Source organism: Vicia villosa, linkage group LG2, assembly GCF_029867415.1.
Source record: "Vicia villosa cultivar HV-30 ecotype Madison, WI linkage group LG2, Vvil1.0, whole genome shotgun sequence".
NCBI classification, from domain to species: domain Eukaryota; kingdom Viridiplantae; phylum Streptophyta; class Magnoliopsida; order Fabales; family Fabaceae; genus Vicia; species Vicia villosa.
This window is the reverse complement of record NC_081181.1, coordinates 153,375,948-153,436,895: the sequence shown is the minus strand read 5'-3', so window position 1 is coordinate 153,436,895 and position 60,948 is coordinate 153,375,948. Positions and strand designations below refer to the sequence as shown.

Genomic DNA, 60,948 nt, shown 5'->3' with positions numbered 1-60,948 from the left:
AAAGACCATGGTACAATGAATCGAATCCTTCAAGATATCTAAGTATCCTTTTAATTGCATTCCAATGGCTCTCTAAAGGCTGAGATAGAAATTGTTCTTCACAACAAAGTAGGTCTCAAGTCTTGTAATAATAGCATATTGTCATACCCTAAAATTTGTCCTATTGTTATTACGTTTTATTAACTGGGACGTAGTACAAACTCTACAAGAGGTGTATATCAAACTAGTGGGCTTGACATCTTGATTGTCAAGCCCATTTCAAAAGACTAACCATTCTCTAAATTGTCCAAATTAAAAGATAAGAGTATATATTAAGTAAATGTGTGTATTTAATTGGGCTTATTATTCATAAAATATGAGGCCCAATTTCAGGATTCAAAATTATTTTTAAACTTGGGTTTTATAAACTTCCTTGGTTTATCTACAATATTTTGAATTCTGTAATTATTTGTTTCTATCAAAAGTATAGTAGTTTACTCTTAAACTATTTATATTTTAATAAATAGAAAATATGTGTCTATGTTTCATACACTTTCAATTGACTTTTTATTACAAATAAATAACATAACACAATTTGTAAGGAAGCAAGACTTGCAAATAAGAAGTCGCGGGTTCAAATTCCATAAGTGACATTACAAACCCTTTCCCTCTTTCAAACTGAAATCCCTCAATGAGGCCTCCCTTTAAAAATGTTTTCTTTAAATCTTTTGGCCAATGATGATACATTGAGACCCCTTTTATTTTTGCTATATATGGCTTTTGGCCTTTGGTCATTGTTGTCTCGATCTGACAATGACCCCTTTTTTATTTTTACTATCCACGGCTTGTGGCCTTTGGTCATTGTTGTCTCGATCTGACAATGACCCTATTAAAACCCTTGAGTTTCTATCAAAACCCTCAGGTTTACCTTTTTGGCCAATGATTAAACTTTTTGGTATGAGGCCACCCTTTATTTAAAAAAATATTTTTTATTATCGTTCCTCTTTTTTGGCCAATGATGATGCATTGAGGCCTATTATTTTTATTACAATTTTGTTTACATGCCTTTTGGCGTTTGGCTATTGTTGTCTCAATCTGACAATGACTTTATCAAAACTGAGATTTACCCTTTTGGCCAAAGGCCTTCTTTATAAATCTATTTGTCAATAGAAAAACCTTTTTATAAAACCTAAACCTAAAGATTAAATGGGTCCCCTTGAGTACAAGGGAGGCAAAGGGTGTCTAACACCTTCCCTTTGCCTAATTAACCTACTTACCCAAATCTCTTATATTTTTGTAAGGGTTTCTCACTTGCCCAAACAAAGTGGGTGGCGACTCACGTTTGAACGTAAATTTTTAAGCAGGTTGCTACACATATTGAAAATCTCATACTACATATTAATAAAAAATGGGCTCACTAAGATAATATGAGCCACGTTTTGTCGATTTTAGACTACCAAGATACTAGGTTATGACCTAGATAAATGCATGACTCATATGTTGATCTCCTGTTATCAAGATCGGCTCCCCTGTCGATATTTGAGAATAATGAATCATTTGAGATACCTAAGTATCCTCTTAATTTCACTTTAATGACTCTCTAGAAGTTGAGATAGAAATTGTTGTTGACAACAAAGTAGGTCTCAGGTCTTGTAATAGAAACATATTGCAATGCTCATACTACATATTGATAGAAAATGGGCTCTCTAAGATAATCTGAGCTACGTCTTGATGATTTTAGATCAGAGATCACATGAGTAGACATTTCTTTAGCTTCAGCCAGATTTGCTTTTGTGAGTAAATCTATGATGTATTTAGTTTGAGAAATAAAAAAGAGAACCATCTGACTAATGATTAACTTATATTTTAGGTTGCCCAAATGTTTGAGTGCAAATTGGTTGCTGAGTTTGGTAATGAGAGAATTAATGCGAGAATTTGAGTTGCTTGTGACAATAATGTCATATACATAGACAAACATAATAATAAAGTAGGTATATGTGATCAGTGTAAACAAGGAGTGGCTACACCTACTAGAAGTAAAACCAACATTCTTTAAGGCAGTGTTAAGTCTCTCAAACCAGACACTTGAGGCTTATTTTAAATCATATAAGACTTTATTGAGATTGCACGCCAATTATTTTTCTGAATGCTCAAAGTGCAGAGGTTGGTTCATGTACACCTCTTCCTCAAGAATGATATTAAGGAAGGAATTATTAAGATCAAATTAAGCGATACATCTTCTAGATATGTCTAGGAAGAGTATTACACGAGCTGTGATAGGTTTGACCACCTGAGAGAATGTCTCTGTGAAGTCAACCAAAAAGAAAATATTACATCACAATCAACCTATGAGTAAAGACCCCATACAATTAGTTAACAAAAGAGAGAAATTTTAGTAAGAGCTCGTTCATTAAGCATCAAATTATGACGTAGATCACACCCCATGTTGGCAAGTGCGTCTTCACAAATATTCAATTCGCAGTAAATATGACAAATCCGCGAATCCGAACCTAATTTGAGCAACTGTTGAATTTATTGTTTCAGTCATATTCTATTTATACTACTTTATCCAGAATTCAAACTAATTTGAGTTTTAGGTTTAATTAATATATTAATTTGGTACGATGTCCTAAATTGTTTGATTGAGGTTAATTAATAATAGTATAAAGCAATAAATTAAAGTGTTTTATTGATAATCAATGTAATTGGGTTGTGATATTAAATCAGAGCAAAGATAAAGGATAAAAGTTGTGTGTAATACATATTGATATTAACCTATTTTTAATTCTAGACCTTGAACTAAACACATCATCATTTAAATTATTATATTATAATAAAAGTGTAATTTGGTCTAACTTTACTCTTCCTTCTTGATGATCATCGTTTAATCTTGATCACTCTTTGAGACTTTGAATTTTTAAACTTTGTTTGGGAGTTTAGAAAAAAGAGGAAGGACACGGCTTCAAAAAACTTTTTTTTTTTAAATATAGAAAAATCTTTTAATATTTATTGTAACAAAGGTTTTGTAGAATAATTAAAGAGTGTTTATCATAAATATATTTTTAATTGTTAGAATACTACAACAAAATAAATTATATTTGAACAATTTGTCTAAGTTCTCTAAAATCCTTCAAACCCCTATTTCAATACAATTTTTTAGTTCCTCCAAATTAGAGAGATTTTGATTTTTGAATAAAAATAAATTTCAAAAAATTCTCCTCATCTAGATTCTTCTATTTTTTCCACTCAATTCATGCCTTTTTTCAAAATCCTCGCTTATCTTCCTTTCCAAACTTCTAAACAAAACCTAAAGTCATATGTGGAGTAAAAAGTGGAGAATTATAAACTCCATGTGAATTATGTCATATAATGAGATGGGCAATAATACTAGTTGGTTGGAAGTGGATCAAAGATTCTCTGACCAAGTCCAATAAATTATGGTCCTAGTTATGATTGGTGCATAATTTTTGCACCCATTTATTCTAAAAATAATTCTTTTTTTTTTTTTATAAAAGTTTAGAGTTTAGGGTATAAAAATGAAATATTAAAACAAATACGAATTAGAGACATACATTTATACATCACATGCACAATCTAGTAAACCATTTACGACGCAAAACCAAATTGTAAAAAATATGATATATGAGTAGACAATCACCAAACTCAAATTTTAAATACGGTGAATGAACTCAACCGCTAACACGACAACAAATTCCTTAACCAACAACTAACTCATAAATTATGGTAAGCAATCATAGTAATTTCTAGCTAAACACTCAACCGCTAACACGACAACAAATTCCTTAACCAACAACTAACTCATAAATTATGGTAAGCAATCATAGTAATTTCTAGCTAAACAACCTGAAATTAATCATAATTGACTTAAGTGGATTTTAAGAACGCATAGGTACTAAACTCGAACCACAGCTAGAATCCACAAACCACCGCCAGTCCGAACAACCCAAAATTCGCTGACGAGGTGGAGGCCAACTAAATCTTGAAACCTACAAATTTTAATAGATTTTGAACTAAAGAGAGATTGAAAGGTCAGAAATGTCAACATAATCGCACTAAAGAAGATGAGGCTTAGATGTAGAAAAAACAGCTTCGAAAGATCTCAAAACCATAACAAATCGAAAAATCCCCAAACTTCAACAATACGAAGCTAAAATGAAAGGAAGACATTGGTTCACCGCCGCAAACGAAGAGCACCGGAGCTATACGACCACTTCCTAAAATGCTGAGAAAGAACCAATAATTATGACCGACTGTCATCCGCAAAGCTTCTAGCATCCATCACCAACTAACAAAAGTCCAACCGCCCCAAAAAGGGTTGAAGAGTGGTGAAGCTGCTTGGAGCATGCTCACCACCAGTGTGATGCTACATGAGGGAGGATGGTATTTTGGATTTGTGGAGGTTGGGTGAGGTGAAGAAAAGGTAAAAGGTAGTGGCTAAGAGAGAGAACAAAGAATGTATGTATTAGATCATCTCCCTTCACAAATAGGATCTACAATCAACAAAATAGGAAAATCAAACAAATGACATCTTATTTCACATCAAAATATTGATATAAAAAATGTTTTCCATAACCAGAATTCATTTTTAGCATTAATAACAAATTATCGAATCACTTTGAAAAATAAAAGAATTTATTTTACTTTTTTATTTACTAAAAAGAGGGCTTTAAGCCTTGAACGAAGCTACAAACACCTATGGAATCAGCCTCTAACATCTCTTTTAAATGATTAGGAGTAACATCAAAGTATAAGCCACCCTCTTTAAGATATCAATCGTCATTTACCAAAGCATTTGCGTGTTTGTTTCCTTCTCCATAGGAGTTAATACTTCATCAAGTATCTCTATTAGTCTCTTGATTTGCCTTAACAACGCACGTTTATCCATGCTATTAGAAACAACTTTCTCTATAGCCTTCATTACCTCCAACGAATCCTCTATGAAGGCCTAATCTATAAGTGTGCTTCAAACCTTCAAACACTCCCTACAGTTCCGCAACAAACGCACTGCACCTACCAAGATGTCTAGAGAAACACATATCCACTCCCCTCTATTGTTTCAAGATCTCTATAGAATTCATTATACTTGAGAAGAAGAAACTAATGTAATTATCGACTACCTAATTTTAGCATTTCTTAAAGCATTTCACAATGATTAGCTAGTTAAATTTATTATTTTTGAATGACATTTCATGAAATTGTGTGCAGGGTGTGCAAAATATTCGATTATAAGATAGAAATCCGTAATCATATTCAAATTTATTTTAAATATTTTAATATAATTAAATGATTATTAATCTATTTAGTTTATTAAATGGTTGATTATTCATCTATATTTTATTTTTCGATTTGATTATAATTCAGTTATTATACAAAACCACAAAATAAATTTGAATGTTTGACACAAATTTCATAAATACTCGGATCTAGATCCTCTTCATAATGTCTTCCTTCCCTTATCCCAATCATCTATTTATATTCCATCTCTCTTTTCAAAACTACCTTATCAAATTTATATTAATTATTAGCTATTGGATGAGGCAGTGGATGGATAGCTGCAGAAAGAGGCCGCAGGTGATCCATACACTAAATACTCTCTCTCTCTCTCTCTCTCTCTCTCTCTCTCTCCTCTCTCTCTCTCTCTCCCTCTCTCTCCTCTCTCTCTCTCTCCTCTCTCTCTCTCTCTCTCTCTCTCTCTCTCTCTCTCTCCTCTCTCTCTCTCTCTCTCTCTCTCTCTCTCTCTCTCTCTCTCTCTCTCTCTCTCTCTCTCTCTCTCTCTCTCTCTCTCATCTCTCTCTCTCTCTCTCTCTCTCTCTCTGCCACTGGAGACAATTTTCACAATCAAAAGTTGATGAAACTATTTCCACCACCAATACATACTCCCTTCGTTCCTGCAATGCAAAATTTAACTTTTTAGATTGATTGAATAAATGATGTATCTAATTTATATACATTATTTATTAAATGAATATAAAAAATCGAATTTGCTCATAAAAGGTGTAACTGAAAAAGAAAAAGCATAATATTCATATTTACTTTGGATTGTTATGAAATAGTTCAACTTCTTTTACCTATATTTCTTTATATTATATAACATATTTACGCATTTAGTAGTTGAGATTCTCTTCCTTCTACTTTCATTATGTCAATTTTTAAAAAATTCATGAAATACCATGAAACTAATTAACTAGTAATTAGAACCTAAAAAAGGTCTAGTAATTAAAAGGAATTTTATAGTTTATATTAATGCATAATTTTTTTAAAAATATTTTATATTATATTATAAATTTCTTTTTAGTTATTATCGTGTTTGATTTTTGATTTAAAGGTTGTTTAATATACTATAAGAGACATGATCAAATGATACTAAAATGTCAAACTTAGTAACACGATACTTCTGATAATTTTTCATCATATGTCTGTATAATAAAATGTACCGTTGGATTGAAATCTATTATCATATAGATCATACATGACAAATTTCACATCAATAAAAAATCATTTGTATGTTAAAGAGAATGAACAAAATTAACGGTTTTCATGAAATTTTGTAAGACGTTAGTTTTTATACACGTCGTTGACATATGTCAGATGATTTCTAATTGATGTTAAATTTTATATACAAGATCTATATGCTAATAGCTTTCAATCCAACCGAGAATTTTATTATATGGACATATGGTGAAGAGTTATTGGAGGTGTCATATTACTAAGTTTGATACCTTAGTTTCATTTAATCCTGTCCCATATTATAAATACATGTTTTATCTCTTACAATTTTGATAGAAAGATGTAATTGTTCAAGCGAACGAGAGGATGATTAGGGGTGAGAATAAATTAGACCAATTAATACTAGTCTACGACTTAATTTATGCAAGCCAATGGAAGACTATATTTTTTTTAAATAACAAAGTTTAGACTTTTTCATAATTTTATTTAGTTAAAAAAATTGGAGAAAAAAATATTTTAAACTTATCAGTCTGATCAAAGGTGGATAATTTTATTATATTATTATACTGTATATTGTATTTTGAATTAAATTCAATTAAAAACACTTTATAAACAATATCATAAATTGTTTTCATAAATTTTTCTTAACAAAACTTTTTATAGAACTTATATTACCACGTAAGCTCAATTAATTCAACGCAAATAAATTTTTAGTATTATTAAAATTTTAGTTTTAAAATTGAAATAAATATTATTTGAATAGTTTATTTATATATTTTTAAATAAAATTGATTTTTAAGTAGGCTAACATGCTAACCAAACTATCGAAAAGTTTCAAGTCAAGCCTAAAAATAAATTTATAATATACTACAATAGAGATAAAAACTTTCATATTTTTAACAGATTTAATTTAAGTTTGATAAAGCCTAAATCTATTCCGTCTATTGTCACCACTAATAACAATGGCGGCAAGCGGCGGCGTCATATAAAAAATATATATTTTTAAATTAAATTTAAATTTAAACAAAATTTGTTTTTAAAACCCTAACCCAAATTTGGAACCATAATTAAACCGGTTTAATAGTTCTGAAAAAACCAAACTATTAATTTGCATGTCTAAAATAGTCATTTCAGTTATCTAGTTTCTTTCTTTGTGTTTGAAACCTTTTTGTACTAGAAAAAATGAATATACTCTTGGTAAAGAAAGTTCTTAGAAAAAAGAAAGAAACGACGCTACCCTATTCCGTTGGGTCTTTTTCTTTCTTGTAATTCAATCTCTCTCTCTCTAGAAAGCTTCCATGGGTCAAGTTTTTCGGAAGCTCTTCGACACCTTTTTTGGCAACTCTGAGATGCGGGTACCTTCTTCTTTTTCATCTGTACTCTGAAAATTTGCTTGCTTAGTTGAATTTCTTACTGTATTCATCGATCTTCTTGTTTCTCACAGGTTGTGATACTTGGTCTAGATGCTGCCGGCAAAACTACTATACTCTACAAACTTCACATTGGAGAAGTTTTATCTACTGTTCCCACAATTGGTATGTCATTCTTGTTTTATTTGTTTGTTTGTTCATCTTGCATTGCATCCATGTTATGTGCTATTTTCTGTGTTGGTAGCTGAAAATTTGTGAAAGATGGTTTGTACCAAAGTAAATCTTATTCTGCAAATATATTGAGGTTTTTGGCTCAACAAACATATTTTTATAAACATTTGATTTAGGTTGTATACTTATTAGGGTTAGAACTTAGAACCCTAAACCTCTTGTTAAGAATGTTGTTTTTTTAGGTGGGTCTAAGTGTTGTTTTGTATGCTTATAAATTTTATTTGGCTTTCAGGTTTCAATGTGGAGAAAGTTCAGTATAAGAATGTTGTTTTCACAGTTTGGGATGTTGGAGGACAAGAGAAATTAAGGCCACTTTGGAGACATTATTTTAACAACACCGATGGTCTCGTAAGAATCAGTTTTCTTGCTTTTGCTTCTCTTTCTCAGTGAAAATTAAAATTGTGATATGTTGGCAGTTTTGTGAAAATTTCCTTCTTTCATCATTGTCAATATGTCCAATAGGCAAGGTAGCAAGGTTGATATTATATAAAGGTGTGTGAATTTATGCAGATTTATGTTATTGATAGCCTGGATCGTGAGAGAATAGGTCAAGCAAAGCTGGAGTTTCAGGTGGTACAATCAAATTTCACTATCATATTATATATGATCATAAGATGCCGTGTGCCCGTGTGTATTATTTTAAATAAACTCTAATTCGATTCATTGATTACCTGCAGGCAATCATAAATGACCCTTTTATGCTTAATAGTGTCATATTAGTGTTTGCAAACAAACAAGACCTGGTAAGTCATTGTTACTTTTTTTATTTCTGTTCTTTCTACTGCATGAGCTGACATTGTAGTTATCTCTGTGACCGTTCTTCCTGCTGTTTTTTTGTATGCATTAAGTAATCTTTAATACCCAGCCAAATTTTTGTTTTCTTGGTAAAAATACTCTTCTCCTACAATTTAAGTTTTGGTTTGTGGTCAAGTTTGGTCATAACTGTTTTATAGTATTTTCATCTTTTGTAGAGAGGAGCGATGACGCCAATGGAAGTATGTGAAGGACTAGGTCTCTTTGATCTAAAGAATAGAAAATGGCACATACAAGGCACCTGTGCTCTCAAGGGAGATGGCCTTTACGAGGGCTTGGACTGGTTGGCTTCGACTCTGAAGGCGATAAAAGCTGAAGGAACCTCATCCTTTTAATGGTCAAGGTTTGAACTATACTTTCTTTTGTTCACATTTTTGTGTATCATTTCATGACGTCATGTGTATTATTGTATATTGCAGGTAGGGATTGAAGATATTTTGGTCCGCGTCATTGACGAAAGAATGTAGAGTTTAGCTAGTTTCATTCAAGAATGTTGTAGAGGGCAGGAAAAGTTTTAATATAAACCCTGGTTGTGTAAATATACTAGACCACAACACTTCCAATCATGATATCATGATATATATTCAAAATGAAGTTGGAATTTGTGTATCTAGTATTGGATATATAGTGGGTTAGTTATTAGTTGGTGTTTGTTACTAGCTAGTTAATGCCTATACATAGGCTTGGGTAGTCAATTGTACTTAACTTTCTCATCTGTAATATTTTCACTACCATTAATACACAAGAGTTTCAAGCTTTTTTTTCTACCTTTTCCATGGATGCTATGTTTCATAACATGGTATAAGAGCAAATTTGGTATCCAGCTTAAGGGGAGTTTTCCGCCGCATTTTCTCATCTCTAAGTCTCAATTGCTCATTGTTCTCTTTTTCTTTGATCCCTATTAAACCAGAATTGATCCATATTCTTCGATTCTTGGTCTTCGATTTTGCAGTTGGAAGTTCTTACTTTGTTCTCCAGCATGGTTTCTATATTCTGTCTTAGGTGGTTAAGTGTAGATGATTCATAAGAAGATTCTCCGCCTGAGGATCCTGGCTTATGTGTTATGTCTTTGATCAATTGCATTTCAAAGATTAGAATGCTTAAGTGCTTGTTATCCTGGTGATTGAAAAGTCCCGGGGTTGGAAAACTATTGTTACTGCTACAATGATTGGAAGATAGATCCAAGTCCTTCCTTCATTGCATTTAAGTTCAAATGGAGATTGCTAATACTGATTGCTTTTGTTCATTGATTGTGGATCTCGTTTTAGCCTATTGACTCATGTTTGCTTATGTTAATCTGTAACTGAAGATTGTAGAACATAGTTGAGCTCTGTGACATGCTTCATTAGCTCTTGTTGTAGCTGTTGTTGTATATGAAGAAGAGAAAAAAAGCTACCCATGTAATTTTGGAAGATGATGTTGTTGAGATTGCATCCGCTAGTATTGTTTCATTAATTTTTGCCGCATTTGTTGCTATTGTTGACTTGCGTCAAGCACTGGCATGTTTGAGTTACATATTAGTGAGATTGGATTCCTCATCATCTCCAATTTTGTTATACCATATTCCACTCTGTATTCCTCCTTTTCATTTTTATTGAAATGAAGTAGTTTGATATCATGGTAAAAATAAGCTAGCAAATTGTAACTAGCCTGTTGGAGTGAAAACATGGAGCTACTTAAGTTATTTTGATGGGGTCAAAGGAATTAAGAAAAGGGAACAAGGTTGAAACTAATTCCAACAACCAAAACTATTGAACTTAAATTGATTCTGGAATTTTATATCAACCAAACATGCCATGTTGACTTGGCAGGCAAGTAAACAAAGTGTTTAATATTTTGAACGGGTCAATGGTTGGACCATGCGATTTCTGTAATATATTATTATGATCACCCTTAGAAGGAAGCAATTATTTAAGAAAGTACAAACTTCAAAGTCCAAACTTCAATCCCCTCTCTATCTGTTTCTGACTCTGGGCACAAATTGCAAATTCCTGAGCAGTTGATTGCAGATACAGATACAGACATGGGTCAAGCTTTTCGGAAGCTCTTTGACACCTTGTTTGGAAACTCTCAGATACAGGTACCAATCAACTATGAACTACTTATTCTATGAAATTTGTTTGTTTACTTGATTCCTTACTCACTATATTGATCTGCTTCTGATTACAGGTGCTGATGGTAGGTCTTGACAACGCTGGCAAAACAACTATACTCTATAAGCTTCAAATCGGAAAAGTTGTAACTACGATTCCTACTGTTGGTGGGTCTTGTTTTATAATTATCTTCATAATTAACTCACTATATGTTGTTTCTTTAGGGTTAAAAATTTATTTTGCCTTGCAGGTTTCAACGTGGAGAAAGTTGAGTATAAGAATGTTGATTTTACAGTTTGGGATGCTGGAAGCCAAGGACTATATAAATTAAGGCCACTTTGGAAGCACTATTTCGACAACAATGATTGTCTGGTAAGAATCAATTTCCTTGCTTTTATGTCTCTTTCCTTATTGAAAAGAAAATCCGCTGTGAAGTATTCAGTCTTTCACCTACGTTATTATGCGCCTTTATGCAGATTTATGTTGTTGATAGCACGGATCGTGAGAGAATCGATCAAGCAAAGCAGGAATTTCAGGTGATGAAATCAAATTTCAATAAAGTATTATATTATGTGTTGATAACTGAATTGATTCGTCGATTACTTGCAGGTAACCATAAATGAGCCTACGATGCTTAACAATATCATATTGGTGTTTGCTAACAAACAGGACCTGGTAAATCTATGTTTTTTTAATTCTGATTTTTTTTTAGTTTTGCTTTGTGCTTAAGTCATGGCCATGATTATCAAAATTTTCTTATTTTTACGTAGAAAGGAGCGATGACGCTGACGGAAGTATGTGAAGGACTAGGTCTGTTTGAACTGAGGAACAGAAAATGGTACATACAAGGAACTTGTGCTCTTAGGGGAGATGGCCTTTTTGAGGGCTTGGACTGGCTGGCTTCAACTCTGAAGGAGAAAAAGGCTGCTGAATACTCTTAAATATGAACCTCATCTTTTCAATTGTTCAGTTTCATTCAAGAATGCAGTAGAATATAGGAAACTTTTACGGTAAATGACTTCGCAATTTTGTGCAGAGTCTTTATTCAAACGAGATATCTTCTATGTGATAAACATGTCAACTGAAAAAAAATTGTCTAACGTAATTCATTAGTACTAAAGATATGATAAGATAAAAGAGAAAAGACTTTTGAAAACATTGTGTGTGCGCGCACATCTCAATTCCTTTTATAATAAATTGATCAAGACTAACAAACTTTAAGGGTATGACCAAACGAACTTTCACACTTTCATAACTTAAGTCTTCACGTCCCTTTAATAAAATTTAATATTTTTGATTAATAAAACTTATGTATTTGCTTGGATGCCATCATGAATTATTAGATAGTTGCAATCAACTCTCTTCTTTGGCAGTTGTCAGAAAAAAATTCTTGAGTCATTAATACCAAATGCCATTTGATTTATGGAGTTATAATCTTTTAAACTGCGTGAACAGTTGTCATCATAAAAACCAAATGACGGTAACTCTCTTCTTTGGCAGTTGTTAGGATTTTTTTTTAGTCATTAACACCAGATACCAAATGCTATTTGATTTATGGAATTATAATCTTTTAAACTGTGTGAATAATTGTCATCATAAATATCAAATGACGGTTATACATGCATATCATATCACATAGATTTACAACTTCAACTTCTTCTTTGCACAACTCAAACAACTTTAATTTCTTGTTGATTTTGAACCTCTACCATTGAAATTTGAGTATAAATAACGCTACTATTAACTCTCTCCATGTCTATAAAAACATTAGGTATCATTAGAATAAGCAAGAATCATAGAACAAAACAATAAACTATAAATAACATGGAAAATAACAAAAAAAATTGAAATTGCTAATAATTTGACTCCAAACACATCTAACAGAATAACATAATATTCCTTTACCCTAGCAACATGTCCTTGCAAATTTAAATGCAATGATCTTCACTCTAGTCTAAGTTCACACCTTCATAAATAAATAATTGCTAACTTATCCTCAAATTCCACTTAAATCTAATGCTTACTCAACTAAAACTTGGTTAAGGTATGAATCACAACTAACAATAATTAACTATTTTATTATTAAAATACAATTAGCCTTTTTATAAATATAATGGTGTAATGTATAAAAACATAATCATGACCACCTTCATATTTTTTTGAAAAAATTAAAATATATTAATAACATTTTAAACGCAACTCATTATTCTTTTTAACCCCTTTCAAAAATCATTATTCTTTTTAATCACCTTTATAAAATTAAGCACTATGTATATTTTATATTAATTTTAGTGTGTTTCTACATCATTTTGCTCTTCCGCAAATTTGACAATATTAGATTTTTTTGCACAGTTGTTTAAAAAGTTGTGTGCCTAAATCCGAGTCATCCTCAATCGACATCAAATTACTCTATAGTCTATACTTTAAAAGACTAGTAAAATTCCTGTATATATAACTGCAACATGTGAGTGGTAGGTTAATCACAAGGCACAAACAATAGGTGAAAGTACACTCACTTCTCTTAAAATTTATTTAAATGACACGAACCTCTCCCCCCTCTAATTTTAAAATATGTACTAATCTCCTCTGAGTTTACATATACCAATAGAATCCATTAGTGACAAACTAACATAAACAATAATAGGTGAAAAGTACACCCAACTATTTCACCCTTCATACTTTTGGTTCTCTTTTCTTGTGATAAGACACCCAACTATTTCATCCTTCACACTTTTGATTGTGTTTGTTATGTTTTTCTTCCGCTACAAATTCACACCAAACTCATATCTCAATTTATTAAATGTCTTTCTCTTTCTCTTGATTACTCATCTCATCAAAGATTTCTTATGCTATGATCCTAATTTTCATATGATTTGAGTTTATAGAAATGTCATCTTTCAAGAATATACATAATTTTTTCCACTAAAGAAGACACTCATTCCTTAATAAAAAAAAAATGTGTTTTGCTATTATTTTCTAACATTTTTGTAGAACAAACGCATCAATCTTTCCTAGTCTACCAAAGACGTCCAATTGTACCATCAACCTTCCCAATCATTCTCGGGCTGTCGATCCGACATTTTAGCAAGAACTAGCCTCCTTACGTTGTAATACTACATTTGTTAACCACAGACAAGTATGACTTTTCAGATCCTTTATCGTTGACACCAACTTTAACATTTATACATATTCCTTCTTCATATAAACAGACTATAAAGCATAAGGATGCTGCACAAACTGAATTTTTGACAGTAGAGGAAAATCGTGGCAAATTCATCATCTAGATGTAAAATTGTCTTTCTCCTTGTGACCTTAAAGAAGATGTCTACTTCAAATTTTCTATTTATATGCTCTCGTTACCTAATAGTGTTTGCAAACTAAAGTGTTCTTTGTATGGACTAAAATCGACACCAAAATTGTGGTTTAAAAAGTTTAGAACAACACTATTTGACTTCTCCTTTATTCAAAGTAGCTATGATCCATCTGTATTTCTACAAAAGCAATCTCAAAATGAATTGTGATACTTCTTATTTACATGGACGACATTGTTGTTACCGTCTCAAATCAATAGGGTGTCACTGCAATCAAACAATTGATGTATACAACTTTCCATATGAAAGATCTTTGACAACTTCGATTTCTTGGGATTAGAAGTACACTTCCAACAATAAGGTATGTTTGTCACTCAATGATGCAATTTCGCGTGACACTATTGTGGAAGTTAATGTAAATCTACATAGGGATGATGGAAAACTCCTACAAGACCAACTTTTTAACGAAAGTTGATTGGAAGCCTTGTCTACCTAACTATCACAAGATCTAATATCCCATTTGTTGTTTATACGATTAGTTGTGTGGTTGTTCACACGGTTAGTAAGGCTAACTAACACAAATTTATAAATTTAATTAAAATTATTTGTTTAATCATATACTTAATAATAATCTAATTAAAGTTTATATTACATTTAACATAAATGAAGTGTATATAGAATTAAAGATGAGAGGTGAGAAAGGTTTAGAGAGTGAAAAAGAACCCAAATGAAAAAAAAAAAAGTGATTTTGTTATCCCAACCAATTATTGAAAAAATGTGGTTCAGTATACTAAAACCCTAAAACCCTAAAAGAAACATCAACAGCTCCCTCCATCGAATCGCCGCCGCTCGTCGGAGAAACCTGTCCAGGCGGATCTTCCATTCTTTCAATCTTGTTTGCCACAATTTTTGCTTCCGCCACTGTGTAATTCTCATTTCAATTTTCATTTTTACGTTTCTTCATTGTACTTTCATTCACCATTTTCTTCTTGATTTGGTTTGGTTTGGTTCAGATGGTTGAAATTTGAGATACATCCATGGGAACAATAAACTCTCTATGGAATTTTACTAAAAAATTCGTTACAATTGGTCTCATTACTGTCACTGTTTCTGATCGTTATGTCACTGTTGTTCCGGTTCGAGGTGGCTCTATGTCTCCCACTTTTAACCCTAAAACTGATTCTTTCACAGGTTTTTTTCTGACACTTTTCTTCATATACACATTTATAGGTTTTTACTTCATACAATTGCGGATTTGATTTTTGATTGTGTGTTGCAGATGACTATGTCTTGGTTGAGAGATTTTGCCTTGAGAAGTACAAGTTTTCACACGGTGACGTCGTTATCTTCCGGTAATAATCTCGTTTATCATCCTTTTCCTTGTATTATTTGACTTACTTTTACATTTCTTTTGCCGTATTTCCTTTGTATATGATTGTTTGTTTGGATAAACAACTTAATTATTTGCTTTTAACGTTAGTGTTTATCCTATAAGTGCTTATGTATAAGCTATTTTTATGACAGTTAAAATAAAGTCAGGTTGTCTTTAGATGAGTTATGAGTTGCTTTCATAAGCTATCTTGGAGAATTTATGAGAAAAATTTGAAACCAACTTGTAGATATTTCATAAGCTGATTATATAGGCTCTCCCAAACGGTCTCATTATTGTGTACTACTTGCTTAAATAAGCCAAATCTAGATTAGAAAATGTCGGAAATTTAATTTAATTAGTTTAACCGGTAATGGTAGAACTAGGTGAATTTGCCGCTATGAAACCTTCATATTGTTTTAACAATGCAAAGCATGTATTTTGGATCAATATTGTGTTTGTGTAGAAGCTATTGATATGGGATGGTTATAGAAATTAATGATGTATGATTTGTATAATCATGTGCTAATTTATGATATTTTGAACTAACAAAAAAGATAAATTTTGTTTTATTTTAATTTATAATTGAAACCTAAGTTGTTGTTTTTAGAAGTTGTTATTAACATGACACAACCTGGAACTTTTGTAGTTCACCATTGAATTACAAGGAGACACACATAAAGAGAATACTTGCTTTACCGAACGAGTGGTTTGTTACTCGTCATAACAATGATGTAACAAGGATTCCAGAAGGACATTGTTGGGTCGAGGGAGACAATGCAACTTCTAGCATGGATTCAAAATCATATGGATCTGTAAGTTGCTACTATCTCTTTCAGTTTCTATCATGACAATGTTAAGATATGCAAATTGAAGCAAGAAAAGTACAGCTTAATAAAAAAACATTGTAGTATTGCATTGTGAAAAACCTAAACATTTCCTTGCATTAGCACTAGAAAATTAGAAACCATAGCTCATAAAAGTTACAATGCAAAACATGACTAGTCAAGTTTCTATTATTTTAATAGCAGTTTTGTTGACTTATTCAAATCAAAAGCAATATGGGCTAAGAGTTTCTTTGGTTAATTTTGTATCCTTAGATTGCATTGCTTAATGTATTTAAGCACAATGATGTTCACAATAGGTTCACCACCGGATCAACTCAGTATTTTCATTCCACCCATATCTTTCATATTTGTCCAAAACTAGCCAATAGTCATGTCATTTGGCCCACCTAGACAAAGCTTAATATCAGCTTATTTATATATCAATCATTTGCTAAAATTGTTATTTTAAATTAGCAAATGAAGTAGTTAGGAGTACTACAATGTAAGCCTTACCAGAAATTTTCTATTGATGCCCTGTTGTGGAATTTGTTAATGCTGTGATATGAGCGATACGAATGCGATTTCGCATGAATTTTCTTTGAAACCTCTAATAAGTTTGGTGACTGACTGGCAATTTTGTTTGCAGGTTCCTTTGGGTCTAGTTCGAGGAAGGGTTACCCATGTTGTGTGGCCTCCTCATAGAATAGGAGCCGTCAAAAATACTAAAACAGAAGCAATACTACCTTCTCAATGATTGGATCTTAATGCTATTGTCTAACCTCTTCAAACAATAGGTGCCATGAAAAGAACTTCACACTAGAAGTACATCCTTTGATCTCTAATGTTGTTCCCTCTGGTGGGAAAACCATTTTTTACTCAACTGGTCCTTATGTAGAGAAGTGACCAACCCATTTATTGATTGGATTAGTATATACTGTGAAACTCTTCATTTTGATTACATTTTAAGCAAAGTAACCTTAAGATGTTACAAATAAGATGTGATCATGTGAATGATAGCTTAATTTTTCATTTTGCTTTATTTTCAAGATAGTAAAGCCACAATTCAGAGGTGCCAATAAGTTTCTTAGTCCAAACGTGTTGTTTACCATTGTGTTCAAATATATAGAGTGTAGAGCACCCAACTTTAATTGTTGTTTCTCAATGGGTGGAGGGGTTATAGGTGCACCAATAATTTGGGATGGGGATGGTTGTTGCTTGTTACTGAACAGCTAAAGATGCCATAATTAGTGAAATTGTAGGCATAATTTGTACTTCAAGCACTTCAAATTAAAAGTCATTTTACAAGAGAATGTCGTTTTGAAATATAAGTTTACAATTTTAACGAAACACTAATGTTAAAATTCCTATCATACTCTTTAATGTTATTTTTTATTTTTCTATTTTTTAAAATTTCTTTTTTATGTTATAAATGAAGAATAATTTTATTAATAAATTAATTATTTCTTTTTTAAAAAAAATTATTATATTGTCTAACCTTGTAAGATTGATGAAAGCGTATTATAATTTACTAAAATATGCTAAACATTCAAACGCTCATATAGATGATTATAACATGGAATTATTGATGTTTTGGTGAATCATGGTTGAAAATTTTGATCTGGATATAAAAATAGAAAATTCACTTCCTAGTCCAAAAAATTGTATTACAATTTCAATCTCCAAAAATTCTCTAAAAAGGGATAAATTTGTCTGAGACATTTTAAGTAACAAAATTATCACATCCACTGAGTTATGTGAAGCTCAAATTTTGAGTTAACTAGAAAAATCCTGAAAATATAAAATAAAATAAGTATTTCAAAACATTTTAGTATATTTTAAAACAAAAATAGGTTTAAACTTTATGAATTATGGATTAAAGTGTTAATGATTTAGCTTTCTATGATGAATAGATTAAATAATCATTTAATAGCATAGTTTGACAATAAATTAGTTTTCTATCACCATTTTTTATTTTTGAAATGAAACATGGTTATAAAACAACTAATTTAATGTTAAGAATAATTTGTGTTCATAAGCTGAGAATCAAAATATAACTAGGTAAAGCATGTTTTTAGAGGAATAATATAACTATGTTAAGAAAAATGTGTACAAAAACTTTCATCCTTTAAGGAGAGAATTATACAATGTACGTGTATGGTGAGGAATTTCATTCGATTGAGGCAGATGTATACAATTATTTTTACTGTAATTTTCGGAGTTTAAGCATCAAGCTTTCATAGCTCAGTTGGTTAGAGCACCCGTTTAGTAAGCGGGAGGTCTTGAGTTCAACTCTCAATGAAAGCAAATTATCAATTTTTTTTTCCTCGTTTCTCTGATTTTTCAAAACTGTACTCAACACACAACCTTTTTCACTATATATATGTGAAAGAATTTGAATATACACAAGTATCTAGCCAAACAATTACAACACTCTTAGCAACAAAAAAGAAATTGCTTATTTGAATAATAAAATATAACTTCACCATCTTTCATCCCCTATCCAGTAATTTTTCTCTTTTGGCCCTGTAGGACCTTCCTCACCATACAGTTCCAGTGGAAGCTTTTTAAACAAATTACCACATGAATTTCCAAATCTTATAGGAAGAGCATTTAATCTCCTATCAAGCTCAGTTTTTGAATCATACACAATTCTAGGACCCCACACTCTCATATACTGCAACCATTGAGGCTCTTTCACAACATCTCCTAAATACTCAGCTGCAACAACCTCGTAACGAACACTCGAATCCACGCGCAGATTACTTCGACTAGCATCGTTCCTAATTCCAATCCCAAGTTTTGAAGATCCTTGAATAAATGTTCCAGCATGAGGGTAACTAGCATGTCCGTTTTTCGACGAGTACACAATAGCTTTATTGCCATCAATATACTCTAACTCATGTGCATCAACCCATTTACCACCACTGTGCTGCGAGAAATATATACTCCAAAGCTCTCCACTGAAATTGCATATTCTAAGTGTGAAATGCTCCCAATCACCTACATGTGCACCAACTTTGCTAAAACCCATGTTTTTAATACTGAATTTCAGAGTAGAGGGTCCATTGAAAGGACAGAAAATCCACATAACAATGTCTGTGAATGTTCCGCCAAATGCTGGCTTCACATGAACATAAAGCTTAGCACTTTCCAAGTCCCCGTGTTTGATAAACTCTCTTCTAATATCATCATTCGGCAAATCTATCCAAAATTCTCCATCATTTGTTCCTCCACCTGGCAAATTTGACCCACCTTCATCAATAGCCTCGCCTTTAGACATGCCCTTTCGATACAAAAGGGCTCCGTTGCTGAAAAACCAATCAACAGAAGAAGGCAGGTAAACCTCCTTGGGATGAAAGAAAACAGTAGGACCATAATGCTCTATAATTGCATGTATTTGGTCAATCCGTGGCATTGCCGGTAGCGTTGGGTTCAAATTCTTCAAGCACACAACAGGTAACTCTTCCCCCTTGTTCCAACAACAACTACTGCAGAAAAAAGTCCCTACCGAAACTCCTGTCCCTAACATGCCGCGGTTACAGGGTCTCAAGTTCCAAATCCAAAATGGAAACTCGGGAGTTATAGATCCAGCATCAAGTAATGAGCAGTAAGGTTCACATTTATCAGTTAAGTCAACACGAACGCAGCTGATTTCATCTAAATTAGGCTTGTCATGGCTGTTAGTAACTAAGTAGCCAAGAGCCTTGTATCCTTCAGGAGGTTGAGGTAGCCAAAAGTAAGCAGCAGAATCAACAGGCATAGCAATTTTCTTTCTTCCTGAATTAGTACACCACACTAGAGTATAATCAATAGGGTTCGTTAAAGCGGGTAATTTTTTGTTATTGCAAATGTTATATGATGAATTTTCCACTTGTTTAGCAACAAGTACAAAACCCCATAAAGGCTTGTTGCTAGGTTGACAATAGTGACCAAGGATATGAAACCCATCTGGTATTCTCGCAGGTTTATAAAATGCAACAGCTTTACTATGCTCCACTATCACATTGCTGTTCCAAACAAACTCAAATTCAGTGACTTTAGATACTTCAATTTCACCAAGGTTCACAATTCCAGAAGCAAAATCCCCTCCTGTAAAGTAATCGCCACATACAACCATTAGAAGAAAGATCAATCATTTGTTAACTAATGAGCAAACCAGAGTTAACTTGATTAGAATAAAGGTCCCACTATAGTTAATCTTACACACTTCAATTACACTAACCATATTTAACTTCATTACAAGAAATGTCTTATATAGTTCATCTGATTAGAGGAAATGCAAAAATAATTATCGACTAATGACCTAACCATAGTTAATTGATCATAATAAAGGTCATACATTTGTTGATCAATGACCTGAACATGGTTAACCTAATTAAGAAAAATTTGTTAACTAAATAAGGTACTAATGCATAATGAATTAAAAGGAAGTAACTCTAGTTGTTTCCGTCTTGGTCAAGGCCGAAACTACATAAAACTGGGTCACCCAAACCTTAGGAAGCAAGGCGGACTAGGAGATGGACATACCCTAAAAATATAGAGGACCTGATCAACCTTCCACCGCCAGTTGGATACTGAAGATCATGGGATCACAGAACATTTGTCCTATGAGACAGTTGTCCCAAAGAAGGTTACAGTGCCTTCAGATCCTAAAACCTAACAAAAAAAAAAAGGCCTAGCACGGGTGTATACTATTCTAAAACCCTAAACCTCGCATTTAGGGCTGTATCAAACTTGATCGCCGGAGTGTTTGCTGATACACCTCACCACCAGGTGTATTACAAAGACTTTAGACAACGCTACAATCATCATCAACAACAGTTGAATAAAAAAAAGGTCTAATCAAATCAATAGTTAAGTTGATTGATTTGTTCTAATCAAGTTAACATGGTAGTAACTAAATTAATCATCACATATAAACAATTGCATAATTCAGAGACATAGACACACACAATATATTTGAAATGAAAGAATGGTTTAATCAAACAAGAAAATTAGAGACATAAGATAAAAAATAAAACATGTGTGTTTGGCGGTGTAATGATTTACCTTTGGGCCATTCGGGAAGAGGAGTTGGAAGAGAAAAAGCATGAAGAAGATGATGATCGGCGTTGGGTTTGGAAGGTAAACACCAGTTGAATTTGGAGCGAAGCATACGGAGAAATTGGGGAGAGAGAATAAAGTAAACAAGTGTTAGAAATCGGTTCTTGAGATTGATCAGAGTTGTTGTTATCACCATCGTGAACGAATGAACTGAAATTAACTAATAATCAAATTTGGAATAGTAATTAAGAAAGAAGCATCGTTTTCAAGTGAAGATTGAAGAGGGACCTTCTTTCTTTGTCGACACTGAGATGATGATGATCGACATGTTTGCGTGTTAATTAATTATTCACTCGCTGTTTGCTTCTCGCTTTTTCCTTTCACCTTTACTTTATTACAAGTTTCCTTCTCGTTCTTTCCTTTTCTTTCTTTTTTGTCTTATTTGATAAATAAATTTGTAATTTTATCTTTGTTTTTTTGTTTTTTTATTTTATATAAAAAACCAGCATTATGAACATGGGAAAATAAACAAGTTCTAAAAGAAGCTTTTGGACAGTGGTGTTAATTAAATTCCAAGAGATTTAAACTATAAAATACATAGTGCATCTTTTAAAGTTCAAATACATCACTCCCATAATTGAGTTTGTGTGATTTTTTAATGAAATTTTTCGGGTCGAATGCAAGACTTCAAAAAAAATTCAATAATAAGTGTTAAAAGTGAGGTTTTGTCGAATATGCAAACTCTTTTCTCTGTCAAAGGCACGTAATCATTCCCTCCATCGAATTTATCACCATTGATATTTAATCGAACAATTATTTGCACAATGCGTTGAATTATTCACGTGTGGTTCTAACTGTCCATACCATATACGGATTGCATTGCATCATTTTAGATATTCAATTCATTCTCACTCTCATACTATTTCTCACATCATAATTGACTTATGCGTTGAAATGGTAACCTAGCAACTTCACTTCCTCTCCTACGTACCAAAACCTTGATCCACCATACGAAAGTGTTATTTCACTACTTCATCACACTTGTGATTTCCGAACAGAATAGTGGCATCATCTATGAAAAACGACTCTTGATTCTCATTGTTTCCCCATAAAAACCATCATCTCCATGCCATGCGTCGCCGATCTTCTCTCTCAAGTCACTGAACTTCTTCTTTCAAGTCACTTACCTTACCTCTTCCTCAAACAAATCAAATAACAAACTTTAGAATTCATGGTAACATAAAAAAAATAGGTTTTTTCTTTACCCACCTCCCTATGGGGGTCACCCCCAGCGAAAAACCCAGTTTACCCCTGCTTCGGAAATGAACTTCCGAAGTAATTTTTTTTTAAAAATTTTCTCAGACTTCGGAAGTTCATCTCCGAAAACACCAAATGGGAGGTGTTTTCGGAGATGAACTTCCGAAAACACCTTTTTTCAGATTTTGGGGGGTTTCGAAAATGAACTTCCGAATTATGCAGAAACTGTGTTTTTTTTTTATGATTTTGGAATTAAAGATAGACGGCAAATAAAATAATCGATATATAAACAGAAAATACTAATATACTAATATGATAAGAAAAGTGATATATACAAACCAATCCGATTCAAATCCAAATAATAATAGTCTACGAAAGATACAATCCGAAAACAAAAAAAAAATAAACCCGACCACTACTGAGTATGCCTAACCCTCTCACCCTGGGCCCTCCTCTGCCGCCTGTATGTCGCCGCACGGCCCGCATCAGTGACGATCATCTCCATCACGGCGACTGCCTCTGGACCGCCCTGATGAACGACACCTCGATCCAACGCGTCCCGCCCAAGCATCTCTATCCGCTGGCAGATCGGCAGGAGATCAATGGCGTGGTCATCCTCGGCCTGCTGGTTCTCCAGGATCTCCTCGTGTGCTGGCCTAGGAGCGCCGGGAGCGTCGGGTGTCAGCAGAGGATGTGACACCCGATAGAACCATGTGACGTACCCCTCCACACTGTGCCAGTCCTGGGTGACCCGCATGCGACGGTACTCCTCCGGTACCACATGATGCTCCCAATCGTCAAACATGGCAGTAAGCTGCACTCTGGTCACTGTGTCGGGAGCAGCCTCAAAGGGTGACCTGGGTATGATCTGCACAAATCCGAACTGCCGCATGCACCGCTCAGGGAGATACCGGACCATGATGGTAGTCCTGCATGCCAACCAACCAGAATATAGAGATATGCCGCCAAAGGGGACAATCTGAGTGTAGTCGCTGAACGGCCTCCAGGTGACGTCGTCGTGCATCGTGCGGTCCAAGTACCCACGGTATGGTCCCATCGCATTGTTCCCCCTCTGGAGAACGTATCTGGAGGCCTTGGGCATGGCGTCAACGTACGCAGGATCGATGTGGAAGCCGTGGATGCGGGAGAAGTAGGAGATGATCCAGCTCTGAAACATAAATAAATACGAAACATAAGTAAATACGAAACATAAATAAATACGGAACAATTAAAATGAAACGTATCATGAGTAGTGTGCAGGATCCGGTCAACTGCCTCGTCCTCCATTTGGAGGCCTCATTCAGCTTCTGGTATAGGTATGCCAGAGTAGCTGCCCCCCAGTTCCACTGGTGAACGGTGGTCAAGTCCATGAAGTAGCGGAGGTAGGTCATGTCGACGTACCTCGCACTCTTGTCGACAAAGATCGCAGCGCCTACCACATGCATGTACCAACACCGGAGAGTACAGCCACGGTGATAATGTGTAAATAGCTCGTCACCCTCAGCCTCAGCCTCGGCCGCCGCCACCAGGTGGTGCTCGAAGTAGCGGCTCAGTGTGATGAACCGGATATGAGGCCCAGATGTCGTGGCGCACTCAAAGTCAGCAACTTCGGGCTCCATACCCAAATAGAGCACCATCCACTCAGTGGCTTCGACCCTCTGGATCCGGGAGTGGGTCAACAGTGGCCCCCTGATCGGCAGGTGGAGAAGACACTGCACATCATGCAAGGTGATCGTCATCTCCCCAACCGGCAAGTGGAAAGAAGACGTCTCCTTGTGCCACCGCTCCACAAAAGCCCCCTGCATGCCGTGGTTGATGGTGGTGTACCCCGTCATGCAGAGCCCACTGAGCCCTGAACCTCTCACAGCATCGTTAAACCACTCGGCAGTCGGTTTAAATAGACTGAAAATCTTTTGGGCATGGTTCACCATTTTCAACGCCTCTCTCTCCTGTTACAAAAAAACAAATAAAAAAGTATGTTAAACAGACGGTTAATAAAATATTGAATAAACGTCTAAATTATAAACAGTTAAATAATGTAGTCGGGCAAATTATAAAAAAATACCTCTCCCTCCCAGATCCGCTGAGCGACGTGCTCGCGGTAGAATATCAGCATAGAAGTGTCTTTGGGCCCTCCCGGGTAGTCCTCCTCCTGCTCATCCTCCTCCCCGAGTAGAGGGTAAACATCCGATACACCCTCCGCCTCGTGGTATGATACTGCCACCTCCGGTACCTCCACTTCCTCCTCCTCTTGCTGGCGGGAAGAAGATACCCCAGCCAGACGACTCCTCGATCTAGATGTGGACGTACCCTCGCCCATCTCCACGGGAACTCGCACACGTCGTCCCTGCCTCTGCCCCCATCCACGTGTCGACGCCAACTGCGCCGCCCGCTCGCGTCTAGCCGACGCAGTCTGGGTCTCTATACCCTGTCTGATGCGTGCTACGTTGTCTGACATGTTCCTGAAAACAATTGAAATCGATTAATATGCGAGACAACATAAAGAACTAAAAAAAATTAAACTTCTGTTTACGGTGATTTCCGGTAAACAACCGCTAGTCTTCCAAACTATAATAAATATGATTTGGTTACTCGCAGGATCGACTAGATTGATCCTAGGACACATAGTCAAAAAGATTATTATCAATGGTCATTCGAACCATAGTCATGATTCGTCTTCGTTAATAAGAATTGTTTCGAATAAAACGAGTAATCTTGACAATCACTTGGTTATACGTAAGTATCATTTCAGTGAAAGGATAAGTAAAATAGCATATGAAACGAAAGTATTGTTAAAGCGTAAAGAATCTTAAAATGCAGGAATATTAAATACTTCAAAAGTAAATGACATGAAAGTAAAAATACAGAAATGTAAATGGCAAGAAGTAAATGAAATGCAATAATATTGAAAGATACTTGAAAACGAAAGAGAATACACATGTATTAAAATGGTGGTGTCATACGTACATTTTCTCAGCGAACTCTTTCTCTTAACACTTGATACTTGAGTAATATGTGAGTGATTTGTACAAAATGAACACACAGAATCCTAACATTAAGACTCCTATTTATACTAATTTCGACCTTAACGGCCCTACGCTAATCTAATGCCACGTTTCTCATAAGAACTCCAGGGACGCCATCTGTTATTTAGACAGTTACGAAACCGTCTTCGAATTTCAAATCTTCCCGCCTGAGTCCTTCTTCGACGCGTGGCAGTGTATTTAAAAACACTACGAAAACACGCTAAGTAGTAATACTTGAACATATTTCATAAATTTTGTCTAAGTCCTCGAAGACATACACTTCTACTAGCTTCAGTATTCATTATCTTCATAACGAACTTAGAAGTCTTCATTCTCGAAGCATGGCCATCAGGAGCCATTCTTTTATTTTTAAGGGATGGTCATCAGTAACCATCTTTCCTTCGAATTTTTACTTCTTCGAAGAACCAAATTTGTAAAACGAAATCTTCAGCTAACAAATTGCCCCCAATAAATGCCTGTTTCGAAAATCAAGAGAAATAGGCGTTTCTTGCCATCATAAGATTTCGTCTCTTATTGATCTTTGAAAGTTCCAAGATTGCTGACTAACGTCATAATCATTGCTGACCCTGTTTCCAAAACGTCTTGTCATTTTCAAAGATGTCTTCTCATAACTTACATTCCCACGTTTTTGACCTTACTTCTTGATCATTACTCCTACATACTAGGAGTAAAGCTAATTTATTCGACCGCCGTTGGATTAAATCACTAGCCGCCACGTGTCCCTTGGTTTTTACCCAAAAAGATTTAAAAAGGGTTTCCGTTAAACCTTTAAATACTTGGTTTTGCACTTTTGTACAACTTTTCATTCCTACTTCTTCATCCTCTTCAAAAGAAAAAAAAACACTCTCAACCCTTTCAAAAAGCTTACTTTTCCAATCAAAACCTCTCCATGGCTTCATCTTCAAATGTTCTTCAACCTGTTCTGAAGCTCCAAACAACAACGCGGTCTGGGGAACAAGAACACATTCCAAACCCTAATACCGCAGAAGTGCGCGCTATTTACGCTTCCCAGGTAATCATTCCCTTTGAACTTTCTGGAAAACCTCTTGCTTTTATGGGTCCGTTACCAGGTGAAAACAATTCATCTATGAACAGATTCTTCCCCGCTTATTACAAAACTAGACCCTTAGTTAGTAAGATTAAGATAGATGAAGATGGTCGTTCCCCCTTAGGAGAATCTGCTAATACTGAAGAAACTTCAACTGTGACCCCTTTGGCTTTGGCGAAAATTAGGTTAAACTATATGACCAACTTTGTAAAAGTGTTTAGGTCAATCCCTTTAGCCAAAGATCCTGATTTGTACTATGCCTGGTTAGAAAAAGTAGAGAGAACGAAAGGATCTTTCTGGAAATCGTTAGGCATATATGATTTAATTCAACTGTCAAAAACAGGCTTAGAATATAACCAACCCATGTTAGTAGCAGCGGTTCACTTTTGGGATGCTTCTCACAACACTTTCCATCTCCCATGTGGGATGGTTACCCCCACTCTCTTTGATATAGCTGCTATTACAGGACTTCGACCAACCGGGGAAACCTTCGATCCCAATGAGATGGATACTGATACTATTGGTTTTAATGAATCAACAGTTACTTACACTGCATTCATCCAGAAGCACCATGACAAAACGCAAGAAGAAGTTTCTGATGAAGAACATATTGCTTTCTTGGCATTATGGCTCTCACGATGTGCCTTCTGCTCAAGATCCATACAGGTCGCAAAGAGATACCTTTGCATGGCTAATCAGCTACATGCTGGAAAAAAGCTCAACCTAAGCCAGTTACTTTTAGGATCTCTTTATGAAAATCTTAGCGAAGCCTCGAACCTTACCAAAAACTACAAAACTGGCACTCTGCTTTTTGCTGGTCCTTTCTGGCTACTGCAACTGTGGCTTAATGCTACGTTCGAAACTCATCTTCCTTTTCGAGGCAATGTCAACGAAGAAGATAACAAAATTAAGAATCGAACTATAGAAGGAACCAGGTTGGCTTACCTAACTCCAAAAGAAGAAACTGGGAAGCTTCGTGAACATTTTCTAGCATATACAATGATGTTCGCCCAGCGCAATCAGTTCGATCCTTCTATGGCTCCGTTCGTACACAGAACAATTGGTCCTGAATGGTTTACTCGAAGGTTCCCATCAACATCTCAGGATCAACAAACTGAGTCTATGGAAATTTGGGAGGCCTTTCTGACCCCAAGGTTGTTTTCTCATCGCCTTCGACCATCAAAAGGTCAATGTGTCCTTGTATGCTACCAACCAAATCTGGTTTCGAGACAGTTTGGGTTGGTTCAAGTAAAACCCAAGTGTTTATATGAGAAAAGGAACCATATGTGTTTCCATACCTTGTACCTGACTGAAGAAGAATGTGAATCAAAAATCAACAAATACGTTGGCGTCACCAATCTTTCTCCTATTCCTTTCGAACCTGCTTTTTATTCTACACCAGACTTTCACCAGTGGTGGACGGATTACTATACTTCTCAAATCTTTGATGCCGATAGTCTTACTCAAGAACTAACTGCAGCTTTTGCTGATGTGCAGGAGAATTTTCACAAAGGTACTTCGACTCACATTAAAGAAATCCAAGCTTTTCAAAAATTCTTTGAAACTATCTACAGGCCTGATGATCTTAGTCGGACCGTTCGTGAGGCTGCAGTCATTTTGCGCGAAAAGTTTTCCGCCAAACTGGATAAGTTGAAATTGCCCTCGTATGTTCGACCAGAACTACGTTATGAAGTGGCTTTCAAACTTAATCCTCCAAAATTCCCTCCACTGCCAAGTGCGGATTTTGGTGTGGCTCTGAGCCCCCCTTTTCCAAATTGGTTTGTGTGTGGCAACGTTTTAAAAGATCTTCAAGAAAGTACTAAAAAACGTGCTGAACGAGTGGTTCCGACTAAGCATACCTTGGATACTTTCAAAGGACATCTTCATATAGATCTTGAACATGTTCGTGTCTTGACTCCAATACCTGAAGGTTTGGATTCAGACAATTTTTCGACTGACTTTTCTTTTCTTTGCTGATATACTGATTTCAGTTTCAACTACAGCTGTTGCTCGAAGGAGGAAGATTAAAGAAGCTCCTACCCAAAAGGATTCTGGGGCATCTAAAAGCAACAAACCAAGTGAGAGTGACTCCATTGTTACTGACAAGAAGCCCACGGTACATACCCACTTTATATTCTTAATCTTGTATAATCTGTGAGCAGTACTCATTTTGCTTAATATATATATTTTCCAGAGCTCGAAACCCCCAACAGGTTCGAAACGGAAAGTCTCTTCAACAGTTGTCTCAGATGACGAAGATAAATCTCCTCCTCGTACCAGACAAGGACATAGAAAGAGACAAAAAGCTGTTACCCCTTCAGGAAAAGAGAAAGGGGTAAGTTCCTCCAAAGTTGCTTCTCCTAGCGACAAGGCATCTTCTGAAGAATCTCCTCTGAAAACCGCCAGTAATGCTTTCGTTGTCGAAAGCCATAATTCAAGTCCAGACAATATCCCAACCAAGGTATTTGGGTTTCAACCCACATACTATCTTGTAATTTTAACTAAATGATTAAACCGACATCTTACCTTGTTATTGCAGGATGATGCTGGCACTGCCACTTCAGGTCTTAAGGCTTATGACCTCACTATTAATGTTGATAAACTTCACGGTAATCGTAACTCTTTCACTTCCGTCGATAAACTCCTCAAAGCCTTATCCTTACGACTAATTCTGGTTTGTTTAACACAGATATCTCTCAAAACAAAACTCATGTTCTCTCACCAGTCTTCGAAGATGCTAGGCCACTCACCACCATATTGCCTAATGAACCAGTCGAAGAAAGCCAATCTACTGACGAATCCCCACCTACTCATCAAGACAAAAATTTGGAAGAAGATCATCCATTCTCAGGCAGCGACAATGTGAATCCACAACCACATGACAGCGAAGACACTGCATCGGAACAAGATGCTATGGAGGAAACTTCTAAACCAGAAAAACACAATCCTCAAGAAACTTCAGCCCTAGACACAGAAACCACTCCTGGGACAACTTCGAAGCCTGCCCCTGCGAAGCCTACTCCTTTGGAACTGGAACAGCTTAAGCAAACTGATCCTCTTAGTTTTCTAAAGGCTATTATGAATGTGAATACTTCTTCGCCTTCAGAACTTGATGTCTCTCCAGCTGTCGTTATAGAATCTGGTGACAAGGAAGACATTCCCAACCTCCTTCGACAGATAAAAGAAAAGTTCTTTGGGGTCAATCTCGTGGATGTTCTTAGCCGGGAACCTATTAAGAGTCACAACTTAAATCAACTCTTAAAGAAAGTGGATTTGTTTCAAGTCTCAACAGAAGTTTCAGAGATAATTGTTTTGCTAGGTTCTCTAGTTGAACAGCTCCAGGCCAACATTCTTCGAAAGCAAAATGTCGAAAAGGAACTATCTGAGAAAATGGCCTCTCATGACTCTTCATGGAATTCTGCTGTGGATGCAACGAAACAAGGTGAGGCCCTCAAGCTTAAACATTCAGAAAATCAGAAGGCTTTTGATGATTACGAGAAGAACATCAACTCCTGGAAGCAAGAGATAAAGGCCCTCGAAGAAAAGATAAAGGAAGCTGAACATTGTCAGGCAGCCATACAAAAAGCCAACCAACAGGATTTGCTCGAAGTGGTGCAATCGGGGATTAAACATTTCGAAACTGCGCAGAAATTAGTGCCAGAGATTGAAAGATTGAAGAAACACCGGGCGTTACTTGAGCTTCGTATGTCTTCGTGGGAAACTCAATATTTGAAGATCAAAAATAGCCTCCCTGAGGATTTTAACTAGCTGTTTCCAATCCTGTATTTTGTTGCATTTTCGTTTTGTAATCGAACCTTTTGTAGAAACATCTATCTGTATGCTTGACTTCTATTTTCATTCCGTCTATGTTTCTAATATTCGCAAGCACTATCTTTTAGCAAATCTTTCAAGTTCTGCCAGAATATATCTTCAGATTTTCCATAGTGATTTTATTTAATGCAACATGTAGACCCTGACCATCCTTCGCAGCATCCTTGCCTTTAGACTTGACGTTTCCACTTCTCTAGCCATAATCATTATTAAACAGTGACGTCACTCTCTTCAAAACGTCTATTTGAGACGTGCGTGCGTCAGTTTCATGATTACTTCTCAACTTCCAAGGGCGGGAAACGGCGGAAGCCTTAACTCCCTTTTTGGAAAACCAAATGCAGTCTAATCAATCATCAACATTTAAACCAACCTTCAGTATCCCAGGTCTATATAAAGGGTCTAATATTACTTTCATTTCTTCATTCCTGTGCTTTCTCACATACTAACAACAGAAAAGAAAAACCAACTTCTTTCTCCAAACCCTTTTTCTGAAATGGCTGCACCTCTTTCTTTCAACAACATAAAAGCTCTTATCAAGAAAGAATTCAAACTTTCTGAAGATGAACTTGATAACAACTTCATCAGCCTCGAAAACCTCTTTGTCAACCAGGAACTGGACTTCTACTTTGGAGAAATCCTGGAGGGTCCTGTCTACCCCAACATGTTGGCAGATTTCTGGATGTTTGCGTCTCTACGCATAGATCCTGAAGGTAGGACCACCATTGTTTCTGAGGTTCGACATGCTCATATCAGCATCACTCCCACCACCATTGCCAACCTAATGAGATGCAATAATTCTGGGGAAACTTTTGATGATAACAGCTTCAACATGACTACTCATCTCATGTTGAGGACTCTCATGGACAACGACCCCTTCAGTGCCAAGGTTATCAGGATCTGGCATCAAATGCTTGTGGGTAACTTCCATCCTCGGAGGCTTGATGAAAACAGCATCATGGTTGAAGATTTGGAGTTTATTCTCTGTGGTCTTCGAGGGAAGAAGATTAACTTACCTTTGATGATTTTCAAAGGACTTGTTAAGGCTGTTTCCATAGGTGTCACACGTCAAGGGACTGTGACCTGTCTTCCCTATGGGAGACTCCTCTCTTACATTTTCCTTAAGAAAGGTGTAGTGAGGAGGATGCGCAATTCTGGATCCATAGACATGTTCGAAGCCGAAAGCTTGCCTGTGCTGTCCTTGGAGGGTTTAGACCAAAGGATTAATTAGCAAGTGTTTGCCTTAGGTTTTTATGCTTTCTTTTTGTAATCTCAGAAGTTTCTAGATCATGTTCTTTGGATCCTTTTTGTAATGCATGTACTTCTGTGTTTGAATGAAAATATTTTGGTGTTTTCTTTGACTCTTTTCCTTTAATTTATCAACCCATTCTGATTGTAAAGCCATTTTGATCAATGCAACGCATATGTTTTGATACATGCTTGACCATTTTGGCTTTCGTAGTACCCTGAATGTCTACGTTTTTGCAATCTTTACTTCGTACATGCTTGGTTTATATCTCTTCAAATATTTCCCGTTTACTCTCAAGATCCTACGATCTTCTGCCAACTCTTCAATTTCGTAAGCATTGTTCGAAAATACCTTTAAGATTCGAAAGGGTCCTTCCCAGTGTGGGGACCATTTACCAAGTGCCTGATTCTTTCGATCTATAGGTAAAATAACTTTCCAAACTAGGTCATTATTAATAAATGTTTTACCTTTCACCTTTTTGTTGTATGCTCTGGACACTCTTTCCTTTTGTCTTTTTATCATTTCCAGCGCTCGAAGTCTGTCTTCATCCAAATCTACCAACTCATTCATCATTAACTCCCAGTATACGTTGGGAGGAATATCTGCTTGTCTTTGTATCCTTACTGATTGCAAATATATCTCGATTGGAAGTACTGCATCATGTCCAAACGTCAACTGGAAAGGAGTTGTGTTTGTAGCTTCTTTTGGAGATGTTCGACAAGCCCAAAGTGCTTGGTCCAAAGTCTTATGCCAATTCTTGGGTTTCTTTCCCACATGTTTTTTAATAAGGCCAATTATTATTTTGTTTGCTGCTTCAACTTGTCCATTTGCTTGAGCATAGTAAGGTGTAGAAGTAAATAACTTGAAACCTATTTCTTTGGCAAAGTCTTGCATTTTTCGTCCAGTAAAGACTGATCCTTGATCAGTTGTTATACTTTCTGGGATTCCAAACCTATATATAATATGTTTCTGAATAAACTCAATCACGGCCTCTTGATCCACATTCGCCAGTGGTATTGCTTCGACCCATTTCGTGAAATAGTCTATTCCTACTAATATGTACCTTTGACCTTTAGACGACTTGGGGTGAATTTCTCCAATCAAATCTAATGCCCATCCCCTAAAAGGCCAAGGTTTCACTATTGTACTTAATTCGTTTGCTGGAGCGTGTTGGATACCTGCATGTTCTTGGCACTCTTGACACCCTTTCGCAAACTCTATGCAATCTTTTAACATCGAAGGCCAGTACATCCCATAACGAAACAAAAGCCATTTCATTTTGTGCCCTGCTTGATGTGCACCACATGCTCCACTGTGTACGTTCGACAGGGCCAGATATGCTTCTGCTTCACCCAAGCATTTCAATAATACCCCTTCAGGAGTTTTCTTGAACAATTCATTTCCCATCAGGAAATATGACAGGGCTCTATACTTGATTTTCCTGTCTGTATCCGTCGAAGGATTTTTTAGATAGTTTATTATTGGACTCCTCCAATCTGTATCTGCCAATGAGTCTATGTTTAATACTTCGAATTCTTCTTTGTTGGCATAACCCAATTGTGAATTCTCTAGGTCACTTGGGGAAAGTTTAGTAGACATTGCTCTCCCTCTTACTTCAATCAATTCCTCTAACTTCTCTTTTGATACTTTGTATCCTGAAGCTAATTGTGCCAAGTCGTTTGCTTCTTGGTTATTTATCCTTGATATGTGTTTTAATTCCACATATTCGAATTTCTTGAGTAGCCTATTTGCTATGACAAAATACATGATCAAATTTTCTTTGATGCACTTGTATTCCTTTGTCAATTGTTTAATGACCAATTCGGAGTCTCCTTTAATTTCGACTCTGGTTGCCCCCAATTCTAACAAAGCTTCAAGTCCAGCAATTAATGCTTCGTATTCAGCTTCGTTGTTGGAGCATAATGGACCTTCGATTTTATACTTGAGCTTTGTTGGAATTCCATCAGGAGAAATTATCAACATTCCAACTCCAGTTCCTTCTCTATGCGTTGAACCATCGAAGTATAACTTCCAGGGTTTTAAACCCACATACTGTTGATGACTCTCAACTACTGCATGGTCGACAATGAAGTCTGACACAATTTGACCTTTCATTGCCTTGAGAGGCTGAAATATTAATGAATATTCAGTAAGGGCTAAAGCCCACTTACCAATTCGACTATGTAGTATTGGCTTGGATAACATATGTTTAATAACATCACAATGAGATGAAACATAGACATCAACTGGCTTTATATAATACTTAAGTTTGATACAAGAGAAATACAAGCAAAGGCAGAGCTTTTCTATAGCAGTATATCTAGTCTCTGCATCATTGAGTACTCTACTTAAGTAATAAATGGCTCTTTCGATGCCATTCTCATCTTCTTGCGCCAGCATGCTGCCTATTGTTTTATCCGACGCTGAAATGTATAGGCGCATGTGCTTCTTCCCATTTGGGGGAGATAAGATTGGTGGACAAGTCAAGTATTGCTTGATCTGATCGAAAGCTTCTTGATGTTCAGCACGCCATTCAAATTTTCCTTGCTTAAGCCGTAGTAGAGGTGAGAAAGCTTGCGTGCGTCCACTCAAATTAGAGATAAATCTCCTTAAGAAATTTATCTTTCCCAATAATGATTGTAGTTCTTTCTTTGTGGACGGAGACTTGGTTTCCATTATGGCTTTCGTCTTGTTCTGGTTAATTTCTATTCCTTTTTTGTGGACTACGAAACCCAAGAAATCACCTGCCTGCACAAAGAAAGCACATTTGAGGGGGTTCATCTTCAAGCCATGTTTCCTCATTCTTTCGAATGATTGGCTCAAATGATCGAGATGACTCATACCCGAGGTAGATTTTACCACAATGTCATCTATATATACTTGCATGAATGTTTCTATAAAGTCATGGAATATAGAATTCATTGCTCTTTGATAAGTTGCCCCAGCATTTTTTAAACCAAAAGGCATTACAACCCATTCGTAAGTGCCTATTGCCCCTGGGCAACGAAATGCTGTTTTGGATACATCATCCTCTGCAATAAAGATCTGATTGTATCCAGAATATCCATCCAACATGCTCAAATACTCGAAGCCTGCGGCTGAGTCTACTAGCATTTCTGCTACAGGCATGGGATATTCGTCTTTAGGAGTGGCTGCATTAAGATCACGAAAGTCTATGCATACTCTTAATGAACCATTCTTTTTAATTACAGGTACTATATTAGCAATCCATTCAACATACCTTGTAGTTCGGATAAACTTGCAACGTAGAAGCCTTTCGACCTCTGCTTTAATCTTCGAATGAATCTCTGGCGCGAATCTCCTGGGAGTTTGCTTTACAGGCTTCTTCCCTTCTTTTATTGGTAGTTTCAATTCGACCAAGTCTCTTCCTAGACCAGGCATCTCATCATAATCCCAAGCAAAACAATCTCTGTTTTCTTTCAACATTTTGATGACCGTTGCTTTTAGTTCTGGTTCTAGTTTCGCGCTGATGTATGTTATTCTTTTTTGATCCTTGTCTCCAAGATTTACTTCTTCAAGTGGATCTTGAGCCAACATCTTTATGTTCGACGCCATTGGGTCTTTTTCAAATCCCAAAGGTTCTTCGTCGTAAATTGCATCTAACCTTTGACTCGATTCTTCTCTCACGATCTTTTCGACTTGAACCGGGTCTTCAGAGAATTCGAAACTCGTATGTATCTCTAACTCTGTTACTCCTTTTTTGGTTAGAACTGCGTCCATCTTTGCATTTGATAGTTCGGCTTCGAGAGCCGCCTTCCTTTTGTTCTCGGCCACGTAAGCCGAAATCTTTTCGAAGAACGAAGACTCAGACATTATTAATGTCATCGTCCCAGCCTGTTGGCCGTACTGCTGGATAATTCTCCAATGGTGCTGTATCTGCTGGACCATCCATGATCTCTCTATCCCACTGGAATCCATTTGGGTGTAAAGTTAAATAGTACAATGCATTCTTATTTGGGGTATACATCTCTTCTGCAGCATGACAAGGACTTATGTTTGCCAGGTTCCTATCGAAGTTGGTTTTATTCACCTGGTTAACTTCAGCCATATAGTAACTCTGATCTCCTTCGATATTCTCCACTATACCATCTTCCCTCCAAATTGTCACCCTTTGATGCATTGTCGAGGGCACAGCTGCCACCCCATGAATCCATTCCCTACCAAGCAAAAGGTTGTAATTTGCTTTTGCTGGTATAACCATGAACATAGTTGGCCTTGTGACTGAGCCCACTGTCAAATTGACCTGAACGACTCCCAATGTTTGTCCTATCTTGCCTTCGTAGTTAGATAAGACCATGTTATGTGGCCTTATATCAGTATCGAACATACCAATTCTCTTTAGCATGTATTGAGGCATTAGGTTCACCGCTGCTCCCCCATCGACTAGGACTTTATTAATGCCAACATTCTCAATTTTAGCCCTGATATAGAGTGGCTTCAAATGATTTCGCATACCCTCATCAGGCCTTTCGAAGAAAGCGTTCTGTTCTTCAACTGCACCATTATTCAGCACATAATAACACACAGGCCTGTGCTTCGCCATTTCCTCGATATCAGCCTCTTCGCAGTCTTCAACTTCAGTCTCCTGATTAAACTCATGAGGGAGTACGGATACAACGTTGCAATTGAGGTTTATAGACGACACTCCATCAGAATCGAAATCATTTGTCATTCTATCCTCTTCTTTCCAGGAATTGGAGCGCATCTTTTCTTCTTCGTCCAAGATCTTTTCAGCTTCGAATAGCCTGCGTTCCACCGGAGGTTTGTTTGACTTTGCCCCCTGGTGTGGGACTTGGTTGCTACTAGACTCTCCAATCTCTCTTGGTTTGTATTCTCTTTGGGCCTTCTTCATTCTCTGATGCCTTCTCCACTGGGATCGGGACATAGGATTTTTTCCTTTGTAATTCTCCAATCGATACGCCTCTCGATTTGGTTTTTGAAATTGCTTCCTATATGCCATTGCAGTTCTTCCTCCTTGGTCCCAACTTCGCCATTTGTTGTTTCTTGCATTAGCTTGCACCCATCTATCCCTGGGTGCATCTGCAGGGACTTTGAATGTTACCCTTCGAGCTCTGGGGTGTGGGCTATCAGGCCTCTTCGTTGGAGTCCATATGTCGAAACCGTATAGGTTAGGACGCAACCCCTGAGTTTCTCGACCCATGTAGCAGTACACACGTTCGAATGATCTTGCCAGCATTTCATCATAGACTGCCCCACATCTGGGGCATAGTGCAACTTCAGTGTTCCCTTTGTGGCATCTGACCAAAAATCCTACTAAGCTTTCCTCCATCCTTGGGTACACTTGTAGTAGGGGACTTGGTTCTCTCCCTGGGTGTTCCCATCTTTCGCGTCGAGCCCTTTCGAAGTTAGCTTCGACCCTTCGATTCAGCATGATCGAACACCTTGGACACATCCATTGTTTTCCACCATTCCTCTCATGGCAATTCCAAAGGTAGTCTTTGAGGCTTTCACCTTTTGGAGGAGCTTCGATGCCCCCATTTTGCCTCGTCAGCCATGTCTCTAATTCGCCAAATTCAGACACTGGACGTCTGGCGCTGACCATGTTAACAACTGCTGGAGGAACTTCAGAGATTTGGATTTTCTGGAGTTTCATTCTGAGGTCTTCAGTGGCCTCACTGTTCTCTCCCTTCGACCCTTCAGGTATCTCTGTCTTGGAAGATTCTTCAACATCAGTATTGAAGACTATATCATTATTTAGGCTCTCAGTAGCCTGCTTTCCATTGAACATTGTTTTGGTTTCCGCAACTTCGACTTCAGATGCCTCCACCATGTTGATATCTTCTAGCTCACAGAGGCTAGCGTCAGCAATGTTCAGGGGATTGGTATCGACCTTCATGTGACTCTTGGTCTTGTCAGCAAACTTCAACCTTCCATCTTTGATAGCATTTTGAATTAGATCCCTGAAAAGAAAACATTGTGAAGTTTTATGGCCTAAAAAACCATGATATTTACAAAAACCTCTTTTCTTTCGTTGTTCCAACGGAGGAATTTTGGAATTTGGAGGCAGTATCATTTGGCCATCTTTTACCAGTAAATCAAATATTTCATCACACTTGGTAACGTCGAATGTATAAGTTTTCTTAGGGAACCTATCATTCTTATCGTTTTCTACTGGATTTTTTCCATTTGCAGGGTTTAGCAATTTGCAGGCATAAGGTGGCGCTTCTTTCAACTCAGCTAAGTCTATTTCGACTTCTTCAGGGTTATACGAGTCATTGAAAGACTCATCATCAGCGTCTTCGGCTTCGACGTACGCTACCCTTTCCTTTTTATAACTTTTATTTGCTCTAACCTTTTCTGCCTTCAAGCGTTCGACCTGTCGAACCCTATCTGCCAACTGGGCCATATCCCTAAGGTATTGGGTATCTAGTTTCTTTCTAATTGAATAATCTAGACCACCCGCAGCCATTTCGACTAGTTCATGCTCTGGGACTGTTGTAAAACACCTTGATTTCAACAGACGGAACCTATTCAAGTAATCATCAATTGGTTCTGTGAACTTTCTTTTAATACTGGCCAATTCTTTCAGACTTATCTTAGTTTGGCCTATGTAGAATTGTTCATGGAACAGCCTTTCTAAGTGTGCCCATGCATCTATTGAATTTGGTGGCAGGGTAGTGAACCAAATGAAAGCATTCTTTGTTAGCGAACTAGGGAAATATTTGATCCTTAGATCTTCGTTTCCTGCTAAGTCCCCTGCTTCTGTCAAATATCTAGCAATATGTTCCACCGTTGACTCGTTAGTTTCGCCTGAAAACTTTGTAAATTTGGGTACCTTAGTGCCCCTAGGCAACTCTGTCTGCATGATATAATCTGATATGGGGGATGTATAATTTGGACGTCGAAGTCCAGTACTAAGGCCATTATTGGCCATAACCCTTTCTATCATGGCAGTTAAGTTATTTTCTGTAGCCAGATTTTCTCTTCTGACTCTTTGGACAATCTCATCTGGATGCTCGTCCCTACCACGATCCTTAATCTGGGTCTCTCTTCTTCCGTTTCCTGTCGAACGGGAACGGTTCTTTGATTTGAAGCCTCTAAATTAATTATTGGAGTTCCTTCGGTCATCTCTGTTCTTCGCGAGGGGCCTACATCTCTAGTGGCTGTCCTAGATGTTGGAACCACATCTTGTATACGTTCCAAAATGGGCCTCTCTTCTTGATTCGAAGGCTGTTTGTCTTTCCTTCTTGGTTGTGGCACTCCCATGAAATCTGCCATTCGATTCATTTGGGATGATATCTTTTGGAAAGTCTCCACATTATCCCGATTTGTATTAGCAATATTTGTCGCTAGTGGGTTCAAAATTGAAGCCAATTCTTTGGCCAAGACCCCTAACATATCATGGTTGCTTGCATCCATTTCTTGCCGAAATGCTGCTTAGTTATTTGTGGTAAAATGGGGCATCTGGGTAGAAAAACTAGTGTTGTGTGCACTTCGACCCACTGAACCAACATTCGGTGAAAACGTCGCATTGTTAGTTGTGGCATATGTGGGCCCTGCCCCTCGTACGCCTGTTCCAAATGGATATGGCATTCCGTATGGATTATTTGGCCTCCACTCGAAAGTAGAATTCGTGCCTTGACCAAACAAGTTATTTGCAGCATTTGTCGAGGAAAACGGTATTTCCTCTACGCTTGTGGATGAAGGTGCGGTTGTCGATACTGAAACTGGAATAGTCCCCGAAGGTCCTGTATTATTTTCAGGCATAGCCTGGGAATTATCTGCAGGTCTCGATCCATTCGGACCCGGTGTATCCCGTGTTCCCTGAATAGAAGTCGAATTTGCCGCTCCTGATCCTGAACCTTGTGGGGGACCTTGGTCACCCCCTGCACTGGCCGTAACGACCATTTTCTTGTTGTACCTTCGTTTGGGAATCGGTTGTGCACTGTTCGTTAACTTACCGTTCCTAAGGTTCATACAAGGTCTTGATATTGTCTAGACAAAAATAAAACAATTGATTAAAAACAATCTGCTTGACACAGTCCCACTGGGCGTGCCAATTTGTTTACGGTGATTTCCGGTAAACAACCGCTAGTCTTCCAAACTATAATAAATATGATTTGGTTACTCGCAGGATCGACTAGATTGATCCTAGGACACATAGTCAAAAAGATTGTTATCAATGGTCATTCGAACCATAGTCATGATTCGTCTTCGTTAATAAGAATTGTTTCGAATAAAACGAGTAATCTTGACAATCACTTGGTTATACGTAAGTATCATTTCAGTGAAAGGATAAGTAAAATAGCATATGAAACGAAAATATTGTTAAAGCGTAAAGAATCTTAAAATGCAGGAATATTAAATACTTCAAAAGTAAATGACATGAAAGTAAAAATACAGAAATGTAAATGGCAAGAAGTAAATGAAATGCAATAATATTGAAAGATACTTGAAAACGAAAGAGAATACACATGTATTAAAATAGTGGTGTCATACGTACATTTTCTCAGCGAACTCTTTCTCTTAACACTTGATACTTGAGTAATATGTGAGTGATTTGTACAAAATGAACACATAGAATCCTAACATTAAGACTCCTATTTATACTAATTTCGACCTTAACGGCCCTACGCTAATCTAATGCCACGTTTCTCATAAGAACTCCAGGGACGCCATCTGTTATTTAGACAGTTACGAAACCGTCTTCGAATTTCAAATCTTCCCGCCTGAGTCCTTCTTTGACGCGTGGCAGTGTATTTAAAAACACTACGAAAACACGCTAAGTAGTAATACTTGAACATATTTCATAAATTTTGTCTAAGTCCTCGAAGACATACACTTCTACTAGCTTCAGTATTCATTATCTTCATAACGAACTTAGAAGTCTTCATTCTCGAAGCATGGCCATCAAGAGCCATTCTTTTATTTTTAAGGGATGGTCATCAGTAACCATCTTTCCTTCGAATTTTTACTTCTTCGAAGAACCAAATTTGTAAAACGAAATCTTCAGCTAACAACTTCTGATACAATTCGGAAGTTCATTTCCGAAACTGGGAATGGAGGTGTTTTCGGAAATGAACTTCCGAAACACCCCTGCGAAGAACTTCTCTGCAACCTCCAATGGCAGACCCCAAAATCCTAAAACATAGCTAATTTTATTCATTCTAAACAACATAAATAGCAGTTTAGAGTTTGACTAATGGATCTAAACAACCTAAACAACCCTAATAGAGATATAATAATGGATCTAAAAATTGAAAAAAAATGCACTAAACTTACCACTAATAGAGTTTGGGAGGATTTAGATTGAGATTGGAAGAAGATGTTGGCTATCTCTGATACTTCACACTTGTTTTTTGCAGAAATTTTGAAGAGAGGTTGTGTTTAGAATAGGATTAGGGTAAAATGAATGGGGGAGGGGGGCTGTTTTGCTTAATCTGGAAAACGCCCAGTATTTCGGAAATGAACTTCCGAAATACTGTTTTCGAAAATGAACTTCCGAAATAAGACAATTTTTTCAAAAAAAATGGCGCTTTCGGAGATGCATCTCCGAAAACACATTTTTCTTGCATTTCGGAGATGCATTTCCGAAGTCAGGGGTAGTTTGGGTTTTTCAGCAGAGGTGGGCTAGAAGGTTGGGAGGTCTATAAAGAAATTTTCAAAAAAATATTAAATCTTCCATCAAGGTTAAGCCCCCCGTTGTAGCCGTTTATGTCGAATCTTGATAAATCACTTGGACTGAATAGAGTAGAAAAATTTGAGCAAGGTTGAATAATGCTGCCTTTGAGGGTATTGGACAAATGACTTGATATATTTTGGTGGAAATGAGGAGGGAATTAGGTCTGACGCGTATTTGACTCTAAACCCGTTCGAAGATGTATTTTCGCATTTTTTAAAGATGCATCTCCGTACTAATTTTTGGCAAAATGAGAGTGTGACTTACTTAAGAATTGATGGAGTGTGGATGGTGTGTGTCCAATCCATCGACCAAATTAACCTGGCCACGTGCTTAAACTTCCATTCGGACCTGTCGGGTATTCTCGAGTCATCCATTTAAATCTGTTATGCTAACCCGTCTAATCCACCAACCAAATTAACTCGACTACATGTTTAAACTTTCATTCGGATTTGTCGGATATCCTCGAGTCATTTGCATATGTCCACCCATGCATGAGCAGAAGACCAGTTTACAATGGGAATGACTTTAATGATTTCATTGTGCCATGGCTTTGGTGTAATAATTATTAATTCTCTTAAATCAAAATAATATATTTTAAGGATATGTTTGAATTAGAGATATGAGATATAATGATATGAAATAATAATATTCTATTGTTTAGATATGTAAATAATGGATGAAGTGGAATAAAACATAATGACATACTTTCTATTTTATTCCATCCATTTTTTTTTTATTTTTTATTTTATATGCATTTAAATGAATTTTTTTTAAGACGATTTTTCAATCCATCCTATGAATATCTCATACACCGCGTAAAATTTCAAAAATGCCCCCAGTTTTCGTAAATATATTTCCGAAAGCAACATTTTTTAAAAAAAAAATGATTTTTTCCGTAGACATAGTGCAACTTGGGATTTTCCTAATTAATTAGGAAAATCAGAATATTCCGTAGATACATCTACGAAACACACTTTTTTCAACCCTTTTCATAAACTTCTCTTTTCAATTCCTTTCGTAGATATATCTATGGAAGATTTCATGAACTCAATTAATTTGAGATTTTTTCCCTTAATTTGTAACTTAATTTGGAATTTTTTCAATTAATTGCGAAAATTCCACGCTTCCGTATATACCATGAATTTAATTAATTTGGAATTTTCCCAATTAATTTGAGAAAATCCCAATTAATTTGTAACTTAAATTGAGATTTTCCCAATTAATTGGGAAAATTTCAAATTAATTAAGTTCATGAAATCTTCCATAGCTACATCGACGAAACCTTCTGATTTTTTTTATTAATTGAGAAAATCTCATATCTTAACGCTTCCATAGATAAAAAAACTAATTTTTTGAAAAAAAATATTTTCGGAAGTACATATACAAAAACAAGAGAACATTTTGATCAATTCGGTGGTGCGTAAGAAGCCAATGGGATGGATTGAGAAATAATTTTTTTTAATAATATAATCAAAGAGCGTGTGATCTACATTTCATTCACTTCTTTTCATTGTTTGCTCTATTATGTTTTGCTCCATTAGATTTCATTAATCCAAAGGTAGTTTCACTCAAAGTCTCAAACTATTCAATAATGATAGCTCTTACCGATGTCATCGTGGAGGGAGTTCTATCCATCAAATAGAAGAGCGGTTGGAAACCAAGTGATAATGAATGCATTAAACGACAAAATAATGAGATTTCAATGAGAAAATCAACACTCTTCACCATAGATTCCTTTTTTTCTTCTTTTTTTTGGGTACTTTCTCTTCTCCATTTTCCAACCACTCATTTTCTCTCTCACACATTTTCCCGGGAAAATAACCGTATTTCATCACTCACCAATTACTAACTGCATCAGCATGAGCATGAGAATGAGCATGAGGACGAACTTGCTCTCGTGCGAACGCTCTCCAATGTTACTTCATCTTAAATCATCACCACTTCTTCGCAGATTTCGCCACTTGAAATTGAAACCTCACCGTTCACGATTTCGATGTTTGCTTGACCAAATCGCTATTCAATCATCGGCGAATGTAATCGCCGCTGCCGCCAAGGCCGCCTCAGCTCACGGCGCCGTTTATTCCGCTATCAATCAGGTCGCCGTCACTGCCGTCGCTATTGCTTCCGGTGCCTGTCTCTCTACTAAGGTTGATTTCTTGTGGCCAAAACCCGATCAACAACCAGGTTATCTTCTGCTTCTTGTTTTTCTCTGTTCATTCTTTTATATCGGCGTTCACTTTCATAGTCTTGAACTAGAGAAGTTGCTACTTGCTATGTCGATTCGAGAGAGTTCACTTTCGATTTATGATTCCAAGTGAAATAATCGCTTATTATAGTTCTCTGAACCTCAAGTTAAATCAAATAAAGCTGAAATTGATTAAGTGAATAATCTGTAGTTCTTTCATTGCACCTGTTAATAATTGTTCGCTAGGATTGTTCTACTAATCATTGGCTTGTTAACAATGTTAATCGTAAATAGGATTAGTTTGTTACAATAGTTTGGAATTACAGTTACAGCATAGCAGAAGATAATTGCTTGTTAATAATGTGTTTAACCATTGTAATTTAAACAAACTCTTACGAGTCGAGTCTACGGAGGCTCCACGAGTTTACCTAGACTCCCTAAATTTGATACGCTTGATTGTATTATTTCGTTTTCTGCATTTTATTTATAATGAAACCTTTTGAGTTTTACTCATTTACAAGCTTTCAAGCTTTCCTCTGACTCCTAATATTAATAGAAGGGAATTGATAATATGCAGGCACCGTTATGCAGGATGGAGTAGATGTTGCTGGCTATCCTATATTTAATGATGCAAAGGTTTAATATCTTGATTCGCGTTATGACCTGCACACTCTCTTGTTGCATCATTAAAATACCTTATGCTATGTGTGAAGGCAGGTACAGAAGGCTATAGCTTTTGCAAGGAAGGCACACGGTGGCCAAATGCGGATGACAGGAGATCCTTATTTAACACATTGTATTCATACAGGAAGAATTTTGGCTGCGTTGGTTCCATCAAGTGGTAAACGAGTATGTGCTCTGATTAGTTTTTCTTTTTGCGCTTAAAGACAACACTGCTTTCAAAATTTCCAACCACTTGGAAGTTTTTTCCTCCTTTTCCCCCACCAACATACTCTGCAGAATGCATACCGTGATGCAACAAATGAATTTTCTGAATACACGCCATTTAATAAACTTGTGCTCGCACCTTAAAATTATACAAACATATGTATGCGGTCATTTCTTATAATGTCACAATAATTCTGAAGAATCGCATTATTGAAATATTCAACTTAGCATAGCATTATCAATTAAGTTGATGCATACCAATGTCGTTTAACCTAATATGTGCATAACTTTTACTTTGATGTATTAGTTATCAAACACAATGTATGTGGTGCAAATATTTGATATATTAGTGTGAGAAAGCTAGGTGGAAATATTGAAGTTTCCAGGTAACTATAGATATACATTAAGGGTCGGCTTTAGCCTTTAGCCTTTATCTTTATATCTTTGTTGTAGAAGTACTTATGAATACGTCCAAGGGATGGTGTCAAAAATTTGCAAATGACATAGATCTTAGTTGTAGAAACCGAAAGAAGAAATAAATGAAAAGCTCGAAATATGGAAATAAATCTTAGAAACTCATGGTTTCCGCTTAAGTAGAAGAAAAACAAAATATATGAAATGGAGAGACACAAATGAAGAGGTAAAATTTTGAAAACAACAATGTCTCAAATCATACATTTTAAGTATCTTGGGTCCATCATTCAAAGTAATTAAATGTAGAGGGAGATGTCAACCGCAGTTTCAAAGCAGGGTGGATAAAAATAGAGGAAAGCTTCACATGTGATTTGCGATGGAAAAATATCACTTACATCAAGGGAAGATTTGTTACTTAACAATAACACCTACAATAGGAATTGAAACTGAATTCAGGCAGTAAAAAGCCAGCATAAAAATAAGCTTTGTGTCACGAAGACAAGAATGCTTTGACGGACGGTGGTTACACAAGACAAGCAGAATTAGAAATACAATTATTATAGCAAAAGTTGTAGAGTGCCATTTTAGATGATTCGGGCATGTCTAGAAGACCTATTGAAGCACTGATGAGGAGAATTGACCAAATGAAAATAGTCCAATTACTAGAAATGGAGGGAGACCAAGGAAAACAATTGGTCAAATAATTAAGAGCAATTTAAAAATAAATTATCTATAGTTGGATCTAATGCACAACAAGAATTTATGGCATTAAGTGATTCATGTAACCAACCGTACTTCTAGGAAAAGGCATAGTTGTTATTTTGTTCTTATATAATACTATATCTTATTATGTTTCTGAGGCTATACTAGTATACCTCAATTAACATGTTTCATTTTATTGTTCATTTGTTTTAGATTTGACATTGCATTGCAGGCTGTTGAAACAATTGTGGCTGGTATTTTGCATGACGTGGTTGATGATACTTGCCAAAGTCTACATGACATTAAGACAGAGTTTGGGGATGATGTGGCCGAGTTGGTAGCCAGTGTTTCTAAGCTGAGTTATATAAATCAGGTATCATAAAGAAGAATAAGAGATTATTTTTTCTAATACTTTTTAATCTTGGAGTGGGGCTTTACATCATGGTTGTCAAACTCTACGATTAACACATAAATTCAGAAGAGCTTATGACTCTAGGGATCAAAATTGAGTTGGCTCACTTTAAAAATCTTGTGTAAACACAAATCGCTTGTATAGAAATCATGACTTTGAAGACAACTAAACGAGTCTATAAGATAATTGTGAGAAATTCTGCTTTATAATTAGTGCATGTATTGTTAGAAATTCAAGTGTGAGAAGTTGCATGTTGGGTAAAAATAAGTTTGGTATAACTGAAAATAGCGACATACTTATTGCTTAAAGGTTTTGTGTCAAGACATAATGTCAAACACATTGTTCCATTTTGGTTTAAAGAATGGGATGTGTGAAGACCATTGTGATTTGGAGATCATACTAGTTTTGGAACTCGCATTTGAAGGGGAGAATATTGAAGATTCAAATGTGAGGGATGAAGTTCTACACTTGTTTATAATGGAATAAGTCAGGACCATAAAAATAAAAAATAAAAACCTATATACTGGTTGACTTAATGTTTCAATTCAAGATTTGATATCAAGCTCTGTATTGTGGGTTTTTCACTGATGGTGAAGATTCCCCAAACATCCTAACATAACTATAGTACAATGCCTTAAGAATTTAGTGATGCCATGTATTATACTGTTTCATCATATCTATTATATTAGAGGCTTGTATTTCAAAACTCTCAGCAACTTTGATGAATATCACTGTTTTCTTTTATTACCCTATTATATAATAACTGCATTATCTTTTGCAGCTGTTACGCAGACATCGAAGGGTAAATGTGAGCCAAGGTGTCCTCGGCCAAGAAGAGGTACAGAACCTGCATTTGACACATAGCAGTTAGCTATTTGGGCTCTAAGTATACTTTGGTGTAACTTACACCTACCCACCATAGGTTTGAACAATGCAAAGATTAATATCAATATGCCAAGTGAAAAGTGTATCCTATTTCCATCTTTTAATATAATGGATATTTGGTACTTTTCTTGTCGAAATTTGAGATTGGATCAATATTTTAAGTAAGCTGTTATACTTTTGTTAAAAATATATATTTTTAGACAATGGAGGGGGAATATTATTATTCCCCAATGCGGATTCAAACTCACCTCATTCGGATTACAAAACTAGGCATTCATCGTTGCACCAACACTTGTGGAATTCACGATTTTTATTTTATGAAACTAATCTTCTACTAATAGTTTGATCTGACAAGTTTTTTGTATCTGCCATTGTAATGTGTCTGCTGGTTGGTAAAGATATTATTGAAACTGTGTGCCTTTTTAGGTTTGTAGATCCGAAGTATATTGAGAAGTGGAATTGGTATCAGAAAGTTTTCTGATGTGTTTCATTCTTAATCTACTAGGCAAGTAATTTACGAGTCATGCTTTTGGGAATGATTGATGATCCACGTGCTGTGCTCATCAAGCTTGCTGATCGTCTTCACAACATGAGAACAATGTACCAGTTCCGAGCTTCTATGTTTTTTCCCTTTATTCCCAATTATTGTTTGTCTTTTTGTTTTACTCATTTTTTCTCATTCACCTCAGACTTGTCATTCTTTCAAGATGACATAAAGATTACTTCCTTACAATCGAAGCTAGTTTGAATCATTGGCCTTAAGCCATACAATATGTTCAACTTTTTTGGATAAATAGTTTAGAATTTATAATTATGCCACATAGGTCGTTTTACTGGTGAGAATATTTACTTTGCAGTTATGCTCTACCATTACATAAGGCTCAAGCTGTTGCAGAGGAGACATTAATTATTTGGTGTTCACTTGCTTCAAGATTGGGTCTGTGGGCATTGAAAGCTGAACTTGAAGATCTATGCTTTGCTGTTCTACAGGTCTAATAATAGTTTTAATGTTTCTTGCAACTTGAAAGTCATCAATTATATTGATTTATTTATAACAAGACACTGAGTAAAGCTGACAGACAAAGGTCCCCAATCACTGAACATCTGGCCACCCGTTGAAGGGTTTGTATGTGATGCATCAATGAGAAGCACCCAAATGAATATATTGTTTGAAAATGGAAGTGCTTAAATTGTTTTTTTTTTTCATAAAACATTTAATCATCATATAGGAAAACAATAATTAGCTGCTTTTCCTTATTTAAAAACGAGTACTAGGTATAGCTCAGCAGATAAGAAAGTATATATATATATATAGCTCAGCAATAATTAGTTCTTTTTTTTTCTGAGCGGAAATATTTTATCTTCTTGTGGTTAACTTAAATATTTCAAAACTAATAGAGAATGATCATCAGAAATTGTGAAATTTCATTCATGCTTCTGGATAGGAACAGCAATCTAATAGAGCCAATTGAGATGACATGATTTTTGCAATATTATAATATATCACCACTTGTAATTTGTACCTTATTTCAGCCTCAAATATTTCAAAACATGCGAGCAGATCTGGCTTCAATGTGGAGCCCTTCGGCTAGAACAGGAAGCTCGAGAAGATTATATGTGAAAGGCAGCTTGATACCTTTGGATGAGAAAAGTTCAACTTCTTTCCACAATAAATCTTTGACATTCAATGAGGGTGTCTGTAGTATGAAGGTAAGAATTCGTAAGTGTGTTTTTCCCCATCTCGGTACACCATTTGCAAGTTTCAGCAGCATGCAATAATATCCATGCTGAATATTGTTGTTCAACTTAGAGCGGATATCTCCATTATTGAGAAGTTGAGTTGCATTCGACTCTTCCATGAACTTAGTTTCTTCTCCAATTGTTGTCAAAATTCTAAAGGATGATAATACTAATAATTTCTGCCTTTCGGTATTACATTCTGAATTTCCCTGCTACAAAAGGCAGTATTCTATCTTCATTGCTTCAACAAGTCCTGTGAAAGGGTGAGAACAATTTTATTCATTCTGCTTATGTCACCTTGTTTTCAGGATCTGTTGGAAGCTGTAGTCCCATTTGATGTACTGTTGGATCGGAGAAAACGAGCTAACTTTCTCTATAGTATTGCTAATAATCTGGAAACATGCACAATACCGAAGGTTGTCCAGGATGCTGGATTAGCTTTGGCTTCATTGGTAATTTGTGAGGAAGCCCTTGAGCGAGAATTGGTTATGTCGGCTTCGTATGTTCTTGTACCCATTATCACTACCACTTCTACATTCTGATATTGTCCAAGCACATGCCTGCTTTACCTAATGCTTAGTGTTATATGTAGCACGATTTATGTGTTGACTGCTATAATACTATGGTCTAATAATTTTGAGTTCTCTAAGGTTTCCTTCTAAATTTGCAGTTATGTTCCAGGAATGGAAGTTACATTATCAAGCCGACTAAAAAGCCTGTATAGTATATACAGTAAGGTATCGGCAAATTCACTTATGACATTTGAATTAAGAATAATGTCCATTGTGTTTTACCTATGCTGGCTGTATAATTGTGTAGAACCATGACATTGTTTAAAGAGTTAATTATGATTATCCAAGGGAAGTTTTGTAATAGACCTTGGACATAAAAAGAAAAATTAAGTTCCATTGTTCCCATTTAATTAGTCCATGATATTGTAAATTTGTGCCAACTTACTCTTTGGCACAGAGTTAATCACACTAATTACTTCTTTACTATGGAGCAAGCAATATTGTAGGAAGGATTGGGGACTTACTGGTGGAAAATGGCCATCCATGGCTCCTCCCTTCCCCAAAACACTCGCACAAACAGTAGTATCTAGGTTTTTGATGTTCGTTGTTGTTTATATGTTCTTGTGTTTGTGAACCTGACAAAAACATTGAACCAAATTACTCTTTGGCACAGATTCTACACATCCTAATGCAATTGCTTGACCAATTTACTTCAGAATTGTTTGTCTCATCTGAAACTGAAAAAGCTTTATGAAAACAATGAGTGTCTGGAAGAGATTAATGGTGCTGCATTTCTGATTATTAGTTTAATGCCTATTTTACATTATTACATTAATCTTCATTTATCTTAATAAAACAATTTTATACAACTGGCTGTAAATGCTTTTTCCCCCATCGAGTGATGTAGGCACAACTGGTCTCAATCTTTGTTAACTTCACTTTGTGTAAATTAAAATAATGGTCAAAGTCATGGTTTCATGATTTACAGATGAAACGAAAGGATATAAGCATCGGAAAAGTATATGATGCACGTGCACTAAGAGTAGTTGTAGGAGACAAAAATGGAACTTTACATGGACCTGCAGTTCAGTGTTGCTATAGTCTTCTTGACATTGTACACAGGTAAAAGAAGGTCAAGTTTTAGTCATCTATCAATCATTTAACCTATACACACATAAGTCATTCACTACAATAATTTGTATGAAGATATAAATTTAAACTTAATTTACCTTTTTACAGTGTTATGTATTGGTAGAACTTTTTCTAATTTTAAGGGAAGAACTCTATAGAAGAAAGCCTTCTAAGAAAGAAAATAAGAAGAAAAAAAATGTATCAACGCCAAATATTTTCTTTTAGATTTTCCATTCTTTTTTTCCTTTTCAAATACTTTGGACTCTGTTATGTGGTACAAACACATGTGCTCATAATTGTCCTCAATCTATAGTGGAAGTTTAGATCTGTATATCTTATTTACTTCAGGTGTACCCTATTGTTGGTTCCAAATATTGAGTCATACTATTATGTATATTTTACCGTATAGGCTTTGGACACCGATAGATGGTGAATTTGATGACTACATCCTTAATCCCAAGCCTAGTGGCTATCAGGTTAGGCTTTCTGTTTATAATGAAATAAATTTAAAATGATTATTTTGTTATTTGAATCTTAAGGATTATGCTTATTTCTGTTTTAACTTGCTAAAATTGCAGTCCTTGCACACTGCAGTCGAAGGTCCTGACAACTCACCTTTAGAAGTACAAATAAGAACACAGGTGCTAGATTCTTCCTCACATGCTTCAGAGATTGCTTGTTTATAGTTTAGTTGCTAATTTCTAGTTATCGTTTTGGTTACCAGAGGATGCATGAGTATGCTGAACATGGACTTGCTGCACATTGGCTTTATAAAGAAAATGGAAATCCTTTTTCATCCGTAGATGGAATGGATGCACCTGTAACAGATGCATCCTCCTATTTAAGCAAAGGTGTTGAAGAGGAAAATTCTTCAGATATTTTATTGAGCGAGTACAAGTCACTGAAGGCTGGACATCCAGTCCTTAGAGTAGAAGGAAGTCACCTACTTGCTGCTGTTATCATCGGGTATACAACACTTCCTTTTCTAATGGATGTTATGTTATAAAGCTATCCACATTGACTGTAGCTCTTTTTTGTTACCTTTTTCAGTGTAGAAAATGAAGAAAGAGAATTGCTAGTTGCTGTAAGCTTTGGGCTAGCAGCTTCTGAAGCAGTGGCTGACAGAAGATCCTTTTTCCAGAATAAGCGATGGGAAGCTTATGCACGGCTATACAAAAAGGTTTGCTGATTAGCTTAAACAATTGTTGATATTGATTTCGAATATAGATTGCTTGTGATGAATGGTTTGTGGACAATGAAACAATTACATATACTGAGAAGGCGGTAATTAAAAATAATGGATCATTCTGGGGTAAGTTTACCAATAAGCTTCCTACATGCTGCATTGTCCTCTCTGACACCAGTCTCTACTGTTGTGTCATCATTTCTTTCTTTTTTATTCTACACCACCTTGTCAAGTTGCTTACTGCTGACCTGCTTCAGGTGTCTGATGAATGGTGGTTTGAACCAGGACATGGGGATTGGTGTACATGTCTAGAAAAGTACACACTGTGTCAAGATGGTATGTATCACAAGGTATGTTTTTCCCAGCAGTCAAGCATTTAAAAATTGCACTCTTCCCCTTTTCCATTATTTTTGTTACGCTGCAATTAAAAGACAATGACATACATACATTGTAAAGCTCTAATTTTATTTTCCTTGTTTAGTTATGCACATCTGTCCTACCCACTGTCCTTATTCTAGTTCAATTAATTGAAGTTGTTAGAAATGCATGTGCTGCTTAGTAGTTACTACAAACAAAATATATTTTAGACTGCCTTTTGCTGAGTCAATTTTTGAAGGCTTAAAGTTGACTATTTAACCATGAATTCACCGTAATGATTTTTCTTATAGTTTTTCTTGCTCTCTATTTCTCACTAATGGATAATTTTTTGGCATGTCATATGAAATTAATTGGTATATTTATTAAACCCATAAGGGACATCTCGGAATATCTTTGGTTCTCAAACTAGTAGTGTAAAATCTATTTGTTTCGGCAATGAATCAAAATTAACTTTATTATAAACATGTAAATGATGTACTTGGACATATATAATTAATACAAATAAATGACCTGAATTCTTTATTTGCATCTTTTGCAGCAAGACCAATTTGGGCGCCTGCTGCCAACATTCGTACAGCTTATCAATTTTACTGAGCAAGAAGAATCTGAATACTGGGCTGTTGTATCTGCTGTTTTTGAGGGCAAGCAAGTGGATAGTATTGCATCCCAGTCAAAATTTGACTTGATTCCATCAACTTCTGTAGATGCTAACATCAATAATAAGGTTTTTAGCTAACCAACCTATGTTTCTTACTCACATTCTCTGAATGAAACTTCCTCATCATTGCCCTCATCTTTTTATTGCATTGTTAGATTATAAAATTACCAATCAAATAATTTAAAAATGATTCACCCAAAAATTCGTAACTCCATTCTATGTAACTGGTTATAGTCGAACCATGAGAATATCTTTATTCTCATCCTTCTTCTCTCTTAAATTGGCCAGAGTTCTAGACTAAGTAAGCCAAAGTTTGACCTTCCAACAGCAAAATATATATTATGTTGCATTCACTATTTATATTTTTGGTAATGAATTTAGAAAGTTTTAAGGTGTAAATGCAACTGTGATGGTAGAAATCAGTCTGTCTAATATCACTATGCATAATTGGCTAGAATGTAGGTATAAATGAAAAGTTTCTCTCTGCTGCCGTGCAAATTGAAAGTTGACATTTAATATCCCATGGTATTACAGTAGATTTAAAAAGTGTTGATGAATGTTTCACTGATTCTATGTATTAATCTTTTAGGTGCATCTTTTGAGAACAATGCTTTCCTGGGAAGAGCAATTGCGGTCTGAAGTTAGTATCAGCCAAGCAAAGCATGACGTGAAGTTTGATGATCCTCGGGGTCATCTTAACCTTGGAGAAGTGGTAATTATATGTTGGCCTCATGGTGAAATTATGAGGTTAAAAGCTGGTAGCAGTGCTGTTGATGCTGCACAAAGAACTGGTTTGGAGGGGAAGCTAGTTTTGATTAATGGACATTTAGTATTACCTAATACGAAACTCAAAGATGGCGATGTTCTTGAAGTAAGAATCTAAAACATTGTTCGTGATTAAAAAAATACTGATGTAAATAGTTGTTCATAGGTTGAATGCTGCTTAAATTAGACGGGCCGAAGATGTGCAGATTTAAAAAAAACAAGGGCTGGGATTCTTGATAGAATGATGTACCATTTTACAAATTTAAAATGTAATGAACCCCAATAATATGCTAGTATTATAGATACTTCCTTTTGATTTAACATGTAATTATTTACTTATAATGAAGATTGGAAGAGAAACTATTGTGTTAATAAGTTCCATATTTGATTACAGTGACACATATTTGAATCCATAACATCTTTAACATGTGAAATTTCAGCTACTAGACTCTTAAAAGAAAATTACATGTTTTACATCTTCAAATTTTAAGCGCATTATTGGTTGTCAGACAAAACTCAATGGGCAATAATAATGTTAGTCAATATTAATGACTAAATTGATAATAATTGGTTAAATATATGGCCCGTTGACAATTTAACAGGGTCGACATTTTTTTCTGAAATATTTATAATTTCAAATGCTTATTTAAAAGGCATCATCTTACAAAATTAGACACCGGTAATTTGGTGGTTAACTCTTTATTACACATTACTACCACTATTCCTTGTGGATTATTGACCATGTCACGCACAACTATGATTAGTCATTACTTTACTGGATTAAGAATTTGTCAGAGCACTACATTTTAAAATAAATAAAATGATAAAAATTGCTTTACATGAATATTTTGTTCAGTATAATTATAAGATAATCAATCATCATAAAGTTCCTAGAATAATCAGAAACTAGTGCCTGATAGAAAAGGCCTCCCGCGAGGCGAAGATTGAAGGTTGGATTATCACTAATATCATAATCCAACCTTCCTTGAATCGAGTTTATCTCCATGCAGAGTGACTTTCCAACAATCAACTTGGAGTCTAAATACAGAACCCTTCTTGGGAACAACTGAAATTAAAAAATCAAAGCATTTGGTGAACTCAAGTTTGAAATGGACACATTATAGAAGAAACAGAGATACCATAACAATTTGTGAACCCTAAGCCCAAAACCTCATCTAATTTGTGATGCTCAAGGTTCCTAATTCTTAATCATCTCATCGACAATATTGTAGTAACAGACAAACCTATTAATAACTTTCAATGCAAGAAAGTTGAAATCTATTTGTTTTTTTAGTAAAAATGGAAATTTGTCTTCAAACAGAATTTCACTCAAATACATCGCAAGAATTTTAATTGACTATTGAAAGAGAAAATGAGTTTTTGATCTAAACTAAAACTTTCGAGCATTCTACTCCATAAAAAGCGACAACTCATGGAAATGTAAATTAGAAACAGATATGAGATTAGACCACTAAAACAAATTCAGATTTTAAAAAATCTATTATATGTAGCAAATCTGGTTTATATAGAATACAAAAGATATATAACTTAAAGGGATAACCTTAAAATGTCGAACAAGAATCTCAGCAAAATTATATTTTATAAGAACAAATATCATATCGGTTTGTCATAGAATACATCTTTTAAGTTAAGCAAAACAGATATTTTCCGTTACATTCAAACTTATAAGTTGTATTTTTATTTGTTCACAGAAAATTGAATTTAATTCTGTTTGTTATTAGTCTCTTTAATCTAAACAAAAATTCAAAAACAATCATGGTTCAAGATAATCGGAAGTGCAAACTCTTAATAATTCACTAATTATCACATTTGCACAGAAATCAATGGTATCATTTAAAAAAAGCAAACACAAACAACTGTGTATATTTCATATAAGCATATTAATACTTGAGATATACAGGAAGAACAACTCTGATAATGCTAGAACAGATTCTACTTTTAAACAGATAAAGGATTACCTCGGAATTTATTATTTTCAGTAATTATCCCAAAAGCTTCTGCAGTTTCGCGAATCATAATGCCACCGGTTCCAGTAAAATGGGTTAGTTTACACTCCACAACTGCAAAACATAAATGGACAATGCATGTTGAGCCGTCAACATGGAGTATGGATGAAAATTTTCGAATATTAAACTAAAACAGCACCTCATCATAGAAATGCAATTTAAAAGAAAAAGAGTATGCTCGAACCTAAAATAATAGCACCGTGTAGATCCGCACCAAGGAGACATTGAGCCAATTGATTTTTCCTGGAACATTAAACAGGTTTGTTGTCATAAAAGCCACGAGAGAAGAAAATTGGTAGAAAGTCTCAAGATAAGAAGCTGTAATATTCATCAAGAGCAAAGATACAAATACAATACCCAGTGGATTTAATCAACAGCATTATATAGTCTTTCCACATTTCATGCATTGGCTTGAAAATATCAAATCTGTAATCAAAATGAATGGTGATTAGGGAATATAAAGAATATCACTTGTTCATAGCTTGAATCTAAGAGCTCCCCAATGAAAGAGGAAATGAAAATTACTCACAACAATACACTACCACAAACTGCAGGGTTATAGTACTAATGGTAAGGATCAACAGATTCATCAAGAATAGAAGTTTAGAGACTTTAAACTTACTTATGGAACTCTTGAGGAAGATTGAATGATCCGTTTTTTTTATGTTGTTTCATGGACAAGTGCTTCTTAGAACGTTTTGAATGAATTTGCAAAGCTCTAGTTTGAGAAGATGAAGAAAGTGCACGTCCTTGTACATAATTATCAAGAAGAATCCAGTTGTCGATTTTCATACTTCTAGAACCTTGCATATACTTTTGGGCTGCATCTCCCTTCTTAAGAAGTTCATGCAATATTCCTGAAACTGAACATCCTTTTTCAAAAGAAGACTGCAGAATAAAAGTCAAATTAGAACAAACAAGAAACATATAATCTTGGACATCAAATAATAAAGAAATTCAACTATTTATTTAGTTATAATAAAACATACATCTTTCAAATTGAAGATAAAGAAACAATAACATTTTGGTTAGCTTGGGAGCTAAAACCTTTACACTGACAGAACCTTGATTGCAGCTTTCCATGTTCATGATTCGTAAAGGTTAAAGGGTAACTTTTGAGATCAATAAATTACTCATTCTATTAATTATTTTTTAAGAGTTCTAACTTCAAAGGAGGTTGACTATATGGAATTATAAAAGAGAAGTTGATCGTGAAATGCTGAAAACAAAATACCTCCTGATTAGCTGTGAGCAGATTTTCATCTACAGTCACAGAAAGCTGGGCATATTCCGGACCATCTTCTTTGTCTGCATATCAATAGTACGTCATTTATCCACTCAAAACCTTCAAACAACAAGATGAAGAATCGAAAGAAAAAAGAATCTTAGTGTTACATAGAAAGTACATTACCTTGTGAAATGGCACGACCAAAAAGACTGAAATTGGCTAAAAAGGAAAACAAAAAGGTATCAGTTTACAGCAGAATTTTACAACTATCAATAAAAAAACTTACATTTTAGCCCCAAAAAAATGTATTTGGGTATTATCTTATGGCACAACACTTACATGACGGTTTGGAAGAACTTACAAACATAGTTTATGTTATGTCCACAAACTATTTTCGACTTATTTTCCTAAGTTGTCTTGTTTTCAGCTAACTCATTCTTGAATTATATAAACGTTTATACATAAGCTTATTTATAACAAGTACCGAATAAGTCTCTAATTAAGTTATATATCAAAATACCTCCTAAGTATTCTTTGGGCAAATCATTCTACTTATACCAAACAATTAAGAAGTAAAAAAACACAAACAAAAGAAAGTAGAATTACCTTTGTTGGGTGGATCAGATGACGGACGAGATGAATGGGAGGAAGAATCATTAGGAGTAGAAGGTGCGAGAATAGGTGATTTAACATGTTCAATTTTAGGCTTTTTGTAATTTGATTTAATATGTTGAATTTTGGTCTTTTGGTTTTTGTTTTCTTCTAGTATATGTTCGGTTTGAATTCTTCTCTCCAAAGCCTCCAATGTACGTTTTCTTGAATCAGAAGCCATTGATACTTACCTTGATACCGAAAATAAAAGGGGAGACAAGACAGTGAATAACTAATGAAAGAGACCAAAATATACTAAACTGGCAAACTTAGTGCTTCAAAGTTCAAATTTGTTAGAGTGTAAACAGCTCAATTTCAACTTGAAACACAACCTTAATCATGTTCTTTATGAATCACCTTGGCCGGTAACAGCAGCAACTTCGGAAGCAAAATTTTAAAAACTTACTGATTAAAAGCCTTGGGTTGCAACAATAAATTATAAACCCTAAATCAAAGACTCCAACAACGATGAAATTTCATGTTACTTTTACATCACTGCATTCATACATAAATCACTCTAATTTTAACTCACTCTTAACCGGAATTACGGTAGAACGAATTTGACAAAATCAATGTTGAAACCGTAACTGAGGAATGAGGATTAAACTTACAATTACCAATGGCGGCGAGACAAAGATGATCAGTGAGAGTAGCGGCTGCGCGGCGGGACAGAGGATGAGGGATATGTTTTTTTTTTAAACCATCGATGTTATATTGAACATGATGGTGAAAAAGAGCTAAATAAAAAGTTGTGTATAGGAATTTTTTTTTCAATAACCATTTTTTAAAAAGAAAAAATCCAAAATAACCAAGTATTCAAAATAATTAAACAAATGACCAAATGACCAAATTTTGCTTATTTTAACACTTTGTCGTCATCAGGGAGGGTGGCTACAACAACACATCCTTAGTGAATTCGCCAGTGAACCTGGCGACAACGTGTAAAAGTTGGGCCAAGTCACCATCCCCTTGGCGACAACACTCATTCTCTTCTTTTTTTTAATTTTTTTAATTAAATTATTTTATCTATTTTATTTTATTATTTTTTTTCAATATGTAGGCCCAATTTTTACCTATTTTATTTTACTATTTTCTTCATCTGGGTGTTGTCGTCAGGGGATGGCGACTTGCCCCAACTCTTACACGTTGTCGCCAGGTTCACTGGCAAATGCATTGAACATGTATTGTTGTCGCCACCCCTGGCGACAATGTATTAAATTTAACAAATTTTGAACATTTAGAGAATTATTTTAAAAAGTTGGTTATTTTGAAAAAAAAAATTGAAAATTGGTTATTGAAAAAAACATTCTAAAATAGATTGGACTTGGGTTTAACTAAAGAAATAATTCTGTTTTACTTTCTTATTTTTAAAACAGATTTTTAATTTTTAATTTTTATACGTGTATATTTTAATGAATAATGTATATTATTTTCATCGTATATTTTTAGTTTTTTGAATTTATTTTTTATTTTTAAAATTTATTTATTTTAATTTTATTTGTTAAAATTATATTTTAAAAAAATTTGTTCATATTTTATTCTATTTTAAAGTCAATTAAAATTTAAATATTACCCTTAATTTACTCTCTTTTAATTTATTAACGTTACACATATTATCATATTAATAGATTTAAATCGCCTAGTTTCACTAAGTATGCATGATTAGAATTATTTCAATTGACTTTACTAATTAAATCATCAACTTTATTATTACTTTTTCTGTTAAAAATTATGCCAACAGAATATGACTTTTGATCGAATTTGATCAGAATGGATTGATGCCAACAAAAAAAATCATTAGATTGACCATTTTTAAAATTTTTGGAAAATTTAATATGTCAATATCATAACTTAAAGTATTTCACATTCATAAAAAAAGTAATTTCTTATTTTCTCCACGACCATACAAACTCCTAAGTTCTATCACTTTGTTACAGTTTTTTCCTTTCAACCACGCTCCATCATCATCACGCAGTCTCTTTTAAATGTAGTCACGTCATTGTTAAGATTTTTTTATAATTCAAGTTGGTGTAACCGGTTAACATGGTGGTGAAACCAGTTACAGGCATCAAAATAAGTCAAATAATTTGAAGAATAAGTGTTTTTGGAGTTGTTGTAACCGGTTACGCATTCGTAGTAATCGGTTACCACTGTTAGTTAATTTTGTGTTTTTAGCAGCAATAACTGATTATAGGTTCCGTGTAACCGGTTACATGCTCGAGAATTTTATTTTTTAGTTGTTTGATGATGTATCTTGTATCCCACTCAATTTGTAACTTGTGTATATACCCAAGGAGTATTCATATGAATGTTAATGCCAATATTTTCACCCTCTCTCTCTCCACATTTAAACCCCAAATTGTTCACCAAAGAGTGATTCTAAGTTCTAACATTTGGCATCAAGAGTCTAGTTCGATCCACAAAACACCTAGTGTGCAACATGAACTTTGTCTCCAACGAAAGGATCTTTACTAACCTACTCAACCTTGATGTGAAGAATTACAACAGATGGTGCAAGCAAATGAAAGTGTTGTTTGGTTACAAAGATGTTCTTAAATTGATCAAGAACTGGGTGAATCTCCTTGTCAAAGGTGCAACGGATGCACAACGATAAACACATAAGGAAGAGAAAAAGAAAGATTACAAAATATTGTTTTTGATCCATCAATGTGTGGATGGTGACAGCTTTGAGAAAGTTGTTGATTGTGAATCGTCAAAGCAAGTATGGGAGATCTTGAAAAAGACATATGCAAGGGCTGACAAGACGAAGGTGGTGAGGTTACAAACTCATAAACGTCAACTCAAATCGATTCAAATGGATGAAAATGATACAATCAATGATTATGTGACGAGAATTACTTGATTGGTGAACCAAATTAAGGCATGTGGAGAAACTGTTACTGAGAAGAATGTTGTATCGAAAAAGTTTGTGTTCTTTAACGGTAAGATTTGACAATATTGTGATGGCGATGAGCAAAGAGGATCTTCAAAACTCTCTCGAGGCTCGTGAACATAGGATGAAGAAGATAAATAACGACAAGGCAAAGGCAGAGATCGCTTTGCAAGCTCGATTCATTGAAAAGAACAAGAAATTGAAAGGAAAATGGCCCATGAAGAGAATGAAATTTTTAGAATTTTGGTGGAAAAAAGTCTCAAAATTCAAAGAATTCGACTTGTCAAAAGGGTGAGGGCAGCAACAACAAAATGGTGATCAAAGTAACTTTAGAGGTGAAAGGGGAAAGCTTGACAAGAGCAAGATGCAATGCTACAATTATCAAAAGTCCAGTCATTATGCAAGAGATTGCAACGCGAACAAGAAGGAACCTCAAGAGGAAGAAGCCAAGGTTGCATGACAAGAGCTTGATGATGATAACACACGCTTGGTCATGATCGCAGAAGGGGAATGAAGCAGCAACAACAGTTCCAAAAAGGCTGCAGAAACGTGTTATAACCGGTTATGTAAAGGCATCAGACGGTTTTAGGCAGAAGATAATGATATGGTTACTGTGAGAGGAAGAATTGGTTTGTCAAAATCAACCAAGCCATAAAGAATAAAGTGAAATTCGTAGATGACACCACTTTAGCGGTC

The 60,948-nt window shown here is 35.5% G+C and overlaps 5 protein-coding genes and 1 non-coding gene across 8 annotated transcripts; 4 read left to right on the top strand and 2 right to left on the bottom strand.

Annotated features, from left to right (window-relative positions):
• Positions 1–7,624: 7,624 nt before the first annotated feature.
• Positions 7,625–12,244, top strand: LOC131650374 (uncharacterized). The gene is made up of 15 exons (XM_058920088.1): positions 7,625–7,802; positions 7,892–7,982; positions 8,281–8,396; positions 8,559–8,618; positions 8,726–8,791; positions 9,020–9,193; positions 9,281–9,301; positions 10,223–10,360; positions 10,673–10,676; positions 10,778–10,941; positions 11,031–11,121; positions 11,205–11,326; positions 11,431–11,490; positions 11,564–11,629; positions 11,725–12,244. Exons 1-15 carry the CDS (start codon positions 7,746–7,748, stop codon positions 11,893–11,895), a joined length of 1,401 nt encoding a protein of 466 aa, XP_058776071.1. The 5' UTR covers positions 7,625–7,745; the 3' UTR covers positions 11,896–12,244.
• Positions 12,245–14,969: 2,725 nt separating this feature from the next.
• LOC131647109 (uncharacterized) lies at positions 14,970–17,766 on the top strand. The gene is made up of 5 exons (XM_058917021.1): positions 14,970–15,190; positions 15,279–15,456; positions 15,545–15,617; positions 16,284–16,449; positions 17,108–17,766. Exons 2-5 carry the CDS (start codon positions 15,303–15,305, stop codon positions 17,213–17,215), a joined length of 501 nt encoding a protein of 166 aa, XP_058773004.1. The 5' UTR covers positions 14,970–15,190; positions 15,279–15,302; the 3' UTR covers positions 17,216–17,766.
• A 925-nt stretch (positions 17,767–18,691) lies between these two features.
• Positions 18,692–18,765, top strand: TRNAT-AGU (transfer RNA threonine (anticodon AGU)). Its single transcript has one exon. It is a non-coding gene; the product is annotated as a tRNA-Thr (tRNA).
• Positions 18,766–18,810: 45 nt separating this feature from the next.
• On the bottom strand, positions 18,811–21,860 carry LOC131652537 (hypothetical protein At1g04090-like). The gene is made up of 2 exons (XM_058922419.1): positions 21,511–21,860; positions 18,811–20,550 (listed from the first exon to the last, which is right to left on the bottom strand). The coding sequence occupies exons 1-2, from the start codon at positions 21,698–21,700 to the stop codon at positions 18,941–18,943; spliced, it is 1,800 nt and encodes a 599-aa protein (XP_058778402.1). The 5' UTR covers positions 21,701–21,860; the 3' UTR covers positions 18,811–18,940.
• A 21,313-nt stretch (positions 21,861–43,173) lies between these two features.
• LOC131652535 (uncharacterized) lies at positions 43,174–53,857 on the top strand. 3 transcript variants are annotated; one of them, XM_058922414.1, is made up of 18 exons: positions 43,179–43,781; positions 44,360–44,418; positions 44,500–44,631; positions 46,019–46,159; positions 46,980–47,036; positions 47,589–47,683; positions 47,941–48,073; positions 48,617–48,793; positions 49,132–49,322; positions 49,494–49,560; positions 50,324–50,457; positions 50,876–50,942; positions 51,045–51,107; positions 51,191–51,432; positions 51,517–51,646; positions 51,910–52,002; positions 52,569–52,754; positions 53,278–53,857. In XM_058922414.1, exons 1-18 carry the CDS (start codon positions 43,457–43,459, stop codon positions 53,569–53,571), a joined length of 2,586 nt encoding a protein of 861 aa, XP_058778397.1. In that variant the 5' UTR covers positions 43,179–43,456; the 3' UTR covers positions 53,572–53,857. The 3 variants fall into 3 exon arrangements, with proteins under 3 accessions (XP_058778399.1, XP_058778397.1, XP_058778398.1); XM_058922415.1 differs by having other exon boundaries at positions 43,701–43,781; positions 44,496–44,631; positions 53,278–53,856; XM_058922416.1 differs by lacking the exon at positions 53,278–53,857 and having other exon boundaries at positions 43,174–43,781; positions 51,910–51,988.
• A 356-nt stretch (positions 53,858–54,213) lies between these two features.
• LOC131652536 (ribonuclease MRP protein subunit POP4) lies at positions 54,214–58,105 on the bottom strand. The gene is made up of 9 exons (XM_058922418.1): positions 57,971–58,105; positions 57,315–57,550; positions 56,892–56,927; positions 56,715–56,788; positions 56,103–56,368; positions 55,838–55,906; positions 55,665–55,723; positions 55,433–55,534; positions 54,214–54,519 (listed from the first exon to the last, which is right to left on the bottom strand). Exons 2-9 carry the CDS (start codon positions 57,538–57,540, stop codon positions 54,422–54,424), a joined length of 930 nt encoding a protein of 309 aa, XP_058778401.1. The 5' UTR covers positions 57,541–57,550; positions 57,971–58,105; the 3' UTR covers positions 54,214–54,421.
• Between the last annotated feature and the right edge of the window lie 2,843 nt (positions 58,106–60,948).

Bases quoted from the DNA above. Each gene is read 5' to 3' on its own strand.
- LOC131652535 (XM_058922414.1), top strand. From the start codon at position 43,457: ATGAGCATGAGAATGAGCATGAGGACGAACTTGCTCTCGTGCGAACGC. The intron at 44,419-44,499 runs GTTTAATATCTT...GTGTGAAGGCAG, and splicing joins CTATATTTAATGATGCAAAG to GTACAGAAGGCTATAGCTTT. The intron at 48,794-49,131 runs GTAAGAATTCGT...CCTTGTTTTCAG, and splicing joins AGGGTGTCTGTAGTATGAAG to GATCTGTTGGAAGCTGTAGT.
- LOC131647109 (XM_058917021.1), top strand. From the start codon at position 15,303: ATGGGAACAATAAACTCTCTATGGAATTTTACTAAAAAATTCGTTACA. The intron at 15,457-15,544 runs GTTTTTTTCTGA...TGTGTGTTGCAG, and splicing joins TAAAACTGATTCTTTCACAG to ATGACTATGTCTTGGTTGAG. The intron at 16,450-17,107 runs GTAAGTTGCTAC...TTTTGTTTGCAG, and splicing joins ATTCAAAATCATATGGATCT to GTTCCTTTGGGTCTAGTTCG.
- LOC131650374 (XM_058920088.1), top strand. From the start codon at position 7,746: ATGGGTCAAGTTTTTCGGAAGCTCTTCGACACCTTTTTTGGCAACTCT. The intron at 9,302-10,222 runs GTCCGCGTCATT...CTCTTGTTGTAG, and splicing joins TAGGGATTGAAGATATTTTG to CTGTTGTTGTATATGAAGAA. The intron at 11,327-11,430 runs GTAAGAATCAAT...GCCTTTATGCAG, and splicing joins TCGACAACAATGATTGTCTG to ATTTATGTTGTTGATAGCAC.
- LOC131652536 (XM_058922418.1), bottom strand. From the start codon at position 57,540: ATGGCTTCTGATTCAAGAAAACGTACATTGGAGGCTTTGGAGAGAAGA. The intron at 56,369-56,714 runs GTATTTTGTTTT...TTTATTCTGCAG, and splicing joins TGCTCACAGCTAATCAGGAG to TCTTCTTTTGAAAAAGGATG. The intron at 55,535-55,664 runs GTTCGAGCATAC...TATGTTTTGCAG, and splicing joins ACACGGTGCTATTATTTTAG to TTGTGGAGTGTAAACTAACC.
- LOC131652537 (XM_058922419.1), bottom strand. From the start codon at position 21,700: ATGGTGATAACAACAACTCTGATCAATCTCAAGAACCGATTTCTAACA. The intron at 20,551-21,510 runs GTAAATCATTAC...ATTACTTTACAG, and splicing joins TCTTCCCGAATGGCCCAAAG to GAGGGGATTTTGCTTCTGGA.